General features: G+C 36.4%; 2 protein-coding genes across 6 annotated transcripts; both read right to left on the bottom strand.

Annotated features, from left to right (window-relative positions):
* Positions 1-11,335: 11,335 nt before the first annotated feature.
* LOC141391108 (uncharacterized) lies at positions 11,336-14,606 on the bottom strand. Of its 5 annotated transcripts, none has more exons than XM_073964028.1 (5): positions 14,360-14,606; positions 12,307-12,401; positions 11,953-12,188; positions 11,734-11,893; positions 11,336-11,664 (listed from the first exon to the last, which is right to left on the bottom strand). In XM_073964028.1, exons 2-5 carry the CDS (start codon positions 12,395-12,397, stop codon positions 11,507-11,509), a joined length of 645 nt encoding a protein of 214 aa, XP_073820129.1. In that variant the 5' UTR covers positions 12,398-12,401; positions 14,360-14,606; the 3' UTR covers positions 11,336-11,506. The 5 variants fall into 5 exon arrangements, with proteins under 5 accessions (XP_073820129.1, XP_073820128.1, XP_073820126.1 ...); XM_073964027.1 differs by having other exon boundaries at positions 14,356-14,606; XM_073964025.1 differs by lacking the exon at positions 14,360-14,606 and adding an exon at positions 14,179-14,205.
* On the bottom strand, positions 13,067-14,344 carry LOC141390916 (uncharacterized). Its single transcript, XM_073963850.1, has one exon. The coding sequence runs from the start codon at positions 14,342-14,344 to the stop codon at positions 13,067-13,069; it is 1,278 nt and encodes a 425-aa protein (XP_073819951.1).
* Positions 14,607-72,089: the final 57,483 nt, after the last annotated feature.

Below are 72,089 nucleotides of genomic sequence, written 5' to 3' on the forward strand. Positions count from 1 at the left end.
CAAGAGTTATCGTACAAACCATTTTAGCGAAAAGTTTTGAACTTTTGTGGGGGAGGTATCCGAGAAGATGAACCGATATGGCCCACTTTCGAAATTAAGTGTGGACAAAATATTACGAAAGCCAAATTTTAGATCAAATACATTTTAGACTTCTCGTGCCTTCCAGCCAAAAAGACGGACTGACTTTGCTAAATCAATTGCAAATTGTCGAAAACGGGCTTCGTTCAAACATACTTGGGGTCTAAAACCATTATTTGGATGGAACATATTTTGATCGTATGAAAGTGTATATCCCTCGAAAAAGGTGTAAGCGACAAAAAGCAAATTTTACAGGAGATGGTTTTTATTGAATAACTTTTGATCTAACCAAAATTTTTTTATTAAATTTTGGTATAGTTCCGTTATTAAATCCTAATTACTAAAAAAATAAATCATTTGTGGAATATGTTCAATATAACGGTAGTTTGTGTCGCTTACATCCTTTTCGCTATCACGCAATCAGGCAATTTTATTAAAAAGTGGCGGTTACATTAAAAAAAATTTATTTGAAAAAAATCATTTTTAGTGTAATTCACATCTACAATTTAAAAACAAAGCAACTTACTTTTATAGCAAGTATTTATTAGAACAATTATAAGATTAAAGCGTATTTCTTGTAATATAGTCGAATAACTACATGGTGTGTTAATGTGGAATTTTGATGTAAGCGACAATTCGCTGTCACCTAAAAATGTAAACAAAACAAAAAGGGCAATAGTTTTTGCTGTAATTTCGTAATGGTACATGGCAGAGTTATAAAAATTTGGGAGATTGCGTATTGGAATATTCTTTATCAATTTCCGCAAAAAAAAGAAAATCGAAAAAATGTCGCATACATCTTTTTCGCGGGAAGGGCTCGATATACCCTCGTTAGCCTAAAGGTGGGAGTTTAAAAATCGACCATTATTACTTCATTCAACTACAAACAAGGCACAGTGTATCCAAATCCAAAATTCCAAAAATGCTTAAATATTTTTTCAAAAATTCTCAAAAATGTGCGTGTCCGTCTGTCCGTTCGCAATCGGTTCAGATTTGGACATAGCTTTCATATACATTTTCGGCCGATTTCACGTATTTGCTGCACTAAACACGCTATATGTCTGATTTCGATTAGATATGGAATGCGTGACTGAATTCGGCTTAGAAATAAATGTGCCAAATTATATCGAAATTGGTTCAGATTTGGATATAGCTCCCATATATATTTTCGGGTGATTTCACGTATTTGCTGCACCAAACACGCTATATACGTCCGATTTCGAATAAATTTGGAATGTGTGACTGAAATAAATAATCCAAATTATATCGAAATCGGTTCAGATTTGAATATATTTTTGGCAGATTTCACGTATTTGCTGCACCAAACATCTTTTATCTGTCCGATGAAATTTGAAATGTGTTACTGAATTCGGTCTTGAAATAAATGTACCAGTTTCCATCGAAATCGATTCAGATTTGGATATAGTTCCCATATATATTTTCGGCCGATTTCATATAGTTGTTGCACAAAAAACGCTATATAAGTCTGGTTTCGATGAAATGTGGAATGTGAGGCTGAATTCGGTCTAGAAATAAATGAGATAAATTATATGAAAATCGATTCAAATTTGGATATAGCTCCCAATGTATATGGGATATCGGCCGATATCACGCGTTGGCTGCGCAAAACACCCTATTTCCGTCCAATTTTAATGAAATGTGGAAAGCTTGAATGAATTTGGTCTAGAAACAAATCAGATTTGATATCAGTTCAGATTTGGATATAGCTCAGAAATACATATATTGTACATTTTTACAGTGGTGTAGGATATCATATAATCTGCCCGCCTGACTTTGATCCCTTCCTTACTGGTTGTTATACCCTCAGGATTTATGGTAACGAGGCACAGTGTCCAATTTTACGAAAAACCTGGCCAAAATTTAAAAATAAATGGATTTCGACCTAACCTTGGTTTCTTATGTTTTTTGGGTCGCTGGTTTTATTTTTTATACTACTTAACCCTCAGACGGCCACTGAAAGGGTCTTTTTGGTTCCTTCTCCTATAAAATGTGATCGTATCAGATCAAAATATTCTACAAATTTATTCGCCATCAATTTTTACTATAGGTCCTAGAATACACCAAAACTCTATACCTAACTCCAGAAACATGCAAAATTAAGAACACATTTTAGGGTTAAGGTCGTACTTTTGTGATTTTTGGCAAAATTGTCATACAAAACATTATTCTAGAAGAATGGCGTCAAAGACAAAAATGTTTTCCGCTAAATTTCACTATAAGTCAGCAAAGAAACAAAATCTCTATTTGTATTACTTACCAAGGAAATATTGGTATCAATTTTGCCAAAAAACTAAGAAACTAAAAGAGGGGTGCAAGGTTCTACCATTTCTACAGTTTTGGAAATATTTGCATTAAGATTACTCTGAATTCTTGCACTTTAGGTATATGGTGTCTGTGACAACTTTACTGACAAGAATGCGAGGAATATTTCTCATAAAAAATTTAACCCTCGTGTGAGTCATAAAAGGGGTCTTTTAGGTCCATTTCCACAAATCTTTAAAATTTCCTATAAAATGTGATTGTATCAGATCGATATATTCAGAAATTTGTTTGCCATAAAATTTATTATAGGTCCTAGAATACATCAAAACTCTACATTTTACATAAATGCCAGGAAGTTACTCTATATATTCTGACATTCTGAATCAACGAAAATATGTATATATGTGCAAGACAAAATATCATATAAAAACGAAGATTGCAAATATGTGCAGGATGTTTCGATCGAAATTGGTAAAAAAAACTCTTCCTTTTTATGAAATGACAAGGTAAACAGCCCAACTCGATCTTACTCACAACTATTTTTATCATTTATTGTGAAAATGGACCTTGAAAAAAATCAACAAGTACGGACATCAATTACACTGTGCTACACGAAAATTTTGCATGCGTTCTGATGCTTAAATTCGGTTTTGTGGGAGTCCACGGTTTCTTTGGGTCACTTCGTTTTTTTTGATTTTATTACGGAAAATTTAGTGAAAAACGGGTTTTCAACTTTAAAGGGGATGTCATATTTATTCCACAACGGATTTCTTCAGCCTTTTTCTCCTTTCGAACAAGCTATAGATTTTCAAAATCGGTTAACAAATGGCTAAGTTGTAGTGATTAGAGTGTTACGAAAACGCATTAAAAAAGTGGAAAATGATTTCCTCGTGCTCTAGGCTGCGTAGAAGAAACCACAGAGTGTAATTATTTCCTTTTCGCAAGATGTAAATTTAGCTAGCATTCCAAAACACGAAAAATCAATTAAATCAGTTTTCAGTATTATGAGTAATAGCATTTTTTGTGTTTCAACTTTTTGGTTTTTTGTATTCTTTCCCTTATAAACGGTACCGTAGTGCGTATGATCGTAACTTGAATTTTACTACACGTACAAAGTACCAGTCTTTTACCATTGATGCCAACGCATCTTCCATGTAAATTATTTTTAATGGTCGACATTATTGGATCCCTCCTAAAACACTTCATTTTAAAGAATTTCAGTCAAACTATATAGAATTTGCTAACAGTTCGCGAATTTTGAAAGGATGAAACTCGGATTCATCGATTGCAAAACATTTTTGGTTTTTACCATATCTCTGTCGGCAAAGCCGGCTGAAACTTTTTTAATTGTTCAAAAGGATATAACTAAAAAGTCTCGAGGTGTCCGCTATTCTAGGCGCTCTCGAACTATTAATTTCTCAGTAGATTAATTGCGATCAACTGCGACGCCGGGGAATATACCCCTTATAACGGTATTACCCGATTTTATGTATTTTCAGGATTTTACCTACAATAATCAAACGTTTTAGCTAAAAATTGAAATATAACAAGTAAAATAATTCCTTCCCAAGAATTATCAATATAGGTCAACATCTTAGTATAGCCTCCATATAACGGTACCTCCCATTTGAAGGGGTTTAAAGGATTCTGGCCAAAATTTTCGACCAAATTGACTGAAAATTGACATTTTGAATCTTAGTGAGTAAGGAGCGTCCCAGCAAAATGTTTTGCCATAGGCCCACTTTTTGATATAGCCCTCATATAACGGTAATGCCTTTTTGAAGTTATGCATTTAAAAATATATGTTTTTATACCCTACACCACAATGTGGAAAGGGTATTATAAGTTTGTTTTTCGAAAAATGCATGTAACGCCGCCAAAATTTATGTCTCGACGAGATAAAGCTATTTTGATATGTGTGTCCGTCCATCCATTAAAAATTTTAATAACGCTACAGGACGCAATTATGGACCAATCTTCACGAAATTGTGTATGGAGGTCGAGTTCAGACCAGAATAGACGCCTATAGTTTTGATCGTGAAATATTTAGGCTGTGAAACGGAGCAAAAACAATTTTTTTCCAATTTTGTAGCGGCTCTTTAGATCGCAATGGTAGGCTGATCGGCGCCAAATATTATGTAATGTTAGCTTGTAGTAATGTAGCTTGCCATTTAACGTAATGATCAGATAATATTTATCGGGTTAAATGGAACAGAACTTTTGTGTGAAAATTTGTATCATTTTTAGTATAATGGCTATAACTTTACTCCTGGAAGATATGTTCCACACACGTAAGTTATATTAAGAAGAACTCTTGACCTTTCCATTGAAGCCGATTATATTGATGTACATGGTCAGATAAGAGAGTTACAGCATAACTCATAATGTACAGATATCCCAAAGCTTTATTTGTGGGAAGTGTATAGTAACCACGCTACAGTTCGCAGTTATATTTCAATACTGACAAATTTGTATGAGGTAAGAGGTCAAGGAAAATGCCAATAACTTTGGACAATGATCGGATAGTATTTAGCGGTTGAAATTGACCATAATTTGTTGTCGGAAAATATCTAACTATAATATTTGGTGCAAATTTTAAATACTGTGGGGCGTATTCCCAAAAATTAGGAACTTGAAAACCAACTCTTGACATCTCTATTGATGAAATTTATATGAATGAAGCAGTTCCTTTATCGTTTTGGTTTGTGTGCAAAGAACTATATTTACCTTCCATGCTACAAAATGTTGCAATCATGATGGACAAGTTTTTCAATCATGATAGAGAAATTCCCGTTTCTCAAATTGTACAAATTACAACGCTGCACGAGCTTTTCAAATTTTTGTGGTACCTTTGTAATTTAATACCTGTAAATGTTTTTTTTTTTTTTGTTTGCAATGATCGATTCGCACGATTCGCCAGAACTAACCTTAAATTAAAGATGCTAACACCTGAGAAGTTTTTGCGGATTCTGAAACTACAATGTTCAAAGATGAGAAAAAACAAAAAATCGCTGGAGGGCTTATTAAATAAATCGCGGTCAGAGTTCACATTTTCGGGTTTTTTTGAAAACCTTTTCAGGATTTTACTTGGAAAAGGCAAGTCCTGTCAAAATGCGGCTAAACAAAATTTTGCAACAGTGAAAATTTTCTACAACGTTTTCTTTAGTCAGTCCATTGTCCCAATTTGAACTGCTATATCTTAAAAACGATAAAACCTACGAAAATATCATAAACGTCAATCTTGTAGAGAATTTTTACGGCTGCAACATTTTCTGGGACGCCGTGTTTGGTAAAAATCGCGGAAAGCAAGTTATAAAGCATATCTAATTTTTTATTTTCCTAATACGTTATATGAGGGTTGTTGCAAAACGTGACCTATGTTTGCAGTTTCTGTAGGAGATATTTTGTGACCACTGGGAACCTCGAATGTTAAATTACAGGTAGTTCCGTCAAAAATGTAGCTAAATCCCGAACATACCGAAAATCGTGAGGTACCGCTATACGGAGGCTATACCAAAACATGGACCTATATTGAAAGTTTTTGGAGGAGATGTTGTGTGACCAATGGGAACCTCAAATTTCGAACTACTAATAGTTCGGTCAAAAATTGTAGCTAAAATCTTCAAAATATCGAAATCGGGAGGTAACGTTATATGAGAAAGTATTGTTATATAGGGCTATACCAAAACATGGACATGATCACAGTATATGATGGAGATATTTTGTGATCACTAGGAACCTCAAATGTCAAATTACAGGCAGTTTGGTGAAAAGTTTTTGCAAAAATCCTAAAAATACGAAAAATCGGGTGGTACCGTTGTATGGGGGCTTGACAGTTTTGGGTGGAGATATTTTGTAATTAGTAGGAACCTCAACTGTCAAATTACAGGTAGTTCGGCCAAAAAATTTAGCTAAAATCCCCAAAATACCGTAAACCGAGAGGTATTCTTAAATAATGGGGCTATACCAAAAAGTGGTCCGACATAGCCCATCTTCGAACTTGACCTGCCTATGGAAAAAAGACACTCGGATACAAAAATATAGCGTTCTAGCTCAATTATTGCGAACGCTAATGTGATTACAACAGACGGACATTGCTAGATAGTCTAAGAATTTTATCCTGATCAAGAATGTATATACTTTATATGGTCGTAAATGATTAGTTCGATGTGTTACAAACAGAAAAACAAACTTAATATACCCTCCATACTATGGTGGAGGATATAAAAAGGTATAAAGTGAATATAACTTTACGGAGAAAGTTCTACATTCCGGTCGAAATTCGACCATCCTCCTAAAATTTTAATTTAAAATCTCTGCTGCCGGTTTTTGAGCACTTGGTTCTTCGGAAGTTGTTCCTCCCCACCTTTGAGTGTAGTTCAATTAGCTAGTACCAGTAACGTATATATATACATATATCAGTTTCACTAACATCGACAAATCCCGACCATCTACGAGTCTTCTACATTCGAACGCCGAATCATTGGACTCCCAGTCATTTATGAATAGCCTGCAAATAAAATTCGAATTATCAAGTTGCCGAATATCTACGAAGCGCCTTCGCCTCTTCTACGAACCAATTCAATTCAGTTGGATGCTGGTTTTTACCCGTATTTACCCAATTTACCGGATGCTTACCAACTGCCAATTTATACTGTATTAGAGAGATAAAGAAACAGTTTTAATATGCTTTAAATATTTCCACTACATTATACATTGATGTAGATATGTAGAATTTTATATTTATGCAACTTCAATATTTACGGAATTTTTCCATTCGATTTGCATGTCCTTTTCTTTACATTCAACATTCCCTACAATTCATCGATGATGTATTTCACATTTATCAAAAAAGAAAAACAAAAAAAGAATTTTAAGTGTACCTCAATCGAATTCGATTTTCCAATTGCCATTCACAATTTGATGTAGTTGGTTATCTTAAAGACCTTCCACCCTGCAGAGCAAAGCTCCATTTATGTACTTCCATGCTATTTTACTGTGTATTTCTTATTTTCCATGCTGATGTTTTATTTTGATGCCTTGTACGGGAATGTGTGTGTGTTTGTGCAATTTTTACATCTATAATTAAAAACATCACAAGATGAAATCTACATTGTCGCCTCAACTTCTGTGATCCCCGATCTGTGATTGTAAAAAAATACTATACAGTGCAAATAAAAGAAGAAGAAAAAATAAAAGTACTATTTGGACATTACGACATGACATTCACTCTGGGGGTTCCACACGGCTAACTGCGGTCATTGCGTGGTTGGCTGCCGAGCTCCCTGCCTGCCTGCCTGCCACCGCTTCTAGTAGCCATGGTATTCTGTAACTTAAAGGAGTATTGTAACTGCTGATCTAAAGAGAACTGTGAAAAGGACATGCATTCATTGTGAACTGCTGATTCATTCATTTATTTATTCATTTCTCTGTTGTGACCAGTTGGGAAAAGGATGATGTTTCTTCATGCTTTGTATGGCTGGACAATGAATGAAATGCTCGAATGTTAAGCATCAGTTCAGCATCTCCACTTTATATGTTTTTGTGGATTTCACAAGAAAGACAGAGAAATACAGCGATGTTGGATGGATAGATTCCCGCTGCCAGGGTTGTTGGTTCGCTATAAAATCGTAATGCCACTCTTGCGTGTTTTATGCTTTATGAACATCTGATGCCGCAAGTAAAGGTGCATGGTTTGCATTTGCAGTAGCTGAATAAGTAGTATTTGCTAGTGGCACACAAGTGGTTTTTTTACTCATCTCTTTTGGGGTATATTATTGCAACAATTGTTGCCAAGCATTCGTCGTTTTATCCGCTATATAAATGTTGATATTATATAATTTTAATTATTCATTATTTATAGTGGATCTTTTTCATGTCTGCTGTGTGGAATGCCAAATTGCAAGTTTCAGTAAAGTAATTTCGTTGGGAGAAATTATTAATACCATATAAGTGACAGTGGTCATCTATATCATTAGGTCTCTGGAGATATATTATTAGAACCTTCCTTGATGTATGGAAGACCTTTATGAGTTCGTTTGTGTTTAGAAGGTCATTATGAAGTCTTCTATAAATAGAACATTTTCTTGAGGTGTGTTTGGTACATTGAAGGACTCTATGAGATGTTTATTTTAGGTATATAGAAAAGGTCTTCTATAGAGAAAAGAAGTTAATAAGACCATCTATAGATAGAAAACCTTTAACACCAGAGGGTGTTTGTCAGTCCCGTGGGGGTTTGTCAGTTTACCTACCGGGAGCATCCCACTTGGGGAAACGGACGATCAAACTAATTTATTCTAAACTGGGGAAATGACCTGTGATAAGAACTGTTTAGAACAGATTTGTGTAATCACCTGCCTCAAGGAATTTCTTATTCCCCGCGGACAAAGAAACTGACTATGAGAGCGTTCCCCTAAAACAAACACCAATTTGAAGAAAGTTGTACAAAGTAAACAGCAGGGCCAAAATAACCCAGTTCCAGCGTGTGTTTGTTGATCTGCCTGCGAGTCATAACCCGCCATTATCATGCCATCGTTCCGAGAATCCTTTAAAGGGTGCGACGAAGCGAGCTTCAAGATGAAGAAGGTGTACCCACCCACAGAATCGGCACGGGACCTGGGGAAAGTAATACCTCATCCGGCTGAAGAGGAAGATGGCTCTGGAGACTGGAAGGCAGGAGAACTAAACTATCTTTGTGGTCGAAATTGACCGTCCCTCTATGGTCAGTCTGACAAAGACTTAGGGGCGTGGCCTTCAACATCTCCAAAATAAGCAGTGAGGAGGTATAACCTTCGGCCAACAATGAAAAGGGAGCCGATACTGAAATTAGTGACTCCCAAGAAACCCGTTTAGAAAAGGACCAGTCATAACAATCAATCTCAATAGCGACACGGCAACCATAGCTCTGATGGAGTAAATTAATACATGTAAAATTCATACTGGTTTTACACAGAAACCTTGGACTATTCAGAACAATGTCTTAAGGGGGTCTCGACCGAGAACCGGTATAATATGCCTTAAAAACGTATGTTTTCTTTTCTCTCCACAGTTGTCGACATCGGACGCAACTGTGCTGAAGCAGGGGAATGGCAATAAAAACATGGGGTAGTACAAATATTAAGATATATATAACAAGAAGGGGTTCATCGCATCTATAAAGAACCCCCTCGTTTACAATACTTGCTTCAACTCCTCTATAAAGATCCCTCCCGCCTTCAACTCGTCTATACAGACACCCTTCAACTCGTCTATAAAGACTCCCTTCAGCTCGTCTATAAAGACTCCCTTCAGCTCGTCTATAAAGACTCCCTTCAGCTCGTCTTTAAAGACTCCCTTCAGCTCGTCTATAAAGACTCCCTTCAGCTCGTCTATAAAGTCTCCCTTCAGCTCGTCTATAAAGACTCCCTTCAGCTCGTCTATAAAGACTCCCTTCAGCTCGTCTATAAAGACTCCCTTCAGCTCGTCTATAAAGACTCCCTTCAGCTCGTCTATAAAGACTCCCTTCAGCTCGTCTATAAAGACTCCCTTCTGCTCGTCTATAAAGACTCCCTTCAGCTCGTCTCTAAAGACTCCCGCCTTCAACTCGTCTATACAGACACCCTTCAACTCGTCTATACAGACACCCTTCAACTCGTCTATACAGACTCCCTTCAGCTCGTCTATAAAGACTCCCTTCAGCTCGTCTATAAAGACTCCCTTCAGCTCGTCTATAAAGACTCCCTTCAGCTCGTCTATAAAGACTCCCTTCAGCTCGTCTATAAAGACTCCCTTCAGCTCGTCTATAAAGACTCCCCTCAGCTCGTCTATAAAGACTCCCTTCAGCTCGTCTATAAAGACTCCCTTCAGCTCGTCTATAAAGACCCCCTTCTGCTCGTCTATAAAGACTCCCTTCAGCTCGTCTCTAAAGACTCCCACCTTCAACTCGTCTATAAAGACTACCTTAAGCTCTTCTATAAAGATCCCCTTCAACTCGCTTATAAAGACTCCCTTCAGCTCTTCTATAAAGACCTTCCTTCAGCTCGTCTATAAAGACTCCCATCAGCTCTTCTGTAAATACCCCCTTCAGCTCGTTTATGAAGACTTCCTTCAGCTCGTCTACAAAGACTCCCTTCAGCTCTTCTATAAATACCCCCTTCAGCTCGTTTATAAAGACTTCTTTCAGCTCGACTATGAAGGCTTCCTTCAGCTCGTCTATAAAGACTCGCTTCAGCTCGTCTATAAAGACTCCCGTCAACTCGTCAATAAAGGCTACCTACATATAGTCTAGAAAGGGTCCCTTTAGCTTGTTATAAAGAATCTCTTCAGCTCGTCTAAAAAGATTCCCTTCATGTTGTCTACAATGACTCATTCAGTTCGCCTATAAAGACTCCTTCAGTTCGTCAGTAAAGATTCCTCTCAGCTCGTTTATAAAGAACACATTCAGCTCGTTTATAAAAAGTTCCTTCAGCTTGTCTACAAAGACTCCCACCTTCAGCTCTTCTATACAGACCCCCACCTAGAGCTCGTCTATAAAGATTCCCCTTTGTTCATTCATAAAGACATCATTACGCTCCCCTCTCCCCTCAATATTGAAGGTTCCCCTTCTGACTATTGTGAATATTTTCTCCAAATATTTCTGCATAAATAAAGAAAAAACGTTGACTGCGTAGCATAGACATTACCCCCCATACCATTGCTATCGCAAACGATATCGTTTTCGAATGTTTTTCGATAGTTTTGCGGATATTTTGTTCGAGAACGACACACGAAAACGAATCAAAAACGATTCACTGGTCGCTCAGTTTGTGGCAGTAAAACTTTCGTTTTCGAAGTATCGATAATAATATTATTTTCGAATCAAAAACGATGCGGAAACAAATACTTTAGCGATACTTTAACGATTCGTTTTAGATATCGCTAGAAGCTCTTTAATGATATTATTATCGATATTTTTGGTGTTTCATTTTCCACCCGTTCCCCAATAATAAAACTGGTATTTTAGGTTAATTTTAAGACATGTACATATTTTTATTGAGTTAATTAATAGGAAAATGTATCGCAAAAACAAAAAAATAATTTAATTCAATGTAAGAAATGCAAAACAGACAGAAAACATAAGAATTAATTAAAAGTATTAAATAGCAGGAGAAACTAAAACTATGTAGATTTAAATTTCTTCATTTTCTCTTTGAGATTCATCGATCTTTTGCTTTTTCATTTGGTATTTCGCGACTTTTACAACTCTGTCATGAGCATATTGAAAATGCTTTTGTGATATCCTATCAAAATCGGAATCATCCAAGGGAAATCGTTGCTTAAATGCAGCTTTAAAAAGAAAAAAAGATATATGTTTAAAATTATTATTTAAAATAGACTTAACATAAATATACTTACTCCGAATTGCGGTCGTTATAACTGACCCTCTTATGCAAACTTTAGTTGCTGTTCCACGCCAAGAAAACTTTTCGGCCAGGTCATCGGAGAATATTTTTCTCCACGAATTTCTTACAAATTTTTCAAAAGATTTCTCTGGTGCAGAGCAAAGTTCATTTATCTAAAATTAAGTTGCATTCTAAATATCCAATAAATTATTAGAAGTATCGTAATACTTACAAATGTTTTTAAAGTTTCTTCATTTTCCAAATTTTGTTCAAATATTTTATATTCTTCCAATGTTTTTAGTGCAATTTTTGGCATAATGATCGTTTCTGTAGTAGTATTTCTCAAAATCGTTGATTTTACTTTTGCTATCTCATTTCTTACTGAAATTAATTCAGTCGTAATTCGATCCATTTTCTTTTCCATATTTTGTTGGTTATCCACTACTTTTTGAAGGATGTCTAGTACTTCTGAAATTAAACATAACTTTTTTATAATAGATATATGTATGTTCTGTACCAGATCTGCAAGAATTTACTAATTGTTATCGTCCTAAAAATGTTCAAATAGTTAACCTGAAATTCTTACCTCGATTTTGATTTTTACTGGCAGTTTTTTTAGGAGGCACGGGATTTTTTGTAGCGGGTCCATTGAGAAATAGTGCATTATAATCGGTCATTATGCTAAAAATGAATTAGTGGGATAAATATATTCATATCATCATTAACAAAACAGCATATTTTTCCAGATATTAATTCAATAGAGTGCTGCTCCGTTATTGGGCCTAGCTGCATGGTTGTTGTGCAAAATATACCGATCAAGGATGACTTTATTGGTTGGGAAAAAAAGTCTTGCTTTCCAATGACTTCTTTGCTATGAATAATATAACTTGAATTTCTGCTTTCTATTTTAATAATTTTATATATTTTATATTCGGAACACTTAATATAATAAAATGAATTAGGACCTTTTAAATTAAATACAAGGTTGTTAATGCAAATTTGGTCAGACGTTTGATTAAACACATTACTTTCGCCTGCGATTGAAATGTTTAATAAACTTCGCTCAACAATACGATTGTAAATCTGCTCCACAACGTGTTCACCCTTTTTCACCAGTTTTTTCAAATGGCCAAGCAAATTCTCAAAGGGGAAGGCGCTAATAGTTTCTAGAGAGTTGAATTGCATTGCTTGGTTGCTTAGGTGCGTTAAGCAATGGAAATTGAACGTCACCATAGAAAATGTATAGAGAGATGGAACATCGGATACAAAGTCATTCAGCAAAGCAGATGCTAATTCATTCTTTTCGTGGCAGTATTTCTTATGAAGTAGAAGACGTATTGCAACGCTCAACAGTAAAAATGTTTATATCTTGCAGGGTCTAAAATGTCTTTCAAAACAATAGGACCAGAGTACAACAAAAATGTTCGAAACTCAGAAGCTTTGAATCTTTCCAAATCTTTAAGAGATCTTGGCTTTCGTTTAATTTCTTTTGGTATGAACTTTCTTAATGACAATAATTTTGAACTAATAAGACCAATTTTGTTACGATCTAGAGAAAACGGATGTCCTCTTACTCTAGTAAGTGCCACTAGTAACGTTTTCATAACACCAAGACAAACTACATGCATGTAGTCAAAAGGGAATTGGTTGACCATATCAATCGGTAAATTTTCAAGAATTAACCTGTCTTTTATATTGTGGTGTTCTGTATATACCCGATTTCTAAAATCGTGATCTGTTCGAGGAACGTTTTCAGACCGCAAAAAAATAATCCTTCTTTGAAACGATTGGCCTTTCTGAGTGCATTTATTGCAACTGTAAAAACCGGAATGATATTTTGTTCCTAAAATAAAGGCACGGGCTGGTGCATCGCAAACAAAGGCTCTAATATTTATATTGAAATATTTATTATGATATATCATACCCTCGCTGACAAAAAGCTGTAGTTCTTCTACAAACTCTTTCAGGTATAAGCTGGCATCTCGAGGTTTGGAGGAACCCGCGTAAATGCCAGCCACCAATACGGGTTTTGTTCCATGTACATTTATTAATATGGGCCACACCTGTTTAAGTGAACTTTTAAACAGTGGGAGCCCGTCGATATTTACATTAAGCGAGATATCTAAACAACCATACTGACATTTACTCAAAAAATCGGTTAGCGCGTCTTTAATACCGTAGTGAACGTACTCGCCAGGGTCAACAATGCGTTTAACAATACTGCGCGGTGTAGATTTTAATGCACGTACGTCTTTTGGCAGATTGGGAATCTTTTCTGCCAACAATTGTAGCAAGTTATTAGCAGCCTGATTACTAATATTGCTAACAGAAACCCAACGCGCTAAACGTACTTGAAAGTCAGAAGGCTCGACATTGATAGAATCTTCTGAAACTATGTGTCCACTTCTTCCAGGGACGCAAACCATCGCCAAACGTTCTTCAACGTCAGGAGACTCACCTTCAACGGATTCTTCTGGCAATATATTCCCACTTCTTTCAGGGACATACATCTCGTCATCTGAATCAAAAGCCGCTTCATCTTGTATATTTTGCACAGCACCCAGACTTTCTATTACATGCTTCGCTTCACACAAATATTTTCTACTTTTTCTTTTATAAGGCATATCACACTCACTCACAACAAAATTTCGCGATTATTCTTTATAAAACTTATGAACACACAAAACTCTTGAAATTGAATTAATCAAACGAACTCACAAGAAACTTTTTCAGAATGATTTTAATTTCACAAAATTAAATTTGACAACAATTCCAAAAAAAATTATTTCTTTGTCTAGACTATCGAAAAAACCATTGCCTACTATTCAAAAATAATATCAATTTCGAAGTTTTGTGGCGAACATTCGAATAATATCCGCATATGGTATGAGGGGTATTTAAACGGTGTTAATGTGTTAAATATACTACTACTTTTTTAAATTGCATAAAATATAAGTTTTAATGTTTTGGCATGGAATTAGAAAGCAAGCAAAAACATGCATTTAAAGAATTACAAGCAGCGGCAAAAAAGAACACAAGAAATACGAAACGGACAAAACATTTAGCAGAATGTCTAATTACATGTTATGTTGGCTTGTTTTTGTTGTTGTTGTATCACAGCGTTACATATTCTTATGTCAGCAGTGAAAGCTGGCAAAAACGTATTTCATATTTTTTGTAAATACTTGCGGACAAAAAGCTCTGAGTAACGGTACTGCTAAAGAGGTTAACAACGACTGCAGGGAACTCTTTTCTTCAATATTTAAATATGTGCTTTTGGAGAGGATTTAAGTAGAGGAAATTTAACGATTGGAAAGTTAAATGATCAAACATTTTAAATATTATACAGAAGGTTCGGATCTACATAGTCCCTGTTATCGGAAAATGTTCAATCTTGAAAACCATGTCAAATGTAATATGTACTCCCTAAGTGGGAGGCGTATACGTTATTAAAACGTGCATCTTGAACGGTATACGCACACATGCTCGTTGGACAACAGTTGGTCGGGCATATTACAAATTCCTCGCGGCCCCTTTTCCGACACACACTTGTCGAAACCACTGATCTAGCAGCGCGAATGTCGAAAAATCAAAATATTTTATTGTATCGATTGCAGACACTCTACTGACTAAAATGTTGTATTTACTTTGTTGTTGTTGTAAATAATGTTTAGTAACCACTAGGAACCCTAAGTACCAAATTAAAACTAATTTAGTAGAAAAGCTTAAATTCTCAACATAACGAAAATCTGGAGGTACCGTTATGTGGGAGCTATACCAAAACATTAGCCATATTCGGCCCATTATTGCCCACATACACAGACTGAGTTTGTGCAAAATTTCAGTAACATATGGTAAAACCAAAAATGTTTTACAATCGATGAATCCGAGTTTCACCCTTTCAGAATTCGCGATCTGTTAACATATTCTATATAGTATGACTGAAACTCTTTGAAATTGAGTGTTTTAGGAGGGATCCCATATTGTCGACCAATAAAATTAATTGACGTGGAAGCTGTGTTGGCATCAATGTAGAAAAATGGGTTGAAGGCAACAAGTTTTTTATGTTCCCTTCCGATTTCTGGCTTAACCTTACATTTTATAGACCTATGCCCACAGAAGAAATCACAGAATATTCCATGGGCAATATGATTCTAATGTATGATTTTTCGATATATCCACTGCATAAAATTGATGGCGGAATTTCACCGTTTTTTTACTTTTTTTGATAATCCGTACGTGCAACTAGATAACATTCCAAACTCATAATAGGATTATAAAACTCGTGATTTCACGTCGTTTAATGTATATCTCATGAGTGTGCTCCTTACAGTATCCTAATAATAGCAGTCTAAAGGCCAAAATTTGATGCGTTAATTTTCCTAAAAAAACCTATTTTTTGCGTTTAAAATTTAAAAGTGTTATTAAATTTCCTTTGAACCCCGTGTGAATTTAGTTTTTTTTTTACTTGACGGATCAAATGAGCCTTTCTGCGAACGAATCCATCCACTAAAACCGCAGATATAGATACTTTGGAAATACGAAAATCAGCAAAAATATATTTTGACAAATCCGCGTACTAAACCACGATTTTCGATTTTCTTTAAAAATTCTTACATAAATGCAATACTTTACACGAGATTATAATATTTGCAAAAGCACGTATCATTAATTACACAGAGATACGCGAGTAATATGGGTATTTTACGCAAAATATAATGTAGAGGCACATCCGCGGTTCTTGAAGAATCTATTTGAAATAGGTGCGTGTTGACGTTTTTTTGATGGGCGCTAATGAAAGCGTATGTGCATGTACGTATGCACATTGCGCCACTTTTACTCACATTAAGGCTTTTGGTATTGTGAGATGCAACTGACGGTACACAATGACCGTTGAGTGAAACATCGAAATACACATAGATATTGAAAGAGATTGATTTGCTGTATCCAAAATCGGATGCGCATCAACCGATTTTAACTAATTCGCGAATAATAATATGTAATAATATGTAATTTAGGTACCCAATCTCTTTATAAATATGGTTTCATATTTTTCTACGCATTGTCAAGATTCTGTAGATATTTTTAATTTATTTTTAGAGGTTTGTACGGACTCTGGGACAGAATAATTTGGATTTGATTCAAGATTTTTTTTTATTATTTATTGATGTTTCGGGAAAATAAAAAAAATTTTTGTAAATATTTAAACATCTTCGAAGAGATAAGGAATGCTGTTAACGATTTATGCCTAAATTTTCTCATAACAACAAATAAGACATTTTTAAATATGTTTTCTTTTTTGAGTATAAAAACCGCCATAACATTTGCGAGCATCGGCCAATTTTGTGAACACGAACCGATTTGAAACTAGAATTTTTTCTTAACCTCTATAACAAAGATCGGGAATTGCAAAGAAATTTTGGTTTTTACCATATACGTCTCGTATAACATTTTCCAGCTAGATGTTAAATATGTAAATATATGTACTACAGAATCTCGCCTTATACGAAACCTCGTTTGTCATTAAAATGCTTGGAGGGCTATATTCCTATTTTATCTGCTGATCTTTGGCCAAAATTTTCTAATCAACGGATACATACTCCTTACCAGTTTCTCGCCAGCGGCCATCAACAGTTCAACAGGTAATCCATCAGCTCCTAATATGGCTTGGAAAATTTTTAAATTATTGACCAATATGTAGCGGCTGGAGAATACGATAACTCTCGAACTGATCAACCGATTTGGTCCAAAAATTGGCCTTCGTCATACATTGTCCAAACTTAGTTTTGGTTCGAAGATGGACAATGCCAGTCCACAACTTCCGGTACTTCCCCCAATATTTACAAAATGTCACTAAAATTGTATGCACGGTATCCCTTGAACGGGGCAACCAATTCGTCCAAACTTTGGATCTTCTAATATTTTGTCCAAAAGTTCAACACAAAAAGGTTCAACATTTGTGTCTAAGTGCAGTTTAAGGTATGTTCGAAGATCCTTTGGAAATCTATAACTATGCTGTTTGTTGTGGTCCTGTTTACAGCGATATTATGTTTTTCGTGGACAAGTTCATGTTTCCTGACATACTGGTCTAAATTTACACGATGAAATGATTTGTGGGCGCGATATCTATAGAAAACATATCACACTCAAAATGAGACTATGTCGGTCCATTTCTTCAAGTACCTCCTCCGCAACACTTTTGAACTTCAATCATAATCCACATTTTTGTCAGCAACTTCAAATGTCTTAAAAGGGCCACACAATTCTGAAAAGAACCTAAATACATTCGTTCTATTCGTAGATGAATGTTTCAATTCACATAGGCTGAGGGTATATATCTCTGTCGGCAAAGGCGACTGTTATTTTTTACTTGTTTTGTCAAATTTTCGAACCAAGATTGCTGTAATTTGGTACTGTGTGTAGTCAGAGGATAGAAAGAATAATGATGACGCCAAATACAAGCTTTTTTAAAGAGTGTTGCTATATTTTCCTTCTGGAGTGAATGTAACCTTGTATTTTGGAATCTCAATGGTTTGAACAACTCCATACATACAGCAAATTACCAGTTTAAGGTGATTATGATCAGTTAAGATATAATACTCCTCCAAGGAATTAGGCTTAACTTAGAGGAAGCGCTTCCTAGTAACTAATTCTTCGTATTTATGTACTTCTATGCAGTTCGTGGTGGAGGGTATAAAAAGTTCGACCCAGCCGAACTTAACGCCGTCCTTACTGGCTTTCCTTAAAAATACCATGCCATCACTGGTTTTTTGTTTAGTTTTTACATTTTAGGATTCTTGTGGCATTTACTGTTCACAGTGGTTAAAAACTTATCCATCAAAAATAGTACACAAAAGCCTACATAACACAAATTAGTATTTATATGCCGATAACAGGTATTTTCAAGTTCGCGATATATCAAAAATGTAATATTTTGACTATTTGATACCTAGATTGATTATAACCGATTGAGAGTTTTTTCTAAATATACCACAGAAAACGTCATCCTTAGAATACATTTTATATGAGATTGGATACATTTAATTTTAGAGTTACAGAATGTTCTGAAGAATTGCTGAGATCTTTATTTGGAATATTTTTGCAAACGGTTACTGACCAGAATTTCAGCAATTATATAAAATTTTCTTTATTTTATCGATTTTGATGCCCTAGATGGAGTTTTTCTTATAAGGTCTGTTCAAAGGATAAGTTTTAGTAAATTAGGGTTACAATATTGCCAAAGATAGCAAGGCCTAATTCCTAATCGTTTCTGAGTTACAGGTCCGATAAATGCAAAAGACTGTAGTTTTAGCCCGGTTTAGATAAGGCCAAAAAATCCGTACTGGATCTGACAGAACAAAACCCTACTAGGTTTTTTGTAGTCTCAATATGTACTTTCAAAAAATGCATACTAGAAGTTATTTGCATTTTCAGTGTAGCATAGTGTTATCCAAAGTAATTAATAACACTGTGTGTAATTTTTTGAGTCATGTTTTATTATCCATATTCTGACTCTACAGTGTGATAGAAAACAAAAAACGAGAAGACACGTGTCTCGCCGTTTTTTCGTATCTCATCAACATTCGCGGTTATAGGCCTCCAAAGGTTTGAGGCTTTGATGTAAAAAGGGTCATTTAGTCAGGGTTATATCTTCCAAACCGTTAGGAAATTTGAATTCACCTCAGAGGCAAAGTTGTAGCTCTTGTCTTAAAGAACAAAAATTGTGAACACATGTAACCCATCAAACTTCATCTGCAATGTCAAAATCGCCATAGTCAAATTTCTTTTAAAAATTTTCTCAAGTTTTGTTATACGAGTACAGCTATCAAATCGATCAAATTTGAAGCAAACAACCAACTACAAAAATGTACCTCATATCTTAATAAACATCCTTCTAGAATATACAAACTCTGTAGAAACGGATCTTAATGGTCAAAATAGCAAAACAATTTCGATTTTTATCCTCTTTTCTCGGCTTCTGCTCCATAGATACTAAACCGTTCAAAATTCAAGAAAACAATCAACCACAATATTGCAGCAAAGGCATCAATAAACAACTTTCTGGAACATACGAAATGTCTATGAACGTTTCTTAATGGTAAAAATGGCAAACATCTTTTGAAAATATCCGATTTTTATACTTTTTTCTCCGACTCTGGTCCAAAGATACGCAACCACCCAAAAATTAAGGATACAGTCAGCCACAAAAATATACCTAAGATTTCAGTAAACAACTTTTTAGAACATATGAAGATTCTAGGAATGATTCTTAGGGCTGAAATTCACGAACAATTAAATTATTCTTAACATTCCCCCTGCTTAGGTTTGGAAATAACAAACTGTTAAAAACTCAAGGAAATTTAAAATGTTTGTTATTTAGAACGGTTGCGTATCTTTGGACCAGAGTCGGAGAAAAAAGTATAAAAATTGGATATTTTCAAAAGATTTTTGCTATTTTTACCATTAAGAAACGTTCATAGACATTTCGTATGTTCCAGAAAGTTGTTTATTGATGCTTTTGCTGCAATATTGTGGTTGATTGTTTTCTTGAATTTTGAACGGTTTAGTATCTATAGAGCAGAAGCCTAGAAAAGAGGATAAAAATCGAAATTGTTTTGCTATTTTGACCATTAAGATCCGTTTCTACAGAGTTCGTATATTCTAGATGTTTATTGAGATCTGAGGTACATTTTTGTAGTTGGTTGTTTGCTTCAAATTTGATCGGTTTGATAGCTGTATAACAAAACTTTAGAAACAATTTTAAAAGAAATTTGACTATGGCGATTTTGACCTGGCAGATGAAGTTTGATGGATTATATGTGTTAACAATTTTTGTTCTTTAAGACTACAACTTCGCCTCTGAGATGAATTCAAATTTCCTCACGGTTTGGAAGATATAGTCCTGACTGAATGACCCTTTTTACATCAAAGCCTCAAAATTTTGGAGGCCTATAACCTCGAAAGTTGATGAGTTACGAAAAAACGGCGAGACACGTGCCCTCTGTTTTTAGGTCTTCTATCACGCTGCGGTGTCAGAATATGGTCAATAATTTTCGTGTTGCACAGTGTAATTGTTCTACAAACATCCCAGATGGGGCAATGGAGACATCTCTCGTATCAGTGAGTGCACCCCGATTCATATTAGCTCAATGATATGGGACCTACTGTTTATCGTCGAGTCCAAACGGTGTGTCTTACGACACCACTTACACATGGCTGAAATACTCAGGAAATGTCGCGAACATTACTGGGAGCTATTTTGCCACTGTTGAAAATTTTGATGTTGCCTTCCAGGGAATCGTACCCACGACCTTCTGCGTGCAAGGTGGGCGTGCATTCCATTGCACCACGGTGGCACCCAAATTATCCGAAGTATTAATGTTTTACTATGTTAACAATTCTTTTCACATTAATATTCCATACTTATCTCATATAGTAAGCTTAGTATTATTAGATATGTAGAGTGTAACAACAAAGCATTTCAACTACATTTGCTATCTAGGTTATATGCGTATTTTATTTCTTTCTCTAGTATATATGTTGGTATAAAACAAAAATCCCATTCCATGGTCCGTCTGTTGTTGTTGTCGTTACTATGAATTCTGTACAACAAACTACAGATTCTGTTTTTGTAACTCTGAAAAACGTGTGATAAATAGCCTAAAGTAAAAGTAGTTTGCAGCGCAGAACAAAGCAAATGTAGTCTAGTTGTGCAAGTTAATTCGAATGTTGGCATTTGTTTTAAGTAAATTATGAAAAATGAAAATAAAGCAATTTAGGAGAATGAAAAAAAAAACAGTAAAAACAAACTGCAAGTCATAAACATGAGTCATTATAATACGAAAGGTCTTTAAAGTGAAGAAATTGTTAGAAGAAAGTTTGGTCATCTTTTTCCGTTGAGATTAAAAATTAATTAAAATAAAATTGTTTAAATGACAGGTGAATTTACAGATCATGTAGGACTTATAAATGTCCTATTTCTACAAACACACACAATATGTACTACACATACAAATGTCCGTTCACTTGTTTTTTCTTCACAATGAAATTGACGCCCATGTGCCATTACATGCAGATAAATTCATATTCCTCATTTCCAGGAATGTCTTTATGATGCTCATTTCTGCCATATGTCATATATTATATTGGTTAGTCGAGCAAATAAATATTTTTGTTCAAGGGTTGCCATGTGATTAAGTTGTGCTTACAATGTATAGGTTTATAGTAAACACAATTTACAAATTTTAGAAATTAAAAGATTGAATTTTAAAATTGGATTTCGGGGACTATTTTCTTCGATCTGACTTTAATGGGTTTTTAATAGCATAATATGACTTAGTGGTATGTCATGGTGGTATGTATCTTGCACGCAGAAGGCCTGCCATTCAATTTAGACCAGGACATCACATTTTTCAGTGGTAGTAAATGAATTCAGTAAAATGTGGACACAGTTTCAGAGTACTTAAGGCCTCGGCACATAAGAAGCATGATATTCTTGCTGAATTCATATCTAATAAAAGACTAAAGACCAAGTTCGACCTAATAAAACAGATCTCAGAATCACATTTGAATTAGGTCGAACTTGGTCTTTAGTCATTTACCAGATATGACTTAAGCAATGCTTCTTATGTGTCGAGGCCTTTATGCTATGAATGGGTGACGTAGGGGATGAAAGATACCAAGGAACGGTCCTGACCGGCTTTAACATGGCAAAGCCCATGATTTATCTTGGTCCCTCTCTTATATCAAGTGCACACTGACCTCCCCGTGGTGTCACCTGGGGAACTGCCTTTAACACCCATTAAAGATAGTGAGCTAACATATGCCGCGTTCACCCATAAGAACGTTAACAACTTGGGTTTGGGAGTCGGGTTAGTAACCCTCCCCTAGAAAAAAGCAGCCTACTACTATAAAAACGAAAGAAAAGAAAAACAAACCACTATAAAGTTGAGGACCCTCGACCAATGGTCTGAGAATCTGCACATGGAATGTTCTCACTCTTAATAGAGAAGTTGCAATTTACGCGGTGGTAGATGTACTTGAAAAATACAAGACCGATATAACTGTCATAGAGGAAATACGTTGGATTGGGAAAAACGTCACAACCACACATAAAGGTGGCGCACTGTATTATAGCTGTCATGGCACAAAGCATGATCTCGAGCTTCACCCCAGTGAACGAAAGACTACAATACGGATAAAAGCAAAATTCTTCAGCTTTAGCTTTATCTGCGCTCATGATCCATCCGAAGACAAGGACGAACAGACCAAAGGTATATTCTACGAGTGCCTTGAAAAAAACATATGTCCGTTGTCCTGCCCATTTCATTAAAATTATTCTAGGCGATTTTAATGTCAAAATTGGAAAAGAGAATATCTTTGGCCCTACAGTCTCCACAGTGGAACATCTGACAATGGAATGAGGCTGATAGGTTTCGCAGCGGCAAAAAGTATGGTAGTTAGCAGTACCAGGTTTAAGCATCTCGATATTCATAAGGGCACCTGGCTGTCCCCAGATCAAAGAACAATAAATCATAGTGACCATGTTGTGATAGATGGAAGACATTCATCGAGCGTGTTGGATGTTCCGAGGAGCAAACATAGCCTCGGACCACCACCTTGTTACAGCAAAAGTACATACCCGTATAAACGTTTCAAATAAAGCACGAACAGACAAAACACGGAAGTTGGACATCTGTAAGCTGCAAACACAACAGATAGCCACAGCATATACCACTCAACTGGCACAATATCTTAAAGATAACATATCAGCACAATGGCAAAGTATTGCCCATTCCATGCAAACAGCAGCAAAATCCATACTTAGATACTAGAGACCTCCACCGAAGAACCATGGTACGACCAGGAGTATCGTGCTGCTACCGCACGAGAGAGGTATAGGGAGAAAAGGAGAGAGGTGGAACGTATTTTTCGAAGTAAAAAGAGAGAATTGGAAAAGCGTGATTGTGCAAAAATTGAGATGTACAGGAGTCAGAATGAAGTGCAAAAATTTTACCAAAGAGTGAAGCACCGGGTAAAATCCACCATTGACCAGTTATTTACCTAAGAAATGCAGATCGACACCTTCCATTTTTTTTGTAGATTATAAAGCAGCCTTCGACAGCCCTATACGTTCAAAGGAGTTCCAAGCCATATCTGATTATGGTATTCCCGCAAAGCTCATTCGGCTTTTTAATGTGACATTAACTGATACTCGGTCCACAGTTAAAATAGGAAAGAACTTCCCCGAAGAGTTTATTACCAAACGAGGTTTCAGACAAGGAAACGGCCTGTCGTGTGATCTCTTCAACATCCTGCTGGAAAAGGTCATACGAGACGCGAAGGTCAAAAGAGGTGGAACAATATACACAAACAGCCATATGTCACTTGCTTATGGCGACGACATTGACATTTTGAGAATTTTAGCTTCAGCTTGACCGTATTGTTGCAACCGACTTTCAAAAATGAAACGATAATCGCAAGCGGGCGTTTAGCACGGCTATGGTTCGTCGGATTAGAGGGAAGTTCTTGCTACTCTCAGACCTTTCGAAGGACAAAAAAGAGAAGGGAATCATATCGGTCTTAACAAAAAAAAGGTAAACAAATAATAATTAAAAGGAAACCTGAAATATGCCTATAATGTGTAAAACTTAATCTAAACCAAAACCATAACAGCTGAACTCACCTTAATCTAATTCCTCATATAGAAATTTCACATTTGGGATTTTTAGTGGTCAAAAAATTGCCAACTTTTGAGACTCTACCTGTAATATAAGATTTGAAGTTCCCAACAGTTACAAAACTTCTTCACTACAAATTATCAACATAGGTTCATGTTTTGGTATAGCCGCTTTATAAGTGTACCTCCCGATTTTCGGTTTTTTAAGAAGTTAAGCTACATTTGTTGCATGAACTATGTGTAATTCGAAGTTTAAGGTTCTCAGTGGTCACAAATCTTCTCCGCTAAAAATGTGTATATACATAGGTCCATAATTTGGCATAGGCCCATAAAACGGTGCCACCTATTTCAGTTTGTTTTGTTAGTTTTTATCTACATTTTTGGGCAAGTTTGAATGTCCTTTGGCAGTGGTTAAAAACTTCTTCATCAAAAATTGGACACAGGAATTTCTGAGTGAAATCGGACACTTTTTCAAAATGCGGTTTTTGATTTTCTTTATTTTTTGCTGTGTTGAAGCTGCTCATCATCAAAACATTTTAGTATATTTTCAGATTTTTTTTTACTAAAGGTTCCACAGATATCGCGACTGGAAAAAGTCGAATTCTGTAAAAAACTGCATGCAAGCAAATACTCATAACTTCTATAATATTGGTCTAAATAGAAAAAAAATGTTTGTATTTTTTATTTTTTTTATCACCTATCTGCTAACAAATAGAACAAGTAAGAACAGCGTTATACCCTCCACCACGAGTTGTATTGAAGTAAAACTGAATAATCAGTTTCCTTTCGTTTATGAAGAAGACTAAATACCACATTCAAGCAATTTTGGTAAAACAATGTGGCTAACATGCAAAATACCAGCAAGTGGGAGCTACCGTTCTATGGGGGCTATATGGAGGCGTGAAACTGTACGGACAAATTTCGGGCGGAATTTTTTAAGCACCAACGAAGACTAAATGCCTAATTTCAGGCATTTCGGTGGTATATTGAAGCCACAACCTTCAAAATTCTGGAAATCGGGAGGTACACTACTATGGGGGCTACATAAAGCCGTGGACCTATACATACAACTTTCAGGTGCAAAGTCTTGCACCCCTGCGAACACTAAATACCAAATTTGAGCCATTTCGGTTTAATATTGAGGCCACAACCTTCAAACTTAGATGTACCGTTCTATGGGGACTATATTAAGGCGTACACATGTACCGACAAATTTCATATGGAGAGTTTTATACCCCAAATAAGGACATTTCTCGTGGAAAGTTTTGTACCCCCAAAGAGGACTAAGTTGCAAATTTCAGCCATTTCGGTGTGATGAAGAAGCTAAAACCTTCAAATACCGAAAATCAGGTGTACCCTTCAATGGGGGCTATATAAAAACGTGGACCGATATAACCGATTTGCAATACCAAACATCATAGTAATAGAAACCGTAGCAAATTACAAGGGTCTCCGATGAATAGTTCGATGTGTTACAAATGGAATGGCAAATTTAATTATTTCCTCATCGAAATAATGGTTTTAGACCCCAAGTATGTTTGGACGAAATGTGTTTCAGACAATTTGGAGTTGATTTAGCAATGTCCGTCCGTCTGTCTGGCTGGCTGGAGCGCACGACAACTGTCGAACGAATCTTTGACCAAACTTAGTTTAATTTCGAAGATGGGTTATATCGGTCCACTCTTTCCGGTACCTCTGCCACAAAATTTCGGAAATGTTGCGAAAATTTGTGCTCACGAAAACACTTGAAGGGAGTAACCGATTTGGTCCATACTTTGTACATCGTGAAATTTCTACCAGAACTAGATGAGGTTCCAATATGGACTCAATCTATCCACTCCTTCGGGCACCTCCCACAAAAAATTTCGGAAAAGTTCAGTGTAGGACCTGCTCTCGAATCGATCAATACCGGTCCACAACTTCCGGTACTTCTCCCCAATATTTAAAAAATTTCACTAAAATGCTAGGACTATATCACTTGAATGGGGCAACCAATTAGGTCAAAATTTTTGGTTCTCATTGTTCGTTACTGGAGCAGTAAGAAGCACCCCTCAGGCCGCATTGAATGCCATACTGAACGTCCAACCTTTGGACATACTTGTACAGTATCGAGCTTCACGATCTGCCTTGAGGCTTAAAGAGCTAAATCTGTGGCGTGGTTCACATCTTGGATATGCTAGTGTTCTACAGCGGATTTGTAGCCAGATTGGACTAAGAGCCAGGGGAGATGAGACTGACTACATCTCATCAAGCCTGGACTTTGACACAGCTGACGTATTAATCCCCGACAGGAGTGAGTGGACACGAGGCAGAACACTTCCCGACAGCCTGTCGATCTTCACCGATGGGTCGAAGATGGAGGAAGGCACGGGATCTGGTGTGTTCTGTGAATAATTAGACATCAGGAACTCATATAAGCTTAATGACAACTGTAGTGTTTTTCAGGCAGAAGTTTTTGCGGTTTTGAAAGCCTTGGAATTAATAGTGGGAATGACGGACCTTTTAGATAAGGCAGTCACTGTTTACGTGGACAGTCAGGCTGCCCTAAAAGCGTTAGGGTCATACAGTATTAAATCCAGGATTGTTCAAAGATGCAGGTCTCTCTTAAAAACATGTAACATAGTTGGTTTTGTTGGGTTCCAGGGCATTGCAATGTTGAGGGAAACGAGATAGTTGATGAACTGGCTAGAAGAGGATCCCAATCCTCGGACCTCACGGTAGAGGATAGTGTCAAGCCACCTCTCTGCTTCTTCCTCGACAAACTCAGTAAGCTCTACGCAGAGAAAACCGTTAAAGTTTGGCAGGATGTGCCTGGTTGTAAGGTATCTAAGTCAATCTGGCCGGTTATCTCACGGCGTAGAACTTCGTCCCTCCTCTCGCTGTGCAAATCAGAACCGCTGTGGGGGTAATAACCCGTCACTGCGGAATAAGATCCATGACTTGCAAGTGGGATGGCAATAACATTGAGTACTGTAGATTATGTGAGGATGAGGAGGAAACGGAGACAATCGAGCACCTTCTATGTAGATGTCCTAGACTGATGGTCAAAAGACATAGACTATTTGGTGAACATGTGATTGAATCTCTATCCTACTTCGCCTCTATTGACCCCACAGTGTTGGTGGTTTACTGCAAGAGCCTTAAGATGCTCTGGGGCAGGCCAACACAGACCTAAAACCATTAGTAATTAAATCGTAGTTAGCTACTAAACCATCTTCCCTCTTTAAATAACCTGACTTCTCCCAATACAGTCACTAATCATTCTAATTATTCTTATTCTTACTCTTCTCTCTTGTCATACCAACTTCCGCTTCCCTTCCTGTCCAACCTTTCCAACCTAATCACTTTCCTTCCACACAGCACATCACATCAACAGACATATATCATCATCCACAGGCACACAGCACCACACAGCTCTATCCACAACAGGCACCACATCACTTGTCCTCCACATCATCAATACCTTCACATGCACTATCATCATCTAAATAGCCACGCATCATCATCTACAGATATATAACATATCTCCTTGTCATCACCTGAATGCACAAATCACCATATAGCCATCAGTTACACATCATCACCATCTATAAGCACAGCACATCAACAGACTTATATCATCACCCACAGTCACACAGCACCACATAGCTCTATCCACATCAGGCACCACATCACTTGTCTTCCACACCACCATTATCTTCACATCAGTTACATATCATCACCATCTACAACTCAACCAACATCAACACACATAGCCATATCCAGCATCTACAATCAAATAGCCCAAACTACAAATCAATACAACATCTTTTACCTCTACAACACACATAATTTAATAGTTTGGATGATCACAATGGACCTCAAGGTCTCCGAGTGGAGTAGCTGCCAACATGGCAGCTGCGCATCCTGAACCTAACCTAACCTTTTGGTTCTCCTAATATTTTGTCAACATTTAGTTTAACTTCTGAAATGGCCCATATCGGTCCTCCCTAAGTGTACCTCCCCCACAAAAGTTCAACATTTGTGTCTTAGTGCAGTTAATTCCTAATCCACAATTTTGTCGGCAAGTTCAAATGTTCAAAAAGGGCCACAAAATTCTGAAGAGACTCTAAATACATTCGATCTGTCCGTGGACTTTTTTACATGTTTGTTGGAAGTGGGATTCGAATAATCACTATAGTTTCTTCTAGCATTTCCAGAACTTGTGATTGGCAATCCTAAAGGATATATATGTATGTATGTATATAAAAATACACACAATTTACAATTTATGACCTGAAAGGAATAACATTTAACAGTTCTCGTTGTTTTTTATTTTGTTTTTATTTTCTGTTGCTGTCTTCTTGTAAACTTTCGCATATTGTATATTGCACGCATTTCCGTTTCCGTTCGTAAACATACAAATACAACGACTGCATGGAAGAGGTTATTTCTGGCAATATGTCATTATACCATAAGTGAATGTCACCAGCAAGCGCGCACACAATGACACAGACACAAATAACTATTATTGTTGCCTATCACATACTCCATCTTAAAGACAACATCATAACTTGACTTGTATGTATGTACGTAGTACGTACCCATGTATAAGATAGTAAGCATTCAAATTGGATCGTTCGCTTTTTAATGACGCTATTCAATATTCTCTTGCCATTTCATTGTAATGATAATTGCTGTCTTAAGACGATTGTTGTGAATATTAAGATGAAAAAAATACGTATTTACATATAAATTTAATGAAGACAAATAATGATTTTATATAAAAATAACTAACAACAATAATGAGGTGGGCGGTAATGAGGTAACAAAAAAGGGTGCTCAGTTCGGCTAATTATTATATTTATTATCTTTATTTTATTTTAATCTCTATTTTCGTAATTTATTTATCTATTTTAATAATTTCTGTTTGCAAAGGGAACTTATTCATTTCGTTGAAAGAAAGCTGTGTTAGTTTCATTATAAGCTTAACCAACTCACATTCTCATAGATTAACAATATGGCAGAAACATTTGAAACAAATATTTGCTCCCTCATGAAATCCAACACATTGAAATTATGATTAATAGTTGTATGATGTCGGCATGACTGAAGATTAATTGTGCAATAAAGAAGTCCCTTATATTAATAAAATGACACTAACCTAAAGAGGCTGATATGTTAACAGCCCTTTTTAATGATTCCCTTTGAAACATCATATCATGTTGGAAATCAAATAACGAACAATTACCAATGACACGAGGAAATAATGAAATGCCAAAAATAAACATGAGTCCAATATGTCCGCTAGCACACAGAGTAAACATATAAACACCACTACCACAAAGAACATGCTCGCTCATTCATTACAAAAATATGAATTGGACAAAAATAAACGGAAGTAATTGTTAACATATGCCAGCGAAATGTGTTTGGAATTTGCAATTAATGAATGCGCCAAATAATTTGAGCCTAAATTTGTGTTTGTTTATTTCTTTGGGATGAGCTGTGAAAGAGTGTGTTTGCCCATAGGATATACATACGTAGATATTCAACTATTATGTTCATACATATATACAAATGAAATTATGTGCAATGGGTGCAGAGTTTAAAAATAGTTCAGTTATAAAAAGCAAATATCAGTAATTATAACGCCCACCACTAAGTATGTATGAATTAAATGATTTGAAAAAAAAAACAAAGGAATTTAGATGTGAACAAATTCAAAATAGATATATAAACAATGTTTTGAAAGATTTTAATATCTGTCAAACTGAGAACCAGGAAATGTAGTATTTTGTAATAACAACAGGAAAAAGAATGAAATAAATTAAAATTAATTAAATCGGAAATGCTTAATGGTCTAAAGTCCATAAAAACCATTAATAACAGGAGCGGGTTTAATGTGTTGCGTATTGTAATGTGTTGCGTATTGTAGATAAGGTTAAAAATACGCTCATATGTACGAATCATTAAACCCCAATTTTCTTGCTGAACCAATATTATTATTTATTGTTTTTTCTTATTTTGTAGAAAACACATGAAAATAACCGTTCATGGTCAGAAAAGTGTAGACTTGGAATTAAAGCTGTCGGTTTTGTGATTCAAAAAGATTAAGCGTTATAATTTTGAGATATGTTATACCCTTAGCCTTTAGGCTTAAGGGTATATGGGCAATATTTTTGAAAATTTAACATCGTTGAAGCCAAGGTTTACACCTTTATAACTCGCGAATAGAGGTTGTATATTGTACAATTTAAATGTTTTGGATAAAATGAAATGTTTTTAGACTTGGCAAAAAATATTGGCCTTCAAAGTTGATTTGCGTGGAAGCTGTGGCTATATTTATGTGAAAAATGGGTAAAAATGGGTTGAAGCCAAGGTGACTTTTTTTGTTTTCTCTCGATTTGTGATTAAACCACATTTTTCCCGATTTCCCTGTCAAAGTGAAAGTAGAAGCCAACTAAATAAGGATTATCGCACCAATGTATAACTTTTCAAAATTTGATCTGCATCTACCATTAAATGATGCTGACATTTTGAAGCCAGATTTTAACGTTTTTTTGAAAATTTCTTCTCATTTCGTTCCGCAAACAGGTTTTTTAAAAAATCATATATAGGAATGAAGAACTCACGATTCTGATTTATTTGATATATGTATGTTTCGTGAATGGAGCCTACACAGCTTCAGAGAAATCTGTATCCAAATACGAAAATTTTGTGCGAACAAGTTTCTAAAAATCATATATTTCGGGTCTAATTTGTACAATTGGCATTCGATTTACTCGTGCATGATTGCAAATTTTGGATTTTTACGTTGCCGACTACTAAACTCTACTAAAACGCGCGAGATAGGAGAAATTCCAAGGTAGGAAAATCACCTAATATTGTTTTTGAAATATCTCGAATTTTATCGCGTATTCTGTCGGTCTCTTGCACTGCTATGAAAAAACTAGTGCAGCATCTTCCTTTTTGCGGAAACAGAGATTTAAAAACTTCACTGATAAGGGAACTACATTCATTTCATCCCAAAAATAGTGTGTGATGCTACATTCACGGTTCTTGACTGATTGCCTTGAAATAGGTACATATATACCGATGCAGATTTTCATGGTGACACTAAAACCGGAACGAAATTGTATTGAGCAAATTAGCGATGTTTTATAGGTTTTTTATGGCTAAGATGAAGCCGATGCTACATCTCAGCGTCCAAATTATATTTCGAAAAATATATACAAATTAAAAGATATGGTCTTGCTGTACATGAAAATCACATGCGGACAAAACGATTTTGATAATTACGCGATTTACACATATTTTAATAATGCATATAAGTTAAAGCGGTTTATTTGAACTCTATTTCCGTTTAAGAAGTCTAATGATTTATTTTAACAACCCGATAACTTTCCTCAATGGGAAACCTTCTATGTGAATGTAGATAAAGCAAAATCCGCCCATTTTCTCGGGAGTTTCAAGAAAAATAAAAGAAATACTCCTATAGAATTTTTCCAATATTTTCAACTCTAGAATGCATGTGAAAACTATTATTCCAAACCAAAATTTGTTTTTTGTAACACAAATATGTGCTTATTTTGGCTATAATATCCTAACTACTATCCCAATGATTATAAGTTTGGTCTCATTTAATTCCCCGTGAAGTCTTTATTTAAAACTGTTACTTTTTTTTGTAATTTTTGACGGGTAAATGGACCTATATTTTCAAAAAATTCGGATTACATTTAAGATTTTGTAAATTTTTTGTAAATTCCGCGAATGCTGTGTAACATTTTACAAATATTATGCAATCTACTTAATGACGTCACTTCGTGATAACTTTTTAGTGACAATTGTGCTCAATAAAATAATTAGCGTTTTTATAATAATTTTTTCTTTAAAGAAATAACATTTGTCCGCAACAACCAAAAATCTGCTCGCGAGGGGATTGGTACTGGGGAATTTTTTCTTAACCTATGTACCAAAAATCGTTAATGTAGCGAGAGAAGAAAAAAAATAATTGGCAACATTTCCCATATACACTTTGATACGACCAAAATATGACTCATCGAAATAACGGTATTAGGCCCCAAGTATGTTTGGACGAAATTCGTTTCAGACAATTTGGAGTCGAGTTAGCCATGTCCGTCCGTCTGGCTGGCTGGTGCGCACAATAACCCTCGAACGGATCATCCGATTCGAACCAAATTTTGGGTATCGTAATATTTTGTCCAAACTTAGTTTAAGTTTGAAGATGGGCCATATCGGTCCACTCCTTCGGATACCACTCCCACAAAATTTAAAAATTTTTCTGTAAAATGATGTGAACGATAACTCCAGAATAGAGCGATTGATTTTGTTCAAACTTTGCACATCGTACTATTCTTTCCAGATATTCACATATGGCAAAAACAATAAGAACAAACGTTAGTACGTATATTATTCGTTAAATTCAGGAAATGTATTCACTGTGAAACAAAAATTTGCTTAACTTTAAATTTTGCAACACAAATTAAACTTAAAAAACTTTTGTGTAGATCTTGAAGATAAACAAACTTCTAAATGCGATACTAAGAAAAAAATCATAAAAATTTATGGACAAAATAATAAGTACACTTAGGAAATCATTAAATAATATTAGTATATTCAATTGTTTTAGGATAGATTGTAATTTAGGACGTTTATATTATTAAAATTTGGTGCTTTCACCTTTATTTTGAACTATTTTTATACCCTCCACCATAACATTGAGGGTATAATTATGTGGGGAGGATATTATAAGTTGGTTTTGGCCAAAAAGTTTGTAACGCATCGAAATAATGGTCGTAGACCCATACTTATATATACCAAAATGAATGTATCGATGAGCTGAGTCGATCTGGCTTTCTATGTCCGTCCGTCTGTCTAAACTTTACGAAATGGTCACGAAATTTTGGTTGCTTATGGGGGTCCCAGAGAGAAAGAGGCATATGATGTTTGGTAGTAGTCGGATTATATTTCCTAAAAGAAATGTTTACCAGTAAAAAGCTTATGCATAGGGGTAGTGGTGTAGGGTATCACATGGTGGCCCCGACCCGACTATAGCCTTTGCTCACTTGTTTTTCTTTTTTTTTTGGTCAGTGGCTGAGGGTAAATCTCCGTCAGCACAGCTGACTGATACTTTCTTACTTGTTTTCAAAACACATTTCTTTAATACAACATTTTTATACCCTTAGCATTCATGCTAAAGAGCAGTACACATTGTCAGTTTTGAATGTCGACATTTCGCAATTATCGATTACTGTCCAACCGTCCAGCAACCACAAAACATTTTGCAGTTGTATGATGAATGACAAAAATGAACGGCCACACTAGCAAGCAACAAAAAAGCTGTCGTTCAAAATTGACACTGTGTTCCCAGCTTAACGGGCAAAATGTGCCTCATCGAAATAATGGTTTTAGACCCCAAGTATGTTTCAGATAATTTGGAGTTGATTTAGCCATGTCCGTCCGTCTGTCTGTCTGTCTGGCTGGAGCGCACGATAACTCTCGAACGGATTCGGTCCAAAATTTGGCTTTCGTAATATTTCGTCCAAACTTAGTTTAAGTTCGAAGATCGGTTATATCGGTCCACTCCTTCCAATACCTCCCCCACAAAAATTCGGATATGTTCGGAAAATTTGTGCGCACGATAACTCTTGAAGGAAGTATCCGATTTGGTCCATACTTTGCATATCGTGAAATTTCTACCAGACTTAGATGAGGTTTCAATATGGACCCAATCGGTCCGCTCCTTCTGGTACCTCCCACACAAAATTTCGGAAAAGTTCAGTTTAGGACCTGCTCTCGAATGGCGTTGATTTTTGTTGTAGCAACTTGTATTAACTGCCCCCCATACGACGGTACAAGTTTCATCAGGGAAAGTCCATACATCCAGAGAAAATAGCCTGAAAGTTACAAAGCATCCCTATGGCACCGTGTGTAATGGTTGGAGCGCAAGATAACTCTCGAACGTATCTGCCAATTCGGTCCAAAATGCGGCCTTCGTAAAATTTTATGCAAACTTAGTTTAAGATTGAAGCTAAACCATATCGGTCCACTCCTTCAGGCACCTCCCCCACAAAAGTTTAAAAATGTTTGGAAAAATTGTGCGCACGATAACTCTTGATGGGAGTGACCGATTTGGTCCATACTTTACACATCCTAATATATCAACTAGATATAGATTAGGTTCGCAACTTGCATTCGCTGCCTCAATTACGACAGTAAAAGTTTTTTTCAGGGGCAAGTCCATACTTTAGAAAACAGACCGAAAGTTATAAAAGACCCCTATGACACCATATGTAGTGGCCGGAGAGCTCGAACCGTATACTGCGTTCGTCCACACTTTGTATATTGTAATATTTCTTCGAATATTATATGAAATTCGAGGGTGGTACTTTTAGCTCCACTCCTTCCGGTAGCTCCCCCACAAAAGTTCGAAAATATTTGGTAAAATGGTAGTAACCGATTTGGTCCAAACTTTGGATATCTAAATATTGTCGAATATTTGTTTATGTCCAAATTTGGGCCCTATCTGTCCAATCCTTGTGGTACCACCCACACAAATGTTAACATTTGTGTGTGGTTAAGGGTCTGTTCGAGGATCCTTTGGACATTTTTACCAAAGGTATCTATCTATCGATATCCCCAAAAACTTTTGAGTTTTAATCCTATTCATACTTTTGTCGGTCCATACGCTCAAAATTTTGAAAACCCCCCTAAATATATAAGTTTTTTTTTTTTGGGAATAAAGTATTTCAATCCACACAGGCTGAGGGTGTATCTCTGTCGACAAAGCCGACTGATACTTTTTTATTTGTTTGTATACAATTTCGAATTTCATGTTTATTTTGGACCGATTGTGTACCAATGCACTGTTTTAAGAGTCCGCATAGGTTTGCTATTGGATTCATGTCCAATTACTGCCTAGGCGAGTCCAGTAACTTCATTATGTTGTCCCAGAACCAATCCTTGACATATGGGGATGGATGTTTTGGACCGCTGTTCTGCTGAAAATCCATATAAAAAGCATATTTTTCTTCTGTTTGCAGCAAAATTGTGTTGTCCAATATGTTTTTGTATTGGAAATGGGTCCGAGCATTAGTAATGTGCCATATTGGATAAAGACCGTACCAGGAAAATCAATCAGCCTCACACTATTAGATTGCTACCTCCGTGTTTAATTGCATTTTTGTAACCATTAAATGAAATTCATTTCCCTTGAGATTTAAATTTATCTTACGGTAATCGTTACTGAATAAATTTATTTTATTTATTTTCATTTCATTGCTCTAGAAGAAATTTCGAATATTTCTTTCATGTACGTTTTTCCGGACCAAGCCATATGATTGCTAGCGAAGGAGGACCTCATCGACATTTTTTTCCGAAAAAGTTGAACGGATTTTGTTAATTATTCTGGTAATTTGGTAGCCCCTAGTATTTTCCCAGCTATTCGGCAAAGATATAAATACATTTAGATTGGAAAACTCAATTGTTAACATTTGTCAATAGATGGGGTTAAGCTCTGTTGTTACGACATCATAACCAGCGTACGTAAAAATACTTTAAATAACATTTCCAATCGTTTCGTTTCGTATTTTCCATAGGAACAATACAAAACGAAACATAAACCTCGTTGGCCGAGCTCGCTGTTTAGTTTTGTTTTGTTTATATTCGTGAGTGCGAACAAAACGAAAGGCGAAAAGTACTCAACTCCACAAGAGCAGATAGAAAACGGAATAGTACTAAACACATGTGAATAAATCAAAAACGTTTGGTGGTTGATAAAATTCACTGTGGTATGCTGATTGGTGGTTGATAAAATTCACTGTGGTATGCTGATGCTAACTTATAGGGTTGTTCAGCAATAACATGTGTGTGTGTGTGTGTCTGAGTGTGTCATTGACAATACACACGGCAAACGTTTCCCAAAAATACTTTTTGTATCGGAGGTGAATGAAACAACTCGGCAAAGCATAGCCGAAGTTACATTTCAGCAATCGTACTGTTTCTATCTTTTTACATTGAAAAGTTTGTGTTTTTGTTTTGGTTGTGAGAATGAAACGATTCAGAGAAGCTGAAAAGTTTGTGGCTTTGTGTGATTGGTACGGGAATCGTTTTGTTTTTTTTCCGTTCATTGATCATAACAACATTAATGTTAAGTAGTTAACCATTTCAGGCGATTTTAACCGCTAAGTTCATACTCAATGAATTGGAAACTGCTATGGAATACAAAACTTCTTACAAATTTTTGTCTTCCCAAAAAATTTTATAAACCGATTTGCGCTTTAATGGGATTTTTAACATTAACATACATCTGCTGTTGATAAAATGTTTATATACTTTGTTGCATAAACATTTTTGCATTATTCACCTTTTCTAGTCTTTACAGTTGTATGTCTTTGTATTCCGGTGAATATAACATTACCTATGTCAACAGTAATTACCCAAGATGATTTAATAGGTCTTTTTAGCGAGAGTAACAAGGGTTGTCTATTTAGGCCTACATCCTGTTTCTTCAGTTTTGCTCTGAATTCTATGTGTTTTCGACAAAACCAACCGGCCTTTCCAGGGATTTGGCTATTATAGAAGTTTTTTCCCTCATTTCTAAATTTTGACGCCAATTTCCTCTCTTTTTGACACATCCGTCAATTAATTTTTATTTTCTTTTTGTTTAATATTATTTGTGTCTTTTTACTTACTAAATCTTGCTGAAACAGTTTTTTCAGCAATTTTTCCTTTATACAACTGTCAAAATCTGCAACATTAGTAATAATTATTACTAATTATTTCGTAAAAAGACACAACTATTATTAGCACAGTTAAATTACAAACCAGCCTTTATTAAAATTTACTCGATTATAGGTAAATACTAAAAAATCTGAAATGTACTTATTTTTTGGCCAACCAAATTCAGGACTTTTCGACAAAAGTGACACAGAAACAAAATGTTACCAATTTTTTCGTGTCTTTGCTGTTGCATTTTAGATTACAAATGGAAGTTTTTTCGAGAAAAAACTGATGGTAAAGCGGAACATCAAACATAAACTATGATGTACTTATTATTTTGGCCATTTGTGTATAAGGGCGATCCACTCCTTCGGGTACCTTCCACATAAAATTCGGATAAAGTGAATTTTAAGAGCTCCTCTCAGATCGTTTAGAATTTTTTGCAGTAGGTTCTTCTTGTGGCTTCCTTTACGACGGTACAATTTCTTGCGCAAGTTCCTGAGACACTGGCGTAAAAGCTCCAAGAAACCCTGATGGAACAAACCAAAATGGCAAATCCGCAAAATAATTCTCGCATGGAGTTTCTGATTGGTACAGACTTTGCACATCGTATTATTTCATCCAGTACAGCATCAGATTAGAATATGGACAATAGCGGTCCACTCCTTAGGGTACCTCCCACACAAAATTCGGAAAAAGTGAAGTTTAAGAGCTCCTCTCGCATCGTTTTGATTATTTTTTCAGTGGGTTGTACTAGCGGCCTCATTTACAACGGTACAATTTTTTCCGATGTAAGCCAAGAGCTTGCCGGCACATACTAAAATGGCTATTGTGCAAGATAACTCTAAAACTTTTTCAAAAATTTATTCCAAACTTAGTTTAACGTGTTTGGTATACATATGTAAATGTTTGGTATACATATGTATGTATGTCGATGATTTGGTATAGCCCCACATTACGGTACGTACAGATTTTAAAGCAAACTCGTAATACAAAATCAATATATTTCATATACGGTATAATCATTATTGTGTTTGGTTTTGTAATTTTGTTTTGTTTTTTTTTTTTTTATCAGTGGCAAAGGTTATATCTGCATCAGCACAGCTGACTGATAGTTTCTTACTTGTTTTTTATTCGATTTTCAACTGATGGACAAGAAATGTGAGTGGGATAAGAATGAAACACCACCTTCTTCCGTCTGCATCTATATAAAAGGTTTAGTTCACTAGTTTCCATTCATTTTTTCTTTTATCCTGAATATTTTTGTGTTATCAACAGAGTTTCGGAGTCGAGGTATTTTTGGAACGACTCCGACTCCGAGTCCAGACCAGTTTTTTTCACGACTCCGACTCCGGGTCGACTCCGAGAGTGAATTCCTGTAACACTAAAATGAATAAAATGTGCACAAATTTTTAACTTTTTACTATATTTTGGCCTATACAGGCTGATCTGTTGGTTTGTCCTTACATATTCTTTAGAAATGGCTTTCATTTGAATATAATACTCAACTACAGAACATAAATATTAAGTAAATTTGGCATCTATATTGAAAAAAGGAAGAAAGTTTTTTTTTAAATTGTTTGCAATACTATGGTACTTACTGCCTTGACTCTGAAAACTTATCGCGGAAGTAAAATATCGCGGTCTCGACAATTCAAAATTGCATTTAAAGGTAGTTGTTTTTAGAATTACAGTAGGTTTCATATTTAGGATAATAATAAAATAAAAACGTTTTAAATGAAACAGTACATTGTTAACAACATCTAAAAACGGCGTTAAGTTCAACTGGGCCGAACTTCAATCCGTTCTTTGGAAGCTATATATAAAACCTGGAAGGTTATGTACACAAAGATGACTAAAAGCAAATTGTAGCCATTTCGGTAGGATAATGAAACAAAAACCTCCAAAATATCTTTAATCGGGAGATACTGTTCTACGGTAGCTATATCAGAAAGCATAAATATTTTATGCCTCCAAGGGAGACTTAATAGCGAATTACATCCAATTCGGTTGATTAATTAAGCTAAAACCCTTGAAAATGTCTAAAACCGGGAGGTACTCTTTTGGGTGCCGGGAGGTACTCTTTTACCTCAAAAATACCGAAAATCGGGGTTGTACCAAAGTGCAAAGTTCTATGTTAAATATTTTGAGTTGTATCTTGACTTCAGCTGAAGGATATCGCTATATTGACTTATTTTTACGTTGATCAACAATATTTCGAAGTTACAAATGGAATGAAATGGAATAATTCAAATTTCAAATGGAGTAATTCGAATTACAATTTAAATTTTTCGAATTGCAAATGCAACTTAAACAGCATCTGAAAAAGGCGTAGATAGATATAGCATTTCCAAATTAAATGAAACCTTTTCCAAATTGAATGAAACTTTTTCCAAATTGAATGAAACCTTTTCCAAATTAAATGAAACCTTTTCCAAATCAAATGAAACCTTTTCCAAATCAAATGAAACCTTTTCCAAATCAAATGAAACCTTTATTTTTATTGAAAGAAAAAAGCCAGAATATTTTGAAAAGATAAAGAAATAAAAAAATTATATGGATTTTCAACGAAATTCTAAATTAAATCCTAATCTTAAGTAATGACATAAAAGTGTAACTCGCTGCATGTTTTCATAATTTTTGGGCATCAGTTAAGGTTATAGCGAAATAATCCTAAAGAGAGAATTTAGGTTTAAAAAATTCCTAATAACACTATGACACAAAATGGAGGTGAAAATCTAGGGCAGAGATAATTGCTTTTGGGGATGAAAGCCCTTGGTGAGTATATTATGAATCCCGAAGGCCAGATCCGCCGTAAGTCGAAGTTCCGAGTTATGGCGTGATTAAGTTTCTGCTGAAGACCATATAAGGCATCTGAAATTGACGTTATATCTTTGTTAACAGTTGTTTTAGCTTATTTATGAAATGACTTGTCTTCAGTCAAATTGAATGGGGATTATTTTCGTAGAGCATTTCGACTTTCTAACTCGCTTCCTTCAATGTCCTTTTCGTCCCTTATTTTAAGAACCGCTATAAAAGTACCACATGATGACGTTTTTCAGCTTCGAAATGTTCTTCAAAAATGTCGCTCAGAAAATGTTAGGTACGACCATGATTGACAACTAATCGATTGTGTTGCGTTTTCATGGTCTGTTGTTTGAGCTGTTCGATACAATACTCAATCACGTCAGCGGTATTACGATCTATTGTCCGATCTCGTAGTACGACTCTGGCACACAATTTTATTTTTGAAAGTTTTTTTCAGGATTATTTTTATGCAATAACTTAATAAGTAAACGAACACAAATAATGATAGAATTAAACCGGTGTAATTTTAAATTTTTAATGCCATATTCAGCAATGTTGTTGCAATAGTAAAGGCATTTTCAAAAATAAAATTTTGTACCAGAGTGGTACTACGCGATCAGACAATAGATCGTAATATCGTTGACGTGATTGAGCATAGCATGAAAATTCCACAAGCAGCAATTTGTGAACCACTTCATTAGGTAATACAATTAGCCCTGTTGTTATTAGCAATTTTTTAGAACTTAATTATCTCTTTAGCATTATTTCGCTATAACCTTAATTGATGCCCAAAAATTAAAAAATGTTTAAGTTCAAGGTAGCAAAACATGCAGCGAGTTGCACTTTTATGTCATTACTTATGATTAGAATTTAAGTAAAAATTTTTGAAAACCCATATATTTTTTATTTCTTTCTCTTTTCAAAATATTCTGGCTTTTTTCTTTCAATAAAAATAAAGGTTTCATTCAATTTGGAAAAGGTTTCATTTGATTTGGAAAAGGTTTCATTTGATTTGGAAAAGGTTTCATTTGATTTGGAAAAGGTTTCATATAATTTGGAAAAGGTTTCATTTAATTTGGAAAAGGTTTCATTCAATTTGAAAAAAGTTTCATTCAATTTGGAAAAGGTTTCATTTAATTTGGAAATGCTATATATACATATGTATGTAGATCGGTTATAGATGCTTACACGGAATAACAGACCCCTCCCCCTCCCCAAAAAAAAGGGCCAGCAACAAATTTTTGTATAAAATTTAATCTTGCAACTGAGCTAGAAGTACAAATTATTAGACTATTTAACTAAAAACATGTCATCTCAAAATTATGAGACAATATTTGCAAACAGATATATAAAGCTATTTTGTCAATCATTGTTGAGGGTCAATCAAAAAATTCATCACGACCTAACTCAGATATTTCAGCTATGTAATCCTTTGGGGTTCTTAATATTGTCAATAGGGGCTTTCATTCCGGAAGAGAATTTTCCACCACAGGCATTCTTTGACTTCCATTTTGTGACACATGGCATTCAGTACGATTTCGCATAGAGACCACAATGTCTTTAATAAAATACAAGGGTGACTTTTCATACAAACAATATCAGAAGTCCAGTGGACCTTTCAACAAAACAGGGATGAAAAGAGTAGACTTCAGAGGATAATATATATCCTGTGAATTGTCCTCTAACTTAGTATAATATACCGTTTGTATGTATGTTTTCTTATCATTCATCATTCATTATCATTCTTTTAAAATAAACAAGTAAAAAAGTATCAGTCGGCTTTGCCGACAGAGATATACCCTCAGCCTGTGCAAATTGAAACACCTTTTTCACAAAAAACTTATGTATTTAGGGGGTTTCAAAATTTTGGTCGTATGAACCGACAAAAATGTTGATTAGGATTAAAGTTTAAAATTTTTGTGGAAAAGGTACTTACAGGAATGGACCGACACAGACCATGGGGGTGCAATAGGGGGTTATTACACCCTTAGGGCTGTTTTCTCAAGAAGTATGGACTTGCCCCTGAAACAACTTTTACCATCGTAATTGAGGCAGCGAATGTAAGTTGCTTCAACAAAATTTTGTGTGGGAGGTACGGGATGGAGTGGACAAATATAGTCCATATTCGAACCTGATCTATATCTGGTAGATATTATGAGAATGTGTAAAGTATGGGCCAAATCGGTCACTCCCACCAAGAGTTACCGTGTGCACAATTTTTCCGAATATTTTTGAACTTTTGTGGGGTAGGTACCTGAAGGAGTGGACCAAATTTTGGCCGGAATCGGCATTTCCGTTCGAGAATTATCTTGCGCTTCCACCCATAAGCATGGTGTTGACCACCAGCCATTAACTTAAATGGTCTTACGTCAAAGTAGGATTTTGGACCAATATTTCTGCAAGCATGGACTTTCCCATGAAACTCATAATGTCACTATAAACAGGACCACAAGAAGAACATTCGGTACAAATATCGAAATGATCCTAGAAGATCCCCTTAAACTGCACATAAGGGGAGTTACCCGAAGGTGTTATTCGATTTAGACCCTCTTGGAATTTAATTCACGTTTAGAAGAAATTTTACAATATATAAAGCTTCGGCCAAGTCGGATAATCTGATCCTAAGTAATGGTGCTCATCAGGTATTTTAGTTAGTGCCGGATTGATTTTTAGAGATTTTGGGCCAAAAAAATTGTACGTGTGCAATAAGGGTCGCGGAGACAACCTGTTGCAAAAAAAAATCAAAACGATCCGAGATTTTTCTGGAGGTACCTAAAGGAGAAACAGATTTCTTTAAAACATACTTGGGGCCTACAACCGATATTTCAATGATGCACATTTTTGATCGTATAAAATTGTATGGACCCCCGTTAACCTAAAGACTAGGGACATAAAAATCTGGCCGGACGGACTTTGACTTTTTTCATACTGTCTTTAGAAAAACATTTCAATTCCTTTAACATTCAACGAATAACGACATTTTATGATAGCATTTTAAACCAAAATGTTTATGCAAGAATATATAGTTTAATAATTGCATTACTTTTCCGATAATATGAAAATATTCTCCCCCACCGATTTACTTTAGTTTCCAATTCAGTTTTGAAATACATATTTGTAAAAACTTCTTCAAATAAGAACACCAACCGCAATACTCAAAAGACAATTTAGAAAAAGAAAACGAAAAAAGATACTATAAAAATCCCAGTGACCCTAAACGATCGTTACAACATTGTAATATGTTAACATTAATACGCAATGAAGTTTTACCATCACCGCCACCACCACCACAGGATAACCATAGCCACATGCATTGCTCCGCAGTACCTATCGAACTGTAAAGTTATATGTAAATTCAACTACTTATAGTTATCGTTTATCTGTGGAATATGATTATGTCTATATGTCTGTTTGGTGAATTGAAACGATAAAACGAACAACGGAAAGTGTGTAGCAGCAGCATGTTAAGACAGACAGTTAGTCAGTTTTGGAAAATAAGTACTTCAGCAATCCAATAACCTCTGGTGTGAACTGATGTTTCTTCCATTCGATTCATTTCAGTTGTTATGTGGTTCTTGTTCTGTTCAGCTTTTTTGTTTTTCTTTTTTCTTTTTGTACGAATTTAAGTTACACTTCAATTTGCATAGCTTATCAGAAATTCCAAGAATACATATCGACAGAAAGACAGACCACAAGATACCAATTTGCGATGCGATGAGTAACATGTGAAGTGGAAATGTCATTGCTAAATTTCAAATCTTGATTTCTTAGCAAATATGTTTGGGTGTTGAATGAAACTAAATTACTTCCACAAAATGTACAAATCTTCAGAACAGAATAAAAGCGATAAAGATTCTTACATCATATGCAAATACATAGGAAATGCTTCTATTACTTACTAAGCTGGTCCATTACAGAACATTTGTTCCATAAGCCGAACTAAGAAAAGATCTCCAATACTCCCTGTTTGTTGCTTCGCTTTTTGGAACACCGCGTCTTTCCATCTCTTTTTCCACTTGTTTGCTCCATCGAAACCTTGGCCTGCCAGTTCTGCGTGTACCGCCACGTGGTCCGTATTTATACTCCTTTTTAGCGGGTTCATCATCGCTCATTCTTATGACATGGTCTAGCTAACGCAATCGTTGCATCTCGATACGTTTATCCATACTGCTCGTGGTTCATACGACGTCGATATTCACCGTCAACGCAGATTGCCCCGTAGATTTTTAGAAGAATTTTTCTCTGAAACACACCAATCACTGCCTTATCTGCCTGCGCCAGTACTCAGGCTTCGGAACCATACTTCAGCACGGATAGTATCAGTGTATTGTAAAGCGTTGTTTTTGTTTGACGAGATGTGGCTTTGTTCTTAAACTGCTTATTTAAGCCAAAGTAGCATCTGTTGGCCAATACAATTCTTCTCTTTATTTCACAACGAATGTTTTTTGTTGTGTTTATGGCGGTGCCGAGGTAGACGAGGTCTTTTACTACCTCAAAATTATAGAAACCAACTTTCACTGTTGGTTCGATTTTAATGGACGCATTGCGCGTCGACACCATCAACTTTGTCTTTTCGCCGTTTACCGCCAGACCCACTTTTGCTGATTCTCCTTCGACCTTCTAAAAGGCATCAGTTACTTCCTTTACTGATCGTCCCATGATGTCAATGTTATCAGCATAAGCAAGTAACATGTGGCTGTTTCTGTAGCAGGATGTTGAACATGTCACACGAAAGGCTGTTTCTTTGTTTGAAACCTCTTTTAGTACTGAGTTATTCGGAGAGGTTTTTTCCTATTTTAACTGAGGACCAATTATCAGTTAAAGCCATTTAAAAAAGCCGAATGAGACTTGTGGGGATACCAAATTCAGACATGGCTTGCAATACTTTAGGGCCTGTCGAAGGCTGACTTATAATCGACAAAAAGGTGGCAGGTGTCGGTCAGCATCTCTTGATTCTTCTCCAGGATTTGCCGCAGGGTAAATGTCTGGTCAATAGTGGACTTGCCAGATCTAAAGCCGTATTGATATGGTCCAATTATTTTATTTGAGTAGCTCGGCTGATAAGCCATTGGCTCCTGCTGCCTTATTATTCTTTAGCTCATCTTGGCTGAGCGGTGTACATTCAATCCCATCGTCTTCGCTACTATTGGAGTTCCCCAATGTGGGGTGATATCTCCGGAACTCTTTAACCTCTACCTCTCCTGTATTCCGCCCCCTCCAGACGGCATCGAGATCGTAACGTATGCGGATGATTGCACGTCAGGTACCTTCCCTGATGACATCTGTGAGAGACTGAACTCCTATTTAACCGTCCTTACCACCTTTTTCCACGCTAGGATTACGCAGATTTTCGCCACAAAATCTACAGCCACTCTGTTTACCACATGGACAGCGCAGTTTGGAAGAGAATTGAATGTCGTGGTCGACGGTAGCAGAATTCCGACCACAAACTGCCCCAAAATTCGACTTACCGTTCACGTCGTCCGCGTATGCCACAGCTATCTGCGACAAACTGAAAAGTAGGAACAAGGTCCTCAAGACCCTAGCCGGCAGCACTTGGGGTGCAGATAAAGAAACCTTGTTGACCACATATAACGGTCGGTCTGTGGTAAGCTATGCGGCGCCAGTTTGGTCCTTTCAGAATTCCTCCCTGAGAACAGCAACAGGGTGCCTCCTCAAATCTTCAGAGGACCATCTACATGAGGAGGCAAAGATTCTTCCAGTAAACATAATGAGATGCTTTCGTTGCAGTTGCTTGGGTGTTACCTTGAGAGCCATCCCAATCACCATCTGCTGGCTAGGCCCGACACAATCAGGCATATCAGGAAGGATATTCATGCTCTAGAGAGGGAGGTCCAACAATATAGGAGGGAACCCCTAGATCAACAGGCATATCAAGCAGGTTTAAATAGTATTCACACGGATGCAGTTGCTAAGGCCATAAGCAAATATAGTGTGAATAAAGTCCTCGGAGTACATCGCAGCTGAGGAGCGTCATCTGCCACGACAAACTGGAGTTGTTTTGGCTCAAATACTCTCGTAATATTGCAGTCGCCTAAATTCTTATTATGCGAAAATCGATCGCGCCGTGCAAGACATCTGTCCAGTATGCGTCATGGTACCACATGACACAAAACACCTTTTCAACTGCCCCGCCAAACCTACTCATCTAACTCCAGTGGATCCACTTTCCTGGAACTGGAGAGCACATTGTCATGGTGCTTAATGATTCGTCTTCTCTTGTTCGTTTTTCGAATTTCTCAGGTGACCTAAGGCAAACAAATTGTAGTGTACCATTCAGAATTAACCGTCTTACATTTCTCAAGCCGTATAGTAGCCACATGGTCAGTTTAGCCGAAGACACAGGCGACCATTTGTTTCGAAGTGCTTCTTCCATGAACAACTTTCTTTGGATTTGGCTCACATACGAAGACCACTACGATCGATTTTTGTTTTGTTTCGGGCTCATACGCATAGATCCAAAACTCGTCGTTTGTGGCGATCTTATAAACGTCTAGTTTCCCTCGTATCTAACTATGTGTTGTTTATGCAGCTACTTTTTTCATTTTCTAATGGAGGAAGATCGTACCTTTGAAATAATACCAATTTTAGTACGTTGGTATAAGCCATTTTTTAAGCTATTTTATTTTTCCTCAGGTCCTAAATTTTAGTGGAATTTAGTGGACTAGAACTCTTAGGGAATAACATTCCCTAAGATTCCTGAGAGTGTCCTATTTCAGGTCATATGTATATACAATACATCGGTAAAAATGTGTGTTTTTTCTTACACAAATGAAGATACTTTAAAATAAATGAGTTTTTCTATTTTATTATATTATAACAGCTACGTTACAAAGAAGATCAACTGTATTTGAAGATATCTCCTTTAACTATTCCCCTTGGTGCTGCGACTGACGCCTTTGGGTGTTCGTTATAGGCGGATCCTGCTCTGGGTAGTTCGTCTGCTTTTTCGTTTTTAACAAGTCCCTTATGATATTTAAGAACTGCTCTTGTCAGACGCCGCAAGTTCTTGTTTACATTCTTTCACTAGCTTTGATGTGACAGTGCTTGATTTTAATGCAAGTAGCGACGCTTGATGCGCGATGCTGTAGATGTATATTAATTAAAAGCTTCATTTATGGCCAGTAAATCCGCTTGGAAAAACGGTAGACCTCAAGTATTTTGTGGATGTAGCTATGTTTTATTATTATTATATTCTTTTAACTCCAACTGTTGCATAGGGCGCTAACAATATCCGTTTTCCTTGGTTTGGAGCTCTACACATTTCTAAGGTGACCCAAGTCAATGCGATGGATCTCATATCTTCCTTCTTGGCTTGACGGATTCCAGTGTAGAGCTTTATTGCCATATTGTTGTCATCCCGGAGTAGAACACGTCCAATCCATTGCCATTTACGTTTTCCGATTTCAGATACCACCACCCTCTGATTTGCTTGGTGTAAAACCTCTGCGTTAGTTATTACAAGCGGCAAAAAAGTCGATATAACCATCTCCGCCTGTGCAAATCAAGATATTTATGATAGGACTTTATAATTTGGTATAGAAGTTTGTATGGCTCCTAGGATGTGTGGTATTGGAAATCGGTCCAAGTTTTTATATAGCCCCCAGAGAATGGTATCTCTCGATATTGGTATTTTTAAGATTTTAACCACATTATCTAACCGAAATGGCTGACATATGGTATTAAGTCTTTTTTGGGGCTACAAATCTTTTCTGCAGAAATTGGTCAGTATAGGTCCACGTTTACATATACCATATAGAACAGCACCTCCCGATTTAAGCAATTTGGAAGGCTTTAGCCACATTATCTAACCGAAGTGGCTGAAATGTACTATTAAGTTTTTGGGGATACAAAAATTTCCCGCAGAAATGTGGCAGTATAGGTCCCTATTTTGATACAGTCCACATAGAACGGTTACGCACGCTTTTCGTTATTTTCAATTTTTTATTTTATTTAGTATGTAAACTTTACATTTATCCAAGCCACCGGGCCAAATATAATAGAATTAAATAATACAACTTTTATGTATGTTAACACTACTCTAGTATCAAAAAGGCAAAATTATAAAAAAAAGTAGTAAGCACATATCGACCTTTTTTCTAACTTATGTTGAAACTGTGGTAAGGGGTATTGTAACTCGCGAACAGATGTAAAGTGTTTTAGCACGATTCACAGATGGATTTTTAAAAATAATAATTTAAACCGAAGCTGTGGTCGTTTTAATGTAAACAAATAAGAAAAATTCGTTGAAGGAAAACACAATGCAGAGCTTAATGCTCAAAAATGAAATTAAAGAATATACTTCAGAGATAAAGTCTCTAGTGTATGATTTTTTAATACTTCCACCTTATCTACCCCAAACGGATGCTGACATTTTGAAGACTGAAAAATTGAGTTTTTTGAACTTTTGCTCTAATCGGGACGCGCAGCTGGATTTATCTAAAAGCATATTATCTGATTGTATTACTCGCGATTTCGAGTTTTTGAATGTATAACTTGGACGTGTAACCTTCAAAGGATCACAGCAATCTGCTCTCAAAGCCGAAATTTTTGTGCTCAAATTTAAACAAAAAACCTGTTTTTGTAGCTTCAAAATTTGCAAATCTCATTCGATTTCCGTGGTAACCCGAGTTATATATTAGTCTGAAACATGTATTTAATTTTGTCATTCACTGTAATACAATCCATCCTTACTCTTTTGTCAAATATTCCCTTATGTATTATTTTTTATTATTTCCTAATAATTGTATCATCATCTTTTTTTATCCATTTTTATGTCACTTTTGTTGTTTTAATTGATTCTCTCATTTTATCAACAGTTAGTTTTAGTTCTTAAAAATTATGTTTTAAATATTGTTCACATCTTATTTTGATAGCTGTTGTAATAGCTGACAACATTAAGTCGCGGTTTTTAGATTTTTTCTTATTACTAAAATTAAGGCGATAATTTCTTTTACGCGTAAAGATCAGCTTTTTTCTTAATCTTTTTTTCTTAATTTTCTTTGAAATGGAAAAGACAATTTTATACATTTTTCCTGATATGTTTTTTCCTTTATTAATAAACAAAACAAATTTTAATAAAAAAGCTGAGATCAAAAAATATCATAAATAACAAGATTTCTAACGTTCATCATAATGCAAAATGTTGAAAGGTAAAACAAGAATCAACCGAAGTGGCGAAGAAGTTTTTTACCGAAAGAAGCTGGTGAAACACTGAAATTCTTCAAATCATTAGGCAGGGAATTAAAAAGCTGTGCTACTCTAACTTCGAATGCTCTATCCATAAAATGAATGACAGTTGGAATATTCAATTGCAGTCGCCTCGTTGAGATAGAAAAACTAAACAATGACACTAGCATTTGGGGGCACTGATTTTTAATCAGTTTGTAAAAAAACAGAAGCAGGCGTAAATCAATGAAACTTTGAAAACTGGCACCTAGAACCTTAATTACATAATGTGTAATGTGTACACTCCGATTTACCAATATACAAAACGAACTACTCTGTTTATAGCAAGTTCTATGAGACCAACACTACCCTGATAACTGCACCTCCAATCAATATAATACAATGCCTTACTTGAATTGACAATGCCAGTTCCGTTGCATAAAGGCATCTCAAAGATAAATTCACTTTTGAGACAACTAAATTAATATGTTGACTAAAACTCAGCCTATCATCCAACACAACACCCAAAATCAATGTGACAGTTGTTGTACCTTAACATCAAATTATGATTTGAAAAAACATAAAGCTTTGGTTCCAGATGGATTAATACTAAGCCTCTTGTTAGACATCCAAGACCACAGAATAGACATTACTAGATCAGTTTTAGAGCAAATGAATATCATCCGCAAAAGCAAACGGAAAACACCAATTTTGCAGCGCATTAATAAAAAAAATGAACACAAGGGGCCCCAGCACCGATCCTTGAGGAACACCGCTTTTGACAGGAAGAACTCTACTACTCCGATCACCAATACAAACGATTTGCTTTCTATTTGAAAGGTATGCCAATAACAACCTACAATCACTACTAGAAAACCCATAAATATCCCGTAATTTGGACTGCAATAACGTATGATCAACTCGATCAAATGCCTTTTCCAGATCAAGCGCCACAAGGACGGAGAACTTATTATGTCCAAATTACTGCGAACACGATCTGTTAAAGTAAGTAAAATAAAAGTCGTACTCCTATTTCTGCGGAATCCACACTGCGCATTATGAAGCATGTCATTTTTTTCCAGATAGACAGATATCTGAGATTTTAAAATAGGTTCAACAAATTTCGAACAAACAGGCAAAATAGAAATTGGCCGAAAATCATTATGAGTGCTAACAGCGTCTCTCTTCTTAACAGGGACAATTTTAGCAACTTTCCAAGCAGCAGGGAAAAAGGATATAGTAATTATGCTGTTAATGAAATGAAGCAAATGCGGAGATACTGCACCAAAAATGCGTTTCCAAAACTTAAGTGTAAAACCATCAATTCCAGCTGCATTGATGGCACTAAACGATTTATTCATATTCAGAATTATCCGCATTATCCTAAAGATATGGCTAAAATTCGGTATATGGTCTTCGTTGGGGATATACAACATTCGTGCAGAGAATTGTTGATATAGGTCCACGTTTCGATATAGCCTCCAAGGAAGGCACATTCCGGTTTTCGGTATTTTTAAGTTTTTGCCGCATTATCCAACCGAAATGGCTAAATTTTTCGATAGGGCTACAAACCTTTCTCCCAGAAATGTTTCGGTGTAGGTCCATGTCCTGATATAGCACCTATAGAAAGCACCTTCAGATTTTAGGTATTTTGGAGTACTTAGCCATATTATTCTACCGAAGTGACATGCATTTGGTATTCAGTAATCGATATGGGAATAAAACATTCCTACAGAAAATTGAGGTTTAGGTCCACGTTTTTTACAATGATTGGTATTCCCAGTGGTCAGAAAACTCGGCGAAACATTTTTAACATAGTTCCACATTTTGGTGTAGTCACCACAAAACGGTTTGTACTATTTTGAGGATTTAACCTGTTTGTTTCCATGATAAGTCAGGTTTATCAAAGTACCGTGTTTGTTGTTGACATCAGGGACATTTCTAGCTGCATTTTGACAACATTTTTGGGAGCCCAGTACACGAAATTTTAATGTTTGTGACTAAAATGTACAAAAATCGTCTAAAATAATCATGATTATTATAAAGCATAGGGCATATCTGGGTTATGCCAGTTTTTTCACACATCAATAGCTGTTATTCGACATTTAAGGTTCCAAGAGGTCAGGGAACTCTCTACGAAGAATCGGTGCCACATGTCATCATTTTGGTATAACCCCAAATCCACAGTACCTCACGATTATAGCTAACTTGTTGACTTTAGCTAGTTTTCAGATACGTACAAAACGATTTAAACGATTCAACTGATATTAATTGTTCAATTTTACTTCAATACAACTCGTGGGGAAGTGTACGAGGTGCAGTAATTTTATTTGCAGTAATTTTGATTTTTGTTTTCAATGATTATATTCACCCAATCGCAAAAGTGAGTTATAAAAAACATTTCAAGAAGTTTGGCAGAAGTTTCCGAACACGTGCCATTATTTCTCTTTATATAGGTGGGATTCGAGTGGCCCTATGCCATTATTTTACTCAGTATGTATATTTGTTACAGCCTACCGCTTCACAGAATTCTATCCACGGTTGCCTTTTTTGCTCTGGCTATTGCTTTTTGTACTGCTGACCTTAAAAGCTTTTGAGAGCTAGGACATCCTTCTATTTACCACTTGTTTATAAATTTAGCTTTGTTTTATATTCTTCATTCCTAGACTAAATATAGTAACATATTATTTTGAATTCGAATTTGCGCATCGTTTTTTCCACTCAAACTCACTGTAAAGTACAAAGCCATTGCGATACACTACAAACTTAGTGAAACCAGTTAGTGTCATAAAATTTTACAACATAATGTTATTTTCGATACATATGTATGTAAGTATATTCGAATGTGCATAAATATGTATGTGTGTGTGTGCACACAGTACATTTACAAAAACTTTGGGGCATTGGCAAGTGAGGGTGTTGAGTTTTATCCCTTTTAGTTTTGGTTTTATCTGAAAAGCCACATACTTAGATTTAAACTTTTCTCCTATTCTCTGTCTCTCTGGACCTACTATTCGGGAATGTATAGTTTTATAGGAAGAATAAAGAAAAAACCCCTCCAAAAATGTACAGTAAAACATTAAGACACAACTTGAGCTCCTTTGGCAAATCGTTTTTTTCTTTCTTGTGATAACTTCTTTGGTTTCAAGTAAAATGGCAACAACAACAACAAGAACATCGTGGAAACTTTTCCACAAAAGTTTTCTAATATTATTGCAAATTAGGCAATAAAAGTATTGTCATTTTTATTGCAGCTAACCAATGGCAGCTATTGCTATGCGAAACCATTGGGGAAGAAAATATCTTTAAATTAAAACAGATTTTTGTCATTGTTACTCTTCCAACGTCGTTCGGTAAATTGCCTACAGATATATCTTTGCGGTAATCGATACAATTTGGGAAAAGGAGTTTTGGTGGCTTTAGCAATGCAGACGTGAAATAACATTAAACCATAACAATTAAATTCGATCTATTTAGCAAATAAACTTGGACAATATCTTTAATCGAATGCAAATTGTTAACAGTAACAATGAATATTCGAAATCAAGTTGACCATTAGCATTAAAGATGTGACATTTAAGGTAATCCACATTAATAATGTTTATATTTTGAAAATGCGTGATGTTTGGAGGCTTTCAGGATTTCAACCAAAGTCCAAGACTTACATTGTTATCTCTTTTATCTCAGGATAATTGTAACAACCATTTAAGATGGACAGCTTAAGCATAGCATGAAATACGAACGATAAAATATTGAGATGAGGCTTGGGGTTAGTAAACCACTGTTAAAAATGTTACTACGAAAAAAACCAGTAAGGAAAGGATCAAAATCGGGCGGGGCCGACTATATGATACCCTACACCACTGTGAATATGTAAAATGTAAATCGCAGCTCACGGTGCTCTTGAATCAAATTTAAATGGAAGGTGCTTACACCTGGGAAGTTTTTGTGGATTCTGAAGCTACAATGTTCATAGATGGGAAAAAAACAAACAAATCGCCGGAGCGCTTTTTAAATAAATCGCGATTCAAGTTGACATTTTTAGGGGTTGTTTAGGTTTTTTGACTTTGCTTGGAAACCGCAAGTCCTATCAAAATGGGAATAAAGCAGATGTTGTAGCTATCAAAATTCTCTACAAGATTGACCTTAATGATATTTTCGTAGGTTTTACAACTTTTGAGATATAGAAGTTGAAATTGGCACAATTCAAATTCAATTCAATTCTGTATCGTCTCCTTATAAAACATTGTCATGACTGCAATTTTCCAATTTAAACTTATATATCTAAAAAATGGTACAACCTAGAAAAAATTACATAAACCAGTCTTGTAGACAATTTTCACAGCTATACGATTTTCTCAGGTCCCATGCCGATAAGACTTGCCGTATTCAAGCAAAATCGCGAAACCCTAACAAAAAAACCTTAAAATGTAAACAGAGCATTTTTATCTCAAAAATGGTACAGCCAGAGAACAAATCATAAACGTCAATCTTGTAGAGAATTTTCACAGCTACAACATTTTCTTTAGCTCCATTTCGTTTGGACTTGCGGTTTCCAAGCAAAATCGTGAAAACCTAAAAAACACCTAAAATTGTGAATTTTGACTGCGATTTATTTATTTTTGATTTTTCTCATCCATGAACATTGTAGATTCAGAATCCGCAAAAACTTCCCAGGTGTAAGCAACTTCCATTTAAATTTGATTCAAGAGCACCGTGAGCTATATCCAGATCATAACCGATTTCGATAAAATTTGGCACATTTATTTCCAGACCGAATTCAGTCACACATTCCAAATATTATTGAAATCGGACTTAGTATATAGCGTGTTTGGTGCAGAAAATACGCGAAAGCGGCCAAAAATATATATGGGAGCTACATCCAAATCTGAACCGATTTCGATATAATTTGGCATATTTATTTCTAGTCCGAATTCAGTCACGCATTCCAAATTTAATCGAAATCGGAAATATATAGCGTGGTTGGTACAGAAAATACGTGAAATCGGCCGAAAATATATATGGGAGCTATATCCAAATCTGAACCGATTTCGATATAATTTGGGACACTTATTTCTAGACCGAATTCAGTCAAACATTCCAAATTTTATCAAAATCTGACGTATATAGCGTGTTTGGTGCAGCAAATACTTGAAATCGGGCGAAAATATATATGGGAGCTATATCGAAATCTGAACCGATTTCAATATAATTTGGCACATTTATTTCCAGACCGAATTCAGTCACACATTCCAAATTTCATCGAAATCGAACATACGTGAAATCGGCCGAAAATATATATGGGAGCTATATCCAAATCTGAACCGATTTTCACCAAAAGCAATAGCGTTCTTGCTATGGCTAAAAAATTGTAGTCCCCAATTTTCAGCTGAATCGGACAAAAAATGCGACCTGTACGCTGCGAACAAAAATACATGGACAGACGGACAGACGGACGGACATGCATAAATCGACTCAGAAAGTGATTATATGTATATCCCCAAAAGGAACTATGGCTCTATTTCGTTTCCTTTTGTATGTTACATACAAATGCACAAAGACATAATACCCCTTACCGCAGTGTGGTGTAGGGTATAACAAGTAAGAAAGGGTTATAGTCGGACAGGGCCGACCATGTGATACCCTACTCCACTACAACTGGGCACTATTTTCCAAGGAATTTCTTTTATATGATTGCGACATATTTTAGTCGTCCGGTCATACATACATAAGTTGTTATACATGGTAACATACCAGAGATATAGAACGTACCTACATACATATATATGCCCTCATTACTGGAAACGTAAAGTATTATTTTCCGTATTTTATAATGACCTATCGGGGCTTTTTCGCTACATATTATTAAAACAAGTTATAAAGTATCAGTCAGCTGTGCCGTCTGAGATATTCCCCTAGCCTCGGACACAAAGAAAATAAGTAAATCAATACTTATAACGTCTCTATTTTTTAATTTTGAGCCAATTTCCCAAGAAGAATGGAATTTGACCCTGCGAAAAACTGTACCGCCGTAACAAGGTCCACCAAAAAAAAAAAATGCAAAAAAATTGAAACAATCTGATACGAGTCCTTAAACCGCACTCCTTTAAAAATTTGTGTGGGAGGCACCCAAAGGAGTGTTCCGATGAAGTCTATATTCGGACGTAATCCAAGTCTCAAAGAAATAATACGATGTACAAAATTAAAACCAAGGCGGCTTCTCCCTTCGAGGGCTATCTTAGGCACTGGTCAGTTTAGTTGGCGTCGTCTCAAGAAGTATGGACTTGCCCAAAAGAATTGCACCGTCGAGAAAGGGGCCGCAAGGCGAACATACTTCAAACAAATTTAAAATGGTTCGAGAAGAGCCGTTAAAGTATACTTTTCCCAAAGGGGTGTGTCAGTATAGTCCATATTCGAACCTAATATATGCATGGAAGTAATATTTACACATCTCTAGTTTGGAACAAAACGGTTAGTCCCTTCTGGAACTATCGTGCGAATAATCTTAGCGATTTTGAACTTTTGTGGGGGTAATTAACAGAAGGGGCAGACTGATATGGTCCATCTACGACAATGGAGGGCAAATTGCGAGAGACTCATGTATTTTTCACACTTTTGTGTATGAGGCCGAGCGTTTCTACCCAACTGTGATCTACGAACTTAAACTAAGTATGGACACTATTTACGAGACCTAAAATTTGAACCAAATAGGTTGATTCTTCGTGCGCATCAGCCAGCCAAACAGACGGACGGACACGGGTAAATCGACTCCAAATTGTCTGAAATGGATTTCGTCCAAATATACTTGGGGTCTAAAATCATTATTTCGATAATCTCGTTGGCCAAAATGTTGATGGTATAAACAAATATTAAAAGAGTTTTAGAAATAGTTTTCGGTGATTTTTATCGAATCGATCAATGAAAAAAGGCCAATATTTCGAGGTACTATTACATTACTTTTTACCGAAGGTGTCACAAAAACTTCAAGACCCCGTTCAACATTGTAATTTGTAACAATTTAAACACCTGAGAATCATAGAATCCGTAAATTGCCGAAATATGCCTCCTAGAAAAAAATATAGACCAAAAATTGAATTTGGATATTTTTCCCAAAAAAGTTCACCCGCTAAAAACTACCCGTTCATTATTCAAAATTGTTGGCATCTTCCTTGACCACAATTCGTACCTCGTGTAAAAATTTTTCAGTATTACTATAACTGTGAACTCTAGCGTGGTTATGGTCACTATACACACAATTAAAACTGTGGAATTTCTGTATATACTAGGCTGTAACTCTGTTATTTGAGCAGGTACATCAACATAATTGGTAGCTATTGAAAGGTCGTCTTTCAAAAATAATTCACGTGGGCAGAATGTGTCTACCAGGAGTAAAGATATAAGATATATGTAATTTTTTCCAATTTTCCCGCATGAATTTCGGTCTATTTCACCCGCTAAAAACTATGTGATCATCACGTAAAATTGCAAGCTTCTTTTCTGTCATAAGCTCTTTTTGCGTGAAAGACAGAGGTAACTTTTTCTGCAGTTTCCCCAAGGCAGTGCTTGAGTAAAGACGGTAAAGTGAGTGAATAAATCAGTGTTTTTAGTTTTCTTAAAGTAATAATGCTTTCTAGTAAAATAAATGTAAAATACATTTTATAATTGAATCAAAAAGGTGAATGGAAATATTTTATTGTACAAATAAGAAACCGCTCTTAATATTGATAAATATGGATGTACCTATTTATTACAGTATAAATTCATTTGAATCCATATGCCGATTTCCCGTTTATGAATTCAATTTTGAGGAGAATGTGTTTATCTCACAACTAACGAGACGCGTTTAACTATGTTTCTATATTTTATAACACTGTGCAACAACATGGAGGTGAAAGGCCTTGGTGAGTATATTAAGAACCCCGAAGGACAAATCCGCCGTGATTAGAACTTCCGCGTTCTGGCGTGATGAAGTTTTTGCTAGAGACCCTGTAAGCCATCAGGAATTAGCGTTATATCTTTGTTCACATTTGCTTTAGCTTATTTTTGAGATGACATGCCTACAGTCAAATTGAATGAGGATTATTTGCGTACAGCACTTCGACCGTCTAACTCGCTTCCTTCAATGCCCTTTTCGTCCTTTATTTTAAGAGCCGCTATAAAAGTACCACAAGATGACGTTTTTCAACTTCGAAATGTTCTGCAAAAATGTCGCTCAGAAAATTTTAGGTACGGCTTTCATTGACAACTAATCGATTTTGTCGCGTTTTCGTGGTCGTTTTGTGCATTTACCCTATTTTTTACCCTCAGCATTTATGCTAACGAGGGTATATATACACTTTCATACGGGCAAAATGTGCCTCATCGAAATAATGGTCTTAGAACCCAAATATGTTTGGACGAAATGTGTTTCAGATAATTTGGCTGGAGCGCACGATAGCTCTCGAACGGATCAACCGATTTGGTCCAAAATTTGGCTTTCGTAATATTTTGTCCAAACTCAGTTTAAGTTCGAAGATGGGCTATATCGGTCCACTCCTTCCGGTACCTCCCCACAAAAGTTCAGAAAATTTGTGAGCACGATAACTCTTGGAGGAAGTAACCGATTTGGTCCATACATTGGACATCGTGAAACTTCTAACAGACTTAGATGAGGTTCCAATATGGACTCAATCGGTTCACTCCTTCGGGTACCTCCCCCACACAATTTCGGAAAGGTTCAGCTTAGGACCTATTCAAGAATCGCTTTGGTTTTTGTTGTAGCAACTTGTATTGACTGTCTCCATATAACGGTATAAGTTTCATCAGGGGCAAGTCCATACTACCTGAGAAAATAACCTGTAAGATGCAAAAAACTCCTACGACACCATGTGCATTGGTTGGAGCTTAAGATAACTCTCGAAAGGATCTTAGTTTAAGTTCGAAGATAAGCCATATAGGTCCACTCCTTCAGGTACCTCAGCCGCAAAAGCTTAAAAATGTTCGGAAATATTGTGCGCACGATAACTCTTGATGGGAGTGACCGATTTGGTCCATACTTTACACATCATAATATATCCACCAAATATAGATCAGGTTTGAATATGGACTACATTTGTTCAGTCCTTCCGGTATCTTCCACACAAAATTTTGGATAAATTCACTTTAAGACTTGCTCCCGAATCACTTGATTTTGTTGAAGCATTCGCTGCTTCAATTACGACAGTAAAAGTTTTCTCAGGGGCAAGTCCATACTTCTTTAGAAAACAGCCCGAAAGTTGCAAAAAAAACCCTGTAGCACCATATGTAGTGGCTGGAGAGCTCGAACCGAATACTGCGTTCGTCCACACTTTGGTTATTATAATATTTCTTCGAATATTAGATGAAATTCGAAGGTGTTGCTTATAGGTCCACTCCTTCTCGTACCTCCCCCACAAAAGTTCGAAAATATTCGCTAAAATGGTACGCGCGATTTCTCATAGACGAGCAACCGATTTGGCCCAAACTTTGGATCTCTAAATATTGTCGAAACTTAGTTTATGTTAAAATTTGGACCCTATCTGCCCAATACTTGGGGTACCACCCACACAAATGTTCAACATTTTTGTGTGGTTAAGGGTCCGTTGGACATTTTTACCGAAGATTTTCCTAGTGGCCTTGTTTACAGCGATATTATGTTTTTCGTAGGCTAGTATAAAAAAGCCCTATCTACCGTTATCCCCGCAAATTTTTGAGCTTTAATCCTATCCATACTTTTGTCGGTTCATACGCCCAACATTTTGAAAATTTTGATGTGGAAATATTACTTACATGCATATATCAGGTTCGAATATGGACTATATCGACCCACTCCTTTGGGAAAAGTATATATAAGTCACAGCTCTTCTCTCTTTGTTTGAAGTATGTTCGCTTGCGGCCCCTCAATGGTATTTAACATTCTTTAGATATAGAAGTTCAAATTGGGACAAAGTACTGACTATATCGTCTCCTTATAAATCTAGGTCATGACTGCAATTTCCCAACTTAAAATTATATATCTCAAATATGCTACAACCCAGGAAAAAATTACGAAAACCAATCTTATAGAGAATTTTCACAGCTATGTATAAGATTTTCTCTAGTCCCATTTCGATAAGACTTACCGTTTTCTAGCAAATGGTCTAACAAATTAAAAGTGATGATTAAATTAATTTAAAAATGTGACCTGAACTTCTATATTTCCAAAATGGTAAACCCTTGGAACAATTCATAACGGTCAGTCCTCTGGAGAATTTTCACAGCTACAAAATTTTCTTTAGTCCCATTTCGATAGGACTTGCGGTTCCCAAGCAAAATCGCGAAAACCTAAAATAAACCTATAAATGTGAATTTTGACCGCGATTTTTTTAAAATCCCTTCAGCGATTTTTTCTTGTTTTGGATTTTTCTCATCTATGAACATTGCTGTTTCAGAATCCGCTAAAACTTCCCAGGTGTAAGCGATTTTCAACAACAACATTTTCTTTAATCCCATTTCGAAAGGTCTTTCGGTTTCCAAGCAAAATCGTGAAAACCTAAAAAAGCCCTTAAATGTGAACTTTGACCGCGATTTATTTGTAAATCCCTCCGGCAATTTGTTTGTTTTGTTTTTTTTTACATCTATGAACTCTGTAGCTTCAGAAACCGCAAAAACTTCCCTGGTGTAAGAACCTTTTATTTAAATTTAGTTAAGGCGTACTGTGATATTTGTTTGCTTGTCCCAAACATATGTTTATACCCTCAGCCTTTAGGCTAGAAAGGGTATATACACTTTCATATGGGCAAAATGTGTCTCATCGAAATAATGGTTTTAGACCCCAAGTATGTTTGGACTAAATGTGATTCAGACAATTTGGAGTTGATTTAGCAATGTCCGTCCGTCTGTCTATCTGTCTGGCTGGTGCGCATGATAACTCTCGAACGGATGAACCGATTCGGTTCAAATTTTGGATTTCGTAATATTTTGTTTGTTTAAGTTCGAAGATGAGCTATATCGGTCCACTTCTTCCGGTACCTCCCCCACAAAAGTTCTAAAATGTTCGGAAAATTTGTGGGCATGATAACTCTTGAAGGGAGTAACCGATTTGGTCCATACTTTGCACATCGTGAAATTTCTACCAGACTTAGATAATGTTCCAATATGGACTCAATCGGCCCACTCCTTCGGGTACCTCCCACACAAAATTTCGGATAAGTTCAGTTTAGGACCTGCTCTCGAATCGCTTGATTTTTGTTGCAACAACTTGTATTCACTTCCTCCCATACGACGGTACAAGTTTCATCAGGGGCAAGCCCATACTTCCTGAGAAAATGGCCGGATTTTTGGTCTTCGTAATATTTTATCTTCTGGTACCTCTCACACAAAATTTCGGATAAGTTGACTTTAAGACCTGCTCTCGATTCACTTTGATTTTTGTTGAACGATTTGCATTCGTTACCTCCATTACGACGGTAAACGTTTTTTTCAGGGGCAAATCCATATTTCTTGGGAAAACAGCCCGAAAGTTGTAAAAAAAACCCTATGTTATTTGTTTTTTTTTTGTCAGTCTCTGATTAGCGTATTTAACTGTCAACGAAGCCTAGAGGTTATCTAATTCTTTCATATACTTTAAATTTGTTCCCTCCTAAATGGAATTTTGGAAGGGGGAGAATAAATAAAACCCCATGCACTGGGGTAGTGGCCTTTGTCTATTTGTTTAAATATTGAAATAAATACCCCAATTCACACTACTCATTTACATATCAACTGTTTACCAATCTTCACTTAATACATACACATATTTAGTTCTAACTTCAAAACGAGTAAATAATTCATATATAAATTTGAAAATTGTATGCACTCATATAACTTTCAAGTATAGCCAGCCGCCAACATCCTCTATCATACATTAAATATTTAAAGTCAATTAAGTTTGGTATACCATCCGCAATGGGTAAACCAACCCACTTGCCCGAGCTCTTGAAATTCGAGTTATGCTTAAACGGTCACCATGTATACCATGGCTATCAACAAATTGATTGTTGTTTTTGTTCTATTATCTTGCAGGCTTACTCGGGATACTTTGCGTGGATAAAGTTGTCTTTAGCCTTAAAACGTGAGCTCAATTGAACTTTTCCTTCTCATTTTTGGCCATAGAAATATCAAACTGGAGTCGAGTAAATCATGGCATTTGTTTTGGGATCATAACATCGTTATTTTGGGTGGATGTTGTTGGAGTGGGGCCCAAAAAATATACAAACAAATTTTCGTATTTATGTGGATATGAATGAAATGTTCGTTCTTTTTGGTTTTTGGTAGCAGAAGGGAGTGAGCGAATGAGTTATATATGAATTAACCCAGCAAACCAAATGTCTGATGTCCGACACGTCTGAACAATTTCGGAAGCAAAGTCGTTCAGATTTCGTTCCGATTTCTAAACGATTTTTTGGATAGGAAATAGTTCAGATTTTGTACCGATTTCGTTCCGATTCCGGAACGAATGTCGGAAAGAAATTTCCTTTCCGAATTTCCCAAGGATTTTCTTCAGATTTCGTTACGAAATCGGACCGAAATCGATCCGATGTCGCTAAGACATTTCGTTCCGAAATTATGTCAACCACTTCATACAACTTTCGTTAAGATATCGTTACGATTTCGGATCAGATATCGGACGTATCGTCCGAATTTTGTTCCGATTTCGTTACGATGTCGGTACGATTGGTTTGCTGGGAAGGTAATGGATAAAGTGTGCACTTGAAAGTGTGTGGTGCTTGAGTGTACGTGTGTGTGTGTGTGTCTTGTGAATGAACGAAGGCAAAGTTGAAAGTTGCAAACTTTGATTTAATAACCATAACTCATATAACGAAAAATTTGTATGGTTTTATAATCGACTACATGCCAGTTCCCTTTTTACCATTGGTTTCTTTCCCCGTTTGTGTATGCCACTGACCCGTTCGTCCCCCTAAAAACATATTTCCCTTCATAAGTATCTGAATATGACCGTACTTAAGAACACACATCCATCCCAGCGCACATATGTGTATAAGTGTTGTTTAATCGTACCTATTGGGGCATACACCGATATACGCCAGGCAGACATACGAATGTTTGTGCCTGCCTGGTTTTGAATGCTTTTATAGAGTCTCCATGGCTGTCGGAGATGTAGAAAAAAACACACAACTGGTAGAACTTAACGTTTGTTGTGGTTATTATGCATGAATAAAGTGTAAAGCTACAAAAAGTCAGTTTTGACTCAGTTCAAAGTTTTTGAATGATGTCTACACACTTGTGCTGCTGAACGAAGACTTACTACTCCGGTGGTACACTATATTTTTATGGGGTTAGCAGGTATGTGTGTATGCCAGGTATTGAATCGAAATACGCAAACAGTGTCTGGCCCTAATATTAGACAGGCAAAGCAATATCAGAGTGGACACTTATTATCAAATAAACGTTCAACTAAAATCCAAACAACATAGAAATATCAAACTTAGTTGAGTTGGTAAATGACTATTGAAGCACGTGCGTTCCAGTAGTCAAATGCAGCATACATTTTCCGGTATTTATCACATTAAATCCTATCTTCTTGGAGAATTATTCCACTATTTTACATTTACTATTATTTTAGTAACATTTTTTAGAAAAAACGTCCCAAAATATAAAATTTTTGGCAACATTTTAATATTTTACGGAAACATTTTAATATTCAAATAAGCAAAGCAGCTCCTTCATTTCTCGTCCTAATAATTTCGCTGTCTACTCTTCAACTACTTTCATTTCGAAAAACCCTCAGCATTCATCCATAATATGATAGGTGTGCATATATCGATATATCGTTGCACACGTTTCGTGGTTTACACGTAACTGAACTATTAATGAGGTTATAAATATTAAGTTTATTGATTTTGAATTTATTACAAAAGTTTTCATTATTCACACAGACCATCATTGTAAGGTGGAAAACCTGTGGGATTTTAACTTTAAAAATAATACAAATCATTGGTTATACGGGGGAGAAGAAAAGCAAAAATTGATAAAGTAATTTCATTATAACAATAGCCGGAAATACTTGGTAATTATAAAAACCAAAGTGTAAATGTAATAAGAAACAAGTAAGCAAAGGCTATAGTCGGACGGGGCCGACCATGTGATACCCTACACCACAACCTGTAGGAATTAGCTATGTGCAACCGCCTTGCACGCTGAATGTCCGGGTTCGATTTCAATCAAATTGTCTACGGTGGCAAAATACCCCTTAGTAATGTTGGCGATATTTCCTGAGTAATTCAGCCATGAAAAACGTCACTACGAGCGGCAACTTAGGACAACTAGTTCACATATCAATAACTTAATATGAATCCGTTGACATAAGAGAAGCCTCCCTTGTCTTTTCTAGTATGTTTGTGGAAAAATATATAAATTATACATTTCTAAATAATATTCGAAAATTGGAAAATTCACATTGATTATCCCCTCCTGCTACATCTTCAAATTGTCTTTGAATATCAGGTTCCTTTTTGGAATAAATAAATATATATACCATGCAATTTGGTATATTTGATAATTGGCAAAATTGCGAGTTTATTGAAGACCTATCGTCCAAAAATTGTGCACTTGTACCTCACATATGCTTCAAAAATAGTTCATTGTGGGCATATATTGTGATATTTTATTCCTGTAGAAATAGCTAACAATGAATAGAAATTCAAAAATGTAGCATGCAAACAAATTTATAAATCCCAAAATTATTCATATTCAATTGCGCTAATGGTGATATGCCTTCAGCCTATAAAAATATATTTATTTTGCAACACGAGTTTGCTTCAAAATACATGGAATCTGTAGGTACCGTAATATGGGGATATACCAAATCAAGTTTAGTAAGCTAAATTCTGAGTTTTGGAAATATTATTAAGAGAGACAGATGAACGGACAGCGCTAAATAGACTCCAAATTGTCTGAAAATAGGTGGCGAGGCAACCCCATGTTCCAATATTAGTATAAAAATCCAATTTGACAACCAAACTGAAAATATCTCTATCATGATAGAGACAATTTGTAGCATGGGAGGAAATTGTGTTTCTCTACACAAAACACATTATATATCAGGCAGTAGGTGCGTTATCTAGCAGACACCTTATTGCAATTTGCATCAGGGGAAAGGTCAGTAGTTATAATTCCATATGTAGGCTACTATGCCGGTAAATGCCCTCCAGGAATGAAAATATGGACAAAAATAAAATTTGTATATTTTTCATACAAAAGTAATGGTGAATGTCAACCGCTAAATAATATCAGATCATCATGCAAAATCGTAGGGATTTTCTTCAACCTAAACTCTTACCTCGTGCAAAATTTCGTGATTATTGAGCTATAATTGCGACCTCTAGCGGGTGTATGATTACACTACAAACAAAAAACTGGACATGTTAGGCTGTAACTCTGTTATCTGATCACGTACATCAACATAATTGACATCAATTGAAAGGTCAAGAGATCGTCTTCCAAATATAACTCACGAGTGGGGAATGTGTCTTTCAACAACAAAGATATAAGCTGTTTATTAAAAATTTTCACAATTTTCACACAAAAGTTGTGGTCCATTTAACCCTCTAAAAATTATCTGATCGCCATCTCAAATTGCAAGCTATTTCTTTGTCATATACTCTAGCCTTATTTAAAATTTCGAGGCGATCGGACTATTATTACGACCATCAGAGCAGCTACAAAATCTGATAAAAATTATGTTTTTGGTCCATTTCACGCGCTAAATATTTCACGATCATCACCAATTAAAATAGCGATCTATTCTGATGTGAAACCGACCTCCATACCAAATTTCGTGACGATCGGTCCATAATTGCGGCCTGGAGTTTGATTACAATTTATAATGGACAGACGGACACACGGACGGAAGGACGGACGGACACACATCTCAAAATCTCTTTATCTCGCCGAGATATGAAGATTGGTATACCACATTGGGGGTCTCCGACGAATATTTCGCGGTGTTACATGAATTTTTCCCAAAACAAACTTATAATACCCTTTCCACATAGTGGTGTAGGGTATAAAAAGAATGAAATGAACACATATGGGCAAAAATTTGTAAAATTGAGTTTTCCATTTTAAAACAAATCCAAAAAATTTCTTTCAAATCGGTTTTTGTAACTAACCTTGGTCGGTGCGCGCAAAAGCTATAACCGTTTTAATTTGAAACAATTTTAAAAAATCGGGGCTTGATATAACAAGCTATTATATGTCATTACCGTTAACTGAGCTCGTACTCTTTAACATTATGCGAAAATAGTTCTGAAGTTGCTAAATGGATTCGCGAAAAATCAAATTTATGACAAAATTTTATGTATTTGAAGACATTTTTTTGAAATACAGTTTTTTGAAATACGGGATAGAAAAGAAATGTTGATCTTTTTCCATTTTCACTATTTCTCATTATAAATTTCACTATTCGGGAGTAAACGCAAACGTTCCAATTAATTTGATTAAGCAAACTGAAGGTAAACAAAAGAAAACTGGAAATTCTCCCATATTTCACAATTTATGTACATATATAAAAGTGTATATTCGTGACTAAAGTATACTCCTACACCTCCATTATCCTGGAAAATCGATTATCCGTAATGCCTCCGGTACCGACCATCTCGGATAATCGAAACAATCCCGCGACGGCCGGTTCTATGTACTGGATTGACCCGAGGAAACATCTTCTCGGCCAGGGTCCGTCTCCTCAGTAACTACAAGTTCGTGTTCGTCTTTATTTTTGTTTTGGGAGCGGCATGTCCTGGAATGCCTGCTCCGGATTCTTCTGGTCCGTGCCGGGATAGAGAGTAACCCCGGACCATGGTTTTGCACCGTTTGTCAGCGTCTCATTCATCATAGGTCGATGTCACTGAGATGCAACGGGTGCCAAGGATGGGTGCATTTCAAGAACTACTGAGGGAGTATTACGACAGGGTTTATATTGCTTCGTGCTGCGCCAACATGATCTCCAGTGAGTCTTCATCATCACCATCGGATTATGAAACTCCCCCGCAATCTCCCCAACAGCAGTATCAGCCGCAGCCGTTAACACCGCGTACTGCTGTTCCAGTTCCTGAGGATGTGAGATTCTTGCAGTTTAACTGCGATGGTCTTCGAACCAAGACCTATTTAATTCGTCTTGGTTCGAAGACCATTTTATGAATCGAAGAAATATAATGGTCGCGGCGATTCAGGAAACGAAGCTGAACAACAACTGCAATCTTCGGAGTTGTGATGGATACAACGTTCTTCGCCAGGATCGTACGAGAAGTGAGGGTGGTAGACTTGCATTCCTACTGCACCAGTCTGTCCAGTACAGACCTAACTGCCTGAGCTAGACTCTAGGGACCCATACTTGGAGTGTATGGGGGTAGCGGTAAGGTGTGGAGCCGCCAAGATTGAACTGCTGAATGTGTATATCCCGCCAGTCAATTGTTGTGCCCCGTGTTATTCGCTTAAAATCAGATCACTGTTGCTAGGTGATAACCGGCTGGTCCTAGGGGATTTTAATGCGCATCATGAGTTATGGTATTCAGCCCTAGGGAATGACCAGAGAGGTACAGATCTGGCTAAATAGATAGCTCCACATTCTTTACTGAGAAATAGGACGCACCCACCAGGATTAGAGGGACTGCCACAGTTCGCCTGACATATCAACCCGTCATTCCCTTGGGTCGGACCATCTCCCAATCCTCATCTCCATAAACAGACCACCAGACTTCATAGCCTCTGAACGCCGTACTTTCGTTAACCATGGGAAAGCGGATTGGCAAGGTTTCAGAGAGTTCACTAATCAACGCTTTAGATAACTGCCCAATCCCTCTGATGTTCGGGTAGCAGAGAGGGAATTCCGAGACATGATCACTGTTGCAGCCGCTCGCTTTATTCCTGATGGTCGAATACTTGTAATAAGACCCAATTTCCCAGCAGAGGCGATGGGATAAGCTAATGAGCATGATGAGCTTGGCCGCATGAACCCTAATGACTCCAGAGTCAAAGAACTTACAATAGAAGTCAATAGATTAGTCGGTGAGCACAAGCGGAAAAAGTGGCTAGATCATCTGAAGTGCTGCAACATTGGACCCGGTTGTAATAAATTGTGGACAACGGTTAAGGCGCTATCGAACCCTGGTAGGAGAGACGATCGACATCGGTCATGTTTAACGACGTGGATGTGACAGATCCAAAGAGGTGCGCAGGGTATTTCTGCCCACAATTTGTCGGGCACCTCGATAGCGACAGGGCGAAGAGAAGTGTTTTAAGTCGTTTGCAATCCGAACCGACACAATTTACGATGGATGATGTTGCAGATGTTATCCGAGGCGCAAAGTCATCCAAAGCGCTTGAACCTGGCGGAATTTAAACTGTGATGCTAAAACAGCTGGATTACCCGGGAGTAGAGTATTTAAGTTAGGTCCTCAACTTATCGCTAGCCACCCTAATAGTTCCCGATGCCTGGAAGATGGCAGGGAGGTCCCGCTGCTGAAACCTGGCAAAGATGCCAGCAAAGGTGAGTCATACAGGCCGATTTCACTTATATCGCCAGTAGCAAAGATACTCGAGGCGTTACTCCTCCCCAGCATCAAAACGTGTTATCCAGTTGCGGATCATCAACACGGGTTCCGGAAGCAGCATAGTACAAAACAGCGCTGCACGCCATTTCCACATATAACGTATATTGGACGAGGACTCAACCAGGACAAACCATGCCACATAACAGTGATGGTAGGATTGGATATGACCAAAGCGTTTGCTACGGTCGGCCATGCTAGGCTGTTCGAGGATATCGAGAATACTACCCTCCGGCCTTGTCTGGGTCATCAACTATTTGTGTGGTCGCCAGTCCAAACCCCGTAGAGTGAAGCAGGGAGTTCCTCAAGGAGGGGTGATATCTACGGATCTGTTTAACCTCTACCGTTCTGCAATTCCACGCCCTCCCGACGGCATTGAGTTAATTACGTACGCGGATGATTGTACACTCATGGCGTCAGGTTCCAACATCGGTAACGTTTGTGACAGGCTAAACGCCTATCTCATTGATCTTGTAGAGTATTTTCCACGCGAGGAATATGAAAATATCCACCATTAAGTCAACAGACACACTGTTTACCACATGGACGGAGCAAATGAAGCTCCCACTGAATGTACAGGTCGACGGTGCAATTATTCCGACCACAAAATACCCCAAAGTCCTAGGGGTCACATTCGATAACATGTATAAGTCGTCCGAGCATGTCACAGTTATTTGCGAAACAGGAAAAAAGGTCCTCAAGTCCCTAGCCGGCAGCACTTGGGGTGCGGATATAGAAACCTTGTTAATGTCTGCAGTGGACCATTTACATGAGGAGACCAAGATCATTCCTGTGCGTTGACACAACAGGATGTTGACGATGAATTACTTGCTTGGATGTTATAGGCAAGACTACCGAAATCACCATCTGGTGGATATGCCTGAACCCCCCAGGCGAGTCAGGGAGGATTTTTGTGATCTGGAAAGGGAGGTCCAGAGATATAAAAGAGAACCACTAGATCAACGTTCTTATCAGGCAGGTTTGAGAGATATTCACATTGACGCGGTCGCTGAGGCTCTGGTAGCCTACAGTGCGAATATCGTCCTCGATGATCACCCACCACCCGTGGCAGAGAAAGAGCAACACCTGCCAAGGCAAACGAGAGTCGTGTTGGCACAACTAAGATCTGGTTGGTGCAGCCGCCTCAATTCTTACTGAGCCAATATTGATGACACGCGGAATATTTGCCCGGCATGTGGCACCGGTCCGCAAACTACGCAGCATCTGTTTAACCGCCCAGCCAACCCGACTAACCTGACTCTACGCTCCCTTTGGACTAATCCTATTCAGGTGGCGTCCTTTCTGAACTTGAAGCTGGAAGCAGAACCGAATCAATAAAATGAAGATGTACATGTTCTTGTAGAAGCTGCTACAACAACAACGCATAATCGAGTTCCGACTGTAGTAACGCATATTCTTATAAAATATAAATTTATAAAAATTTACAACAGCATCCAGACTTCATGGGAAATAAAATTAGGCCTATGTCGTAAGGTTGGAGCTTAATATTCATGTTACTTGCAAAAATACGAAGGACATTTGGGGATAAAAATACAAATTTTATTATTCCAATTTTGTTATTTTCTGATTTTATAGGAAAAGGTTAAGAAAAAAATCCTTCGAGTTCTTTCGCTTATTTGTCATTATTTTATGCGATATTGATGATATTAGGTTGCAACCAATTTTTGCCTAATATTTTTCCTATTGGCGAACATCCCACGGAAATTCAATCGTAGCATTAAATTAAACAAAAAAAGTTATATTGAATATAATAATACTTGAAATGCATATTAGCCGCGTAATAATGGAAATGTCTTCATGCTCATCCGATTTTCCAACACAGCGAATGAATTTCTTTTATTTGATATGCACTTTGTGAAATTCTATTTGGCGAACACGATGTAGCATCAGTTGCAGCGGAAGCAGAAAAATCTGACATGGAAATAAAATTGCATAAATTGGGATATCCCAGAGTCAACATCACAAGCATTTCACCAATTTTGGTAAAGCAATTGGGAACATATCTTCATTGTTGAAACGCATCCAACCAAAGCTGAGGTACTCGTCAGTACAATTCAAATAAATAAACGGGAAAGTGGGATGTGCACCAACCTCTTTTACATCATAATAAAGGTGATATTGTCCTCATCCAGACGCAGAGCAGAGATGTTGTAGGAGCAATCAGGACAAAATAGGGTATTGTAAAAATCTGAAAATATATATTGTTGGTACAACAATATATTTTGTGTCATTATGGTGCCTAACATTGCCTAATATATGGTTGAAACAACAATACATATTTTCTGATATTAAAAATACACTATTTTTCTCTTCGAATCCTACAATATATCTTCTCTGCGTGCATAGACGGGCTTTCCTTTTAAAATGGGAATTTGAATTTTTGTCCACATACGTTTTTTGTCCCTTCCAACTCTTGAATATCATTCGACCATCAACAAACTCAGTATGCTTCTTCCTTCTTGGGAGTCCTATTTATCACCAAAATTGCGACCTATACCGTGATTACAAAAAAAGGGAAGAATGGGACGTATTCGGAATTTTTGTGATATCTCCGTTGTTGCACCACCTACGCCAACCCATTTTGCAACAATGTAGAGAAAATCTTATCTTCTTCCATTGAATATGCCTACTAGCAGCGGAGATATTCGCATACGAATAAAACGTTGAATGTTCTCCACACAAGTGTTTTGCCCATTCCGACTCTTGAATATTATCGGACCATCACCAACATCAATAGGCTTCTTTCTCTGTGAGACCCCCATCAACACCCAAAATGTCGTGATAATTCCATCAAAATTTGGAGCGACTAATGCGATATCTGCGTTCTTTGGCCACCTACGCCAACATACTTTGCATCATTGCAAAGATGGAATTTTTTACTTTCATAGTCAGGCTTTGCTGTTAGAAAGTCCACAACCAAAGCTGTGGCATTCGTCATTATAATTAATATCGCAAAAATGAAAAGTTGGATTTTATTTGCAACTATTGTGATATCTTCGTTGTTTGACCACCAACGGCAACCTACTTTACATCATTAGAAAGTTGATATTTTTCTACTTTCATCGTCAGGTTTACCCCTTGTAGAAGCTGAGATATTTGCTTTTGAATAAAATGTTGACTTTTTCTCCAAATAAGTTTTTTGTCCATTACGACCCATAAATATTATCCGACCATCACCAAAATGAATATGTTCCTTCCCCTGCGGGACCCCCATCAATACCCAATATTTGGTGACCGGTAGCTTGTATATAAATTTTAGATGCACAGACGGACGGACACACAGAGCCAGATCGACCCATTAATTAGATGCGTTACAAACTTTTTGGGCAAAACCAACTTATAATACCCTCCCCACATATCGGTGTAGGGTATAAACATTATTTGGATAATTTTAACTATTTTAAACTCAAATTTAGGCCATTATATGTTCATATTTCATAAATATGGTATTTTAAGGACTTATGCACCTGATAATCGTACCGCCTTGTATGCGTATCGAACGAGCAGATATTAAATTTAACGCAAGGAAATTATCTTTCAATCTATAGATAAAGGTAAACCGTTCAACCCCACATATAACGTAATATCATTAAATATATACATATGTATGTAAATACACACATACACTGCCGCTAGTATTGAAATGGTGGGTTAAACAATTTCTGCTATGAATGGCATTTGACATTGTTGAAAACAATAAATGATGGAAAACAACAGACAACAGATGATAGACAAAGAAACACGAAACTCCTCCGTTCCATGAAAATTATGTTATTGTTCTTCCAGAGTACTTCGTCACACTCCTTTATTCGAATGCCATGGTATCCGTTTTCGCTATTATATTTATAAACATAATCTTGAAATGTCTTTAGCTTTTGTATTCGACGACAAGTGTGGAAGGAATACGAAATGAAAGCAACGGAAGAAAAACATTCTTACACAAAGGCAAACAAAAACAACAACATTAATATAATCATAGGCGAGGAAAGAACAAAGGATCAACCAAACGAAAAAGAAAATTAAATGCATCACTCTTGTAATGACATTTGTTTGTCATCGTCGTCGTCGTCTTTGTCATCATCATCATCATAATCAGAGGTGAGTCTTAGCTAAAATACCTTCATTGAGTATACTTGAATCACACCTCAAATAATATTCAAGACGCGTAATCTTATTATAATACGTTGGAATCTTTTTGGATGGTTTGGATGTAAATTAAATAAAGGAAGAATGCTTGAAATTGTCCTATCATTGCTATTTAATTGAATTGAAATATGACAAGAGAAGTTGAGTGAATGTGTAATGTACAAGTCATATTTGACATCTTAGCTTGAGATTTATAAATTAAATCACAAATATTACAAT

Source organism: Musca autumnalis, unplaced genomic scaffold (genome assembly GCF_047663935.1).
Source record: "Musca autumnalis isolate F117 unplaced genomic scaffold, ASM4766393v1 scaffold_1, whole genome shotgun sequence".
Lineage (NCBI taxonomy): Eukaryota > Metazoa > Arthropoda > Insecta > Diptera > Muscidae > Musca > Musca autumnalis.

Coding starts and splice junctions, on each gene's coding strand:
- LOC141391108 (XM_073964028.1), bottom strand. CDS start 12,397: ATGACCGATTATAATGCACTATTTCTCAATGGACCCGCTACAAAAAAT. Junction 12,189..12,306: donor CAGTAAAAATCAAAATCGAG/GTAAGAATTTCA, acceptor GTTTAATTTCAG/AAGTACTAGACATCCTTCAA. Junction 11,665..11,733: donor TATAACGACCGCAATTCGGA/GTAAGTATATTT, acceptor TTCTTTTTAAAG/CTGCATTTAAGCAACGATTT.
- LOC141390916 (XM_073963850.1), bottom strand. CDS start 14,344: ATGCCTTATAAAAGAAAAAGTAGAAAATATTTGTGTGAAGCGAAGCAT.